General features: G+C 39.0%; 4 protein-coding genes across 5 annotated transcripts in view; 1 reads left to right on the top strand and 3 right to left on the bottom strand.

Moving 5' to 3' along the window:
- LOC106062485 (uncharacterized) overlaps positions 1-10,415 on the bottom strand; it is a 22,915-nt gene extending 12,500 nt beyond the window's left edge. The window contains exons 1-3 of the mRNA XM_013220752.2: positions 10,281-10,415; positions 3,039-3,157; positions 1-1,800 (exon numbers count right to left, since the gene is read on the bottom strand). The exon at positions 1-1,800 is cut by the window's left edge and continues 12,500 nt beyond it. Of these exons, the coding sequence (XP_013076206.2) occupies positions 1-1,720 (1,720 nt within the window). The 5' untranslated portion in view covers positions 1,721-1,800; positions 3,039-3,157; positions 10,281-10,415. The remainder of the gene's footprint in view (positions 1,801-3,038; positions 3,158-10,280) is intronic.
- A 10,201-nt stretch (positions 10,416-20,616) lies between these two features.
- LOC106062484 (uncharacterized) lies at positions 20,617-53,948 on the bottom strand. Of its 2 annotated transcripts, none has more exons than XM_056005637.1 (3): positions 53,750-53,948; positions 24,130-24,266; positions 20,617-22,356 (listed from the first exon to the last, which is right to left on the bottom strand). In XM_056005637.1, the coding sequence occupies exon 3, from the start codon at positions 22,211-22,213 to the stop codon at positions 21,230-21,232; it is 984 nt and encodes a 327-aa protein (XP_055861612.1). In that variant the 5' UTR covers positions 22,214-22,356; positions 24,130-24,266; positions 53,750-53,948; the 3' UTR covers positions 20,617-21,229. The 2 variants fall into 2 exon arrangements, with proteins under 2 accessions (XP_055861612.1, XP_055861613.1); XM_056005638.1 differs by lacking the exon at positions 53,750-53,948 and adding an exon at positions 26,113-26,222.
- On the top strand, positions 28,473-33,087 carry LOC106067396 (uncharacterized). The gene is made up of 2 exons (XM_013226574.2): positions 28,473-28,719; positions 32,054-33,087. The coding sequence occupies exon 2, from the start codon at positions 32,168-32,170 to the stop codon at positions 32,879-32,881; it is 714 nt and encodes a 237-aa protein (XP_013082028.2). The 5' UTR covers positions 28,473-28,719; positions 32,054-32,167; the 3' UTR covers positions 32,882-33,087.
- On the bottom strand, positions 39,621-42,997 carry LOC106067391 (G-protein coupled receptor 161-like). The gene has a single exon (XM_013226568.2). The coding sequence runs from the start codon at positions 42,466-42,468 to the stop codon at positions 41,074-41,076; it is 1,395 nt and encodes a 464-aa protein (XP_013082022.1). The 5' UTR covers positions 42,469-42,997; the 3' UTR covers positions 39,621-41,073.
- Positions 53,949-72,089: the final 18,141 nt, after the last annotated feature.

The following is a 72,089-nucleotide window of genomic DNA, read 5'->3' as shown; positions in this document are numbered from 1 at the left end:
GATTATTGGGAGACGTGACATTGCCTTTAGCCAGAGGAGCTGCTGGGCCTGGAAGAATTTTGCCTCGTCCTGTTTTTATATCTGATACGGCTTGGTCTTTTTCCTGATTCGTTCTAACAGACTTGCCTCTATTGATTGGGCTTGCGTAATGTTTTTGATTTATTAACGAGTTGTGTTCCCTTGTTTTACCCTCTTCTCCAAATGAGCTGTGTTTATTTTTAGCACCTTGGCAGGGCTGTAAAGGGAGTGAATTTTTATCTTGATTTATTCTCTCAGAGTCATTGGCTAAGGAGTGGGACCTGGCGTGAAAGGTCATTTTTATAGAACCCTTGAATGTGTCATGGTTTCGCTCGTCTGCTAGCCGACTATCTGTGTGACGCTGTTTGTTAGAGGTCTTAGCGTCAAAATTGGGAGAATGTGTGTGCGTTTTTTTGTTAGTGTCGCTAGAGTTGAGTCCTTGCACTTCTGTCGGAGACGTTGAGGAGATATGCTTGCACCCAGCAGGCGCATCTATTGGTTTCATTGAACCCTTGTTCTTTTGCGCTGGCTTATTCCCTTCAGGCGATTTATTTGGGTTTGGCTGTGATGACTCCTCTACCGTTGGATTCTCAGCTATACATTTTAAAACTGCTTTTTTCGCTATCATGGAGGAAGCTGGCCTGTTATCTCTCTGCCACACTGCTTGTTTGCTGTTCTTCGCTTGACTCTTGGGCTTGGGCGCAGAGCGCTCTTCTTTGCACTTGTCAGTTAAAGGCGCCGGGTGGCGTGGCCCTCCCGCAGCCTGACCACCTTTTGCCGGCTCATTCCCTTTCACCTCGAGAGGTTTGTCGTTCTGAGGAGACCTTCTCGGCGAGCCCCGTCGTTGCTGAGAGTCCGCTGCGCTCTTGGCTGGCTGATCTCCGTGATGGCTTTCGTTTTTGTTTTCGTTGGAGATGATGATAGAGATGGCCGAGTGAGATCGACAAGGAATTATTATTTTCAGGTTTCTTCTCTTGCCGGGAGATCTAGACTTGTGAGCTGCAGTAGCCTTCATCTCCTTGATGTCTTTATACCCAGAATAACGTCTTTCCGTTTTGGAATCTGGATATTTTTGTCGGCATTTTCGGATCTCCGGTTCCAATACAAGGAAGCTTGTTTTGCATGGTCTATTGACGCTTTCAGAGTTTCTCGATTGCTTTTGGACATATCGATCTGATGAGAAGCGGTACTCACTTTTGTCTTTTAATTTGGATGACGACACAGATCTCTTGTTAATGATACGTATGCTTTTGGTGTCCGTGTACAACCTGTGCTCTGCTGTAACATTGCAAGGAAACCTCTGCGACGCTGCTTGCTTTTGCGGAAACGAGGAGCTGTGTTGACTACCCTCAATTCTTCGGAGAAGTTCTGCTTTGGCTGATTTCCTGAGAACTGGTCCGCACTTGGGGTCGTCGCGGGGGTCTCGGCAAGTCGCTCGCTTTACAACGGACTTGACAACCGCAGAGCAACGCTCGCGAGCGATATCGCTGAGCACCGTATCCGAGGAAGAGAGGTAGCCGACGTCGCTGACGTACCCTTTGGTAGAGAGGACGCTGGTCTCACTGCGAACGAACACCGGGTACCCAGGCGTCGTCTGCTTGACTTTAAGGTGACATTTTCCTTTCGACCAGCACTTTTGATCGAAATGTTGGCTATTTTGTTGGCTCGTTTCGTTCTTGACGGAGAGAATACTCATCGCCATGGAAGACTGTCTTCGCAAGTGTCTTATCTTGTTCCCCAACGTTGTCTTGTTAGTTTATCTCCACCATCTTCTAGTACTATCTGTAAAGACACAAAAAGAATCTTAAAATGATTTTATTCTAAATAGTCTCTTACTTGACTTATCGTAAATTAATACAAAAATTTCTAATATTATCATATCTACTTGGTTAATATTCAACTACAGATGTATAACTACAAAGAAAATCCATTTCCTTGTTTACTGAAAAATAAACTACTGAACGCCTGCGCGCCCATCTATTAGCAAATAAGGAAAAGCCCCCTCCCCCCACCCCATAGTTAAAGAGAGACGTCAACTTAACGGCCACATTCCAAAAAAAAGGTCTAGGTTATATTCCAAGTGTCTAGGCGTTATTCCAACTCGTTCGTAAATTCTTTCTTATAATATTTTAACTATTGTGGAAACAATTTCAGAAAGTTATTCATCTAGTTAAGTACTCCAGAAATTGTTTACGGTGTTTATCGAAATGTGAAATACCCGGTACAGGCCTACCTTCTACTACACAGACTTAATTCGCTGGGATTAAATTACTCATCTGAAGGTGTCGAACTGCAGCCAACCAAAGAACTATAAAGTTGAATAATACTTGCATCGTTACCAAAACGTGTTAGATCAAAGCCTAACTTGTTGCATGGAATGTAGATAAATGGACTGTATTTACATGGGCTGTATGTGCATGGAATGTAGATAAATGGACTGTAGTTACATGGGCTGTATGTGCATGGAATGTAGATAAATGGACTGTAGTTACATGGGCTGTATGTGCATGGAATGTAGATAAATGGACTGTATTTACATGGGCTGTATGTCCATGGAATGTAGATAAATGGACTGTATTTACATGGGCTGTATGTCCATGGAATGTAGATAAATGGACTGTATTTACATGGGCTGTATGTCCATGGAATGTAGATAAATGGACTGTATTTACATGGGCTGTATTTGCATGGAATGTAGATAAATGGGCTGTATTTACATGGGCTGTATATGCATGTAATGTAGATAAATGGGCTGTATTTACATGGGCTGTATATGCATGTAATGTAGATAAATGGGCTGTATTTACATGGGCTGTATATGCATGTAATGTAGATAAATGGGCTGTATTTACATGGGCTGTACCGGTATATGCATGGAATGTAGATAAATGGACTGTATTTACATGGGCTGTACCGGTATGTGCATGTAATATAGATAAATGGACTGTATTTACATGGGCCGTATGAAAGAGCGCAGGATAAATGGATGGGTGACGGTCGCTAAACAAGGCCATTCTCACCTTAGCTTCCTAGACCTCTCCAAAGCGGTGCATCTATCCAGGTTTTGACATTGTTGTTCCACACAGTTGGACTACTCTCTTTAATGACGTCATCAAGGATCGCAATCTCGGACAACACTCTGATGAAGACCATGAGCGAGTAACAATGAGTGACCAAAATAGTCGCGAATGGTAGAATACAAAACAATTTCAACCGTATATTCTCGACCTCAAAATATGTTTGTGTGTGTATGTGTGCATGTGTATGTGTGGTTGTGTGTAAAAATGAGCAGACGTCGAATCTTTATTAGTCCCCAACCTCTTTCTACAGACCTGGATGTTTTAAGATGGTAAATGACGATATAAGAAAGTTCAAAGTAATTTTTTTTTTACATTTAATTAGAGTCTACATTATGCATTATTCTTGATACTTCTTCAGCGGCAATTTATCACAATAAAAGCCAGAGGCAGATATATACCGGAATCGGCCCACATGTTGCTTATACAAGTTGGCCCACATATTACTTATACAAGCTCGTCCCGAGACATGACGTTAAACTGCGCTCCTCTTTCCTTAGCACTTTTGGAGCTCAAAAGTGCCCTACTTCTTTTCTATCATTGTGTCTGCCTCCTCTTTTCCTAAGTCTGTCTTCATTGATCATCACACTGTCTCCTTAACTTTAAATTCTCACTACGTCCTAGACCAGTCCGTTTGCCGTGGACTGCGACGGATAAGGGGGGATAAAGAGATCCTGGTGTTTGAGTGGTGGCTATCTGAGGATAAACCACAACAACACAATACTTTGGCTCCAAGTTCCCCTAGACCTGAGACCCAGATGGCCCGCTCTGGGTCAACCGGCTGGTCATGCCGAGCTACCAGCTTAGGTCGTCGACCTATGCTGGAGGGCGGTGGCTGGAGGGTCAATCAGGGAGCTGCTGTATCGGACACATGTCCGATGTAGCAGCTGACTGAGTATAGCACCTGTGTAGCCCTGGCGGGCTCATTCTGGACATCCGAATGGCCCGTCCCCTTGTTGGACTCGATGGCGGGTGGGGAGCACAGGTGCCGAATTAACCAAAATATATATGGACAAAAAAACACACACAAAACTACTTGCCCCAGACCTATGTCTGGGCAAGAAACGACGAATTGACGATAAAAATGAGGAGGTCCCAAAAAGCTGTGCCACCTGGCCATCATTTCTGGTGGTTAGATGCACAGAGGAGGGAAAAAGCCTGACCAAGTTGAGCCCTTTTATTATCTATAAGGGACTAAGTCAGTAGTGGGAGAGCCCAAGAGTGTGTCTAAGCTACACAAAACAATGGAACTCCTTGTAGAAGTAGACAGCAAGACACACTCTGATGGGCTTTTAAGATGCAGAAGACTCTGTGATCTCCAAGTGGAAGTCATGCCACACAAGAGTCTGAACACCAGCAGAGGTGTAATCAGCTCTAGGGACCTACTGGAATGTTCCGAGAGGGAAATAGTGGAGGGCATTGAAGGAGTCACCCATGCCCGGCGCATTACCAGGCGCAGGGAGGGTGAGGAGGTCAAAACCGCCACTATTATCCTCACATTCGGAACTAGGACACCGCCAGAGTATATGAAGGCAGGATACCTACGAGTTCCAGTGAGGCCCTACATACCTAACCCCATGAGGTGCTTCAAGTGCCAGGGTTATGGACACGGCGCGGCAGTCTGCAAGAGGAACACTGTGTGTGCCAGATGTGCTGGAGATGGTCATGAGGACAAGGGCTGCACAGCCCAGTTCAAATGCCCAAACTGTCAAGCTGGCCACTCAGCCTACTCCAAGGACTGCCCTGTGTGGAAACAGGAGGTTGCTGTGCAGGAGTACAAGGCAAGAAACGGATGTACCTTTAGCCAGGCGAAATCGGCTGTACTGGCCCTACCCAAGGGCCAATTCGGCTTGACAAAGACCTACGCCCAGGCTGTTGCTAAGAAAGGAAGATCCCTAGCCACACAGACGGACACATTGACCCCACCACCCCCTCCTCCTCCACCAACTCAGAAGAAAACACCGCCAAAGAACACACCTCTGAAGAAACAAGAAAGCCCTGTTGTCATGCTAAAGAACAGGTTCTCTGTGCTCGCTGATGAGAGCATGGAGACTGAGCAGCATGTCAAAACCAATACTCCGGGAGAACCCGGAGACATCATGTCTGACACAGGTTCTCCTCAGAGAACCCAGCCAGACACCCCAACCTCTACCGAGTTAGAGGTTGACCAACTCCCTAAGGGGAGAAATCAAAGCGGAGAGGATGCCCGAGGTGAGAGAGGAGGAAATAACCTCTGCTCTAACCAGAGGGATCTCCCCTCTCCAGAGAGAAAGACTTCCCCCAAAAGGGGGTTGTCCTCCTCTCCATCCAAACCCAAGAATAAAAATACCAAGGTCACTGGAATAAAGGGAAACCCCTCCGGGGGCCTCCCAAGGCCAAATAGCTCCAAGTAGGTCATCTAGAATAAGCCATGGATTCCAGAATTGTACAGTGGAATTGTAGAGGCCTCAAGGCCAATTACGAGGAAATGCAGCTACTGATGGACTCTGAGACTCCTGTAGCTGTCTGCTTACAGGAAACATTTCTGAAAGATTGCATCAGCTTCCGAAGCTACCGTGCTTACACCAAGAATGTTGAGGATGCAGAGAGAGCATCAGGTGGAGTCTGTATCCTTGTGAAGGATAGCATCCCCCATGAGAGGGTAGAACTACAGACCACACTACAGGCCGTAGCAGCTAGGATAACCCTTCACAAGGTTATCACTTGCTGCAGCCTGTATCTACCACCAGGCGCTCCATTAAACCGAACAGACATGGAGGACCTATTGAAACAACTCCCCCGGCCTTATTTTATCCTTGGGGATTTCAATGCCCATAACACCATGTGGGGATCCAACAATACCGACACAAGAGGTCGTATGCTGGAGGATATCTTCCTCCAACATGATTTATGCATACTTAATGATGCATCACCGACCTACTTGCACCCAGGAACTGGATCATTCACATGCATTGACCTCACCGTATGCGTCCCCGGACTTCTGGACGATTTTAAATGGTCAGTTAGCAATGATCTACGGGGAAGTGATCACTTCCCAATCATCATTACTAACAATCTCCCTTCATTGGGACGACCTCAGCGGTGGAAACTGAATAAGGCCGATTGGGAACAATTCCAAAAAAGATGCTCTGAGGATATCACAGAAAATATCCTCCATGAACAGAACCCAGCTGATACCTTTGCTAGCAAGCTACTAAGTATAGCCAGGAAAGTTGTACCCCTAACCTCTGCAAATCCAAAACGGCCTAGCAAACCATGGTTTGATACAGCTTGCAAAAGTGCTATTGGTGATAGGAAAAAACGACTGGCTGCATTTATAAAGAATCCTTCCCAGGAAAACCTAAAGCTATTCAGGATAGCTAGAGCAAAGGCTAGACAAACCATACGGTCAGCCAAAAGGAATTCCTGGAGAAGTTTTGTCGGCAGTCTGGATGCCAAAACTTCTGCTAGAGCGGTTTGGAAGGCAGTAAGGCGAATCAAAGGGAAAGAATCAAATGCAATAGGGCATTTGAAAAACCAAGGACGAACTGTCACGTCCCCCAGAGAAATAGCTGACTGCCTTGCATCCTCAATAGCAGAAAAATCATCCACTGCACACTACACGCCAGAGTTCCAAAAAGTCAAAACCAGGGAGGAAAGACACCCCATTGATTTCAGGTCAGAGAACAATGAAGACTACAACAAACCGTTCTCGCTTGAGGAACTGAGGGAATCGCTGGACAAGTCACATGACACAGCGCCTGGAGAAGACGAAATCCATTACCAGTTCCTCAAGCACCTTCCCGAACCCTCATTGGCAGTCCTGCTAGGGGTCTATAACTGTGTGTGGCAAACAGGCGCTTTCCCAAATAGCTGGAGGAAAGCCACAGTTATACCGATACCTAAACCGGGAAGAGACGGCTCTGACCCAGCTAACTATCGACCAATAGCACTAACAAGCTGCATCTGCAAAACCATGGAAAGAATGATTAACAGTAGGCTGGTCTGGTACCTGGAAAGGAATAAAGTGATCTCAAACTACCAGTGCGGATTCCGGCAGGGGCGGACAACAACTGACCACCTGGTAAGGCTGGAAGCTTATATTAGAAATGCATTACTCAGAAGAGAACATCTAGTAGCTGTATTCTTCGATATAGAAAAGGCCTATGACACAACCTGGAAACATGGCATTCTACGTGACCTGGCGCTTATGGGGCTTAAGGGACACCTCCCCCGTTTTGTGGAGGAATTCCTGAAAGATCGAAAATTTCAGGTCCGAGTGGGCAACTCCGTTTCTGACACTCATGACCAGGAAATGGGTGTACCCCGGGCAGCATTCTGTCAGTCACCCTGTTCAACATTAAAATAAATAGCATCATAAATGCGCTGTCCCCTGGCATAGAGTGCTCTTTGTATGTCGATGACTTTGTCATTCTTACTTATGGGAAAAACATGAACACCTTAGAAAGGAAATTACAGTTATGTTTAAACAAAATTCAGGGTTGGGCAAACTATAATGGTTTCAAATTCTCAGACTCCAAAACAGTTAGTATGCATTTTTGTAATCTAAGGGGACTCCACCTAGACCCTGAACTATTTATACACAAAAAGAAGATCCCTGTCGTGAAAACTACAAAATTTTTAGGCCTCACCTTAGATTCCAAATTTAATTTTCTCCCCCACATTAAGGAACTTAAGAAGAAATGCCAAAAGTCATTAAACATACTAAGAGTACTCAGCCATACGGACTGGGGAGCTGACAGAGATACCTTGCTGCTGCTCTATCGGAGTCTAATTCGATCCAAGCTAGACTACGGATCCATAATATATGGAGCAGCAAGGAAGTCGTACCTAAAAATACTGGAACCAATACAAAATGCTGCCCTACGTCTCTGTCTCGGCGCGTTTCGTACATCACCTATCCCAAGTCTCCATGTGGAGGCTGGAGAACTCCCCATGGATATAAGAATGAAAAAGCTTGCAATGCAGTATATAGTCAAGCTAAAATCCAACCCCACGAACCCTGCTTTTGACTCCATATTTAACCCCACAGAGGTAGAATTATACAATCGAAGGCCTAACGTCATACAGCCGTTGGGCCTTCGAATGAGAGAACCCATCCAAAATTTAACCCCACCCATTGACCAAATCTCTAAAATAGAAACCCCTCAGAATCCTCCTTGGCTAATGAATAAACCCAAATTAAATTTATCCCTCCTTAATTTCAAAAAAGAAAATACAGACCCAAGCATACTACAAGTCCACTTTAGGGAACTGCAGGAGAGCTACGGAGATTGTGGCACCATCTACACAGACGGATCCAAAATGGAGGGAAAGGTCGCGTGTGCCTGCTCCTTTCGGAACAAAACAATCTCCCGTAGACTCCCCGATGGCTGCTCCATCTTTACGGCCGAATTGCACGCAATATTGCTTGCACTTATGGCCGTAAAAGCATCAGAAAGGAGTAAATTTATAATCTGCTCCGACTCCAAATCTGCATTGCAAGCTTTGGGGCGGATGAAGACTGACATCCCATTGGTACATAAGAGCCTGAAGCTGTTGGACCTAATAACAGCCGACCGTAGGGATGTCACCTTCATCTGGGTCCCCTCCCATGTTGGCATTGAGGGAAACGAAGCCGCAGAAAGAGAAGCAAAGAGAGCCCTAAATCATGCGGTGTCAGGAACCCAAATTCCCTACTCGGACCTGAGACAAAGTATTGCCTCTGCCACCTATCGAGAGTGGCAGAACCGATGGGAGGCTGAGACTCACAGTAAACTCAGGCAGATTGTGGCGGATGTCAGGTGGCGGCCCACATCTAAGGGTCTGACAAGGCGTGGTAGCACAACCATGTCCAGACTTAGGATTGGCCACACCTACATCACGCACTCTTTTGTACTGAAGAGAGAGGAGCCCCCACTTTGTGAGTACTGTGACTCTCGCCTCACCGTGGAACATCGTTGATTGCCCCAGATACCAGGATGTCAGGGCGAAATATTTTAGAGCCACTAATCTAAAAACACTATTTAATAATGTCGACCCTGGGAAGGTACTGGGCTTTATTCGGGAAGTGGGGCTATCTACGAAGATCTGATTTCTGAATTTGTGAACATGCACTATTTACATAAGATTTTTACCAAATATTTAAAATTTTTACTACCTTTACTATTTTAACTGTGAATAGACCTTGATTTTAATTATATGACTGTGTGGAGTCTGGCCCTTGTTGTTTAGAGAGAAAGTGGTCCTTGGGGGACTGCAGGCACGACATGGCCTAAATTGTGCCGATGTGCCTCAAATCAACAAATCAAAAATCTTATACAAGCTGGCCCACATATTACTTATACAATCTGGCCCACATATTGGTCATACAATCTGGCCCACATATTGCGTATACAATCTGGCCCACATATTACTTATACAATCTGGCCCACATATTACTTATACAATCTGGCCCACATATTACTTATACAATCTGGTCTACATATTACTTATACAATCCAGCCCATATATTGTGTATACAATCCGGCTCACACCTTGTCTTGTTTTGCTTTTGTTTGTTTTTTAAGTTTTTGCCGATTGAATCGCATCTCTAAAAAAATAAGTGTTATGTGTAGATGAGGAACAAAACCTAGTACCGTCTGGAATTTATAAGATACGATTTTATAAGAATGGATTGCAGAATGAGACCATACGTAGTGTCAGTATATTCTAAATAAACAAGAGCTCCTTCTTCCTTAATGCTATTAGAGCATGGAACGGGTTGCCTGAGTTAGCCAGGAAAATCAAATCAAGTCTTTAATTAACATGAATGATTACATTAACATACTTATAGGACGTAATTATCTACTCTTTGAAGGAACTTCTGTAATTTATAAGATAGGATAAGATTATCGGAGTGATGCCTTAAAAAGGACATTTCACTTGACAATTGTATCTCTAAAAAAAAAGTTTATAACAGTTTGTAGCTAAATCTAAATCAGAATCATCAATATTATTATTAATATTAATTTAGAATTAATGTTAGTAATATTAGTTCTATTAATTATGATTCTAACTATACAATATTATTATTATTATTATTATTAATATATTCAAATATTCTAATTCTTGATCTACTATCTAGACTTGATTAAATCGAGATCTAGACTCTAGAACAAAGACAAATTAATTTCATAAGAATAGATTAGTCTTAGAAGGTGTTACCAAAGGTTTTGAGGGTTCACACTAAATGTTCTAATCTGAATGTCTTTCATGTTATTCGCTTCTTTGATGGTACACAATAGATCTAGATGTCACACGGTTAAAAGTATTTTCATTGTTTGGAAGACATTTTGGTTCAGCGTGTTTGATGCGGCGCGGTGCTTAACAGCAGGGAAAAGAAACAATGTCGGGATTTCCCGCAATTATGCTAAGTATAATGACCTAGTAGCTACATTAGTTAGACCATGGAACTATACTAATGGAACACCAGCTTCGAGATTTTATGATCAGAGTGCCGTCGCGCATCTTTTTTCGCGCACCATACCGATTTGAAAAATCGATGAGGATGCCAAAGAAGAAATTTACTCCGAGAGCCACTTGGATTGACCTTCATTGAGAGTAAAACTTCCCCACACTATATTTTATTAGATCTGTACAAACTTTATCCATTTTCTGACTATCTGATAAAATAGATACAATTTCCCTGAATAATGGATCGTCACAAAAGATTTTTTTTTAATGCCACTTCGTTAAAATAGGTGTTTCCAGTACTTCCTCATTTGGGTATTTTACACAAAATCTGGAATTATTTTTTATGTACATGTCATTATTATCATTTGTCCCGCGCAACCAAACCATCCACTTTTCCCGGTCACCAATGTTCTTAACAAGATATCAAGAGAGAGACGCCGGTCCATTATTTGCGTAGTCCAGCCAGCTTTTTTTTTTTTGACAACCTTTTTTCGTTCTCTCTCATGAAGGATATGTTTTGAAAATTAGTCTTACAAAATACAATTCCAAACCAACTCATGCAGTTATCGTCTTTTCACAGTATTGAGGAGTCATCCTTTTTGCTAGCCAGAGTGTTAATTGGCAAAAGTGAAAAATTCATTTGTTTAATTTTTTAAAGTAAATATTCATAACTATATCTTTTATATAATAATATATTTTTAAAATAATAATCTTTTATATAGACATGTTTTAATAGATCTAATAAATGATTAACTCGGACCTACCAATATGGGTATATAAATACTTAAATCTGGGTATTTAAAATTTCGAATGCGAATTTTTAAAAAACCGAACTTATATATAGATCTAGATCTCTTGTATAATAGATCTATCTAGAATAATATAGATCTACAACACCTAGACTAAAGTTAGACTAAGGTCTAGATTTATTTAACGTTTTAAAAAAAATCAATAGATCTAATATAGACAGTCATGAGATCCACTCTATTTTATCTACAATCTAGATCTAGACCATACATGAGATCAATATGAATATTTATAGATCTAGTCTAGACACCTAGATCTATATAGATATCTAGATCTATCGATCATCTAATCTGTCTATAGTCTATAGCTTTAGACTTAGTATACACTTTTACAGTATATGAGTATACTCATACGAGTCATACTGGCTATACTATAGTATAGACACTATAGTTAGTATAGTTAATACTTTTTAATAGTAGATCTATAATCTATCAATTCTATCTAAATCTAGACTTCACATTCACATCACATTCACACGATTATTGATACAGACAATGAATGAAAAGAATGCAGTGACGATACTACTTATAGATCTACCAGTTGATAAACATCATCATCATAGATAATAATCTACATCTATAATCATAGTGCCCTTTATTTAGTCAATATAGTCAAGTCAAGATAGTGGAACGTAAACTCGAAGGTTTAATACAATACGGTATGAGTCTATGAGTTAGTATAAGATTAATTATTTTGTTACTTTGTATGTGACAGTATGTCAATGTCTCAATTAAAATAATTAATATCATCAGCCATATCATTTTAAATATTTAAAAAGTAGACATAGATTTTTATTATATTATAAATAGATAGATTAGATCTACATATAATTTTACAAACTTTAGAAATGATTGATTTTATTTTTAATTGATAAGCCTTCTAGACTAGATCTAGCATCTCTAGCTAGACTCTAACATGTAGATCGTAGATCTTTGAATTGGATCGATATTCACCTTCCTAAATTGTCTCTAAAGTCTGTAGCTGATTTGAGAGGCCCAACGAGGCAAGACGAGTCTATTAGTACTCTGTCTCTTGATCTATCTAGTAGGCCTACTAAGCTAGTGCATTAGCCATAGTGTAGTCAATCTTGACAACTAGTCTTCTAGAATAATTAGATATAGATCCAGTTTAGATTTAGAATATAAAAGTTTTTACTAACTAAAATACTAAATCTACTGATCTAAATTCTAGATATATAGATCCAGTTCAGATTAGGAATATAAAAATATTCACTAGCTAAAATTCTAAATCTACTGATCTATACTTAATATGTTAGATATTATATATGACATCTACAAAAATTATTATTAAGATATAATTATAGATTCTAGACTAGTTATATATGTACATAAAATATATAAATAAAAGATAAAATTTATGCAGGCTTAGGTCCCATAAATTTATAATTGATCCAGATCTATCAGTAAAAGTTACCTTCGATTGGCAGTTTTACCCAATCTAATCTATACAAGACAATTTATAATCCATGCCTTGCCTACACCCCATGTATATTAAATAATAGTTTCCATTCCATGCCATGCCCAGACCCATGAGTTCATGAAATAATAAATGATGTGGTGTCAAGTTGGATCTATCCCCTGAAATTCAGTACTTTCATATAAAACTCACATATCTAGTTAATTATTTGCTATGACACTCTGATAAACTTGGACTTGTGTGATACATATATGTTTCTTATCAGATTTAATAAATGAAGTTTTGGTGCATTTTAACCAGTAATAAGGCTACAAAAGTAGCATCAGGTGTATTCTAACCATTGGTATTTTCCTGGCAACATTTCTATTCTAGTCTGTGATAAATTATAAATTTAAAAAAATGTTTGTAATGTTTCAGTTATTAACAAGTAGAACCATGGCAACCAGTTCTGATGATGTACCAGAATGGCTCAAGGATCATACTTATATTATTTCTACTCTCTGGGCAGACATTAATAATATTGGCATCCATTCAATATTTAATGTAAGTACTACTATACAATTTTTATTTTAGTTATCTAATAGATGTTTTATGTATTGTGTGATTTTCATGGTCAAGCAACATCCAAATATCTGGGATGGAATTTAACATTTTTCTCTAGTTTTTTTTTTTTATTTATAACAGTCTTAAGCACATTCATCTTTCATGAGTGCCTAATATACCTTGGCTGTTGTGCAGGCCATTCCTTTACAATAAACTGTTAGATGAAATTAGGCAAAATTGTCTGATAATTTGTATGTTTGATACAACAACGTTTTCAATTTAATAATATTTTTTTTTTATTTTAATGTTTTCAAAAGAAATTAACCAATATGCCTAATTGTATAATTACAGTTATGTTTGGAAATGCAAGAAAAAGGCATGCATTCCTGAAAAGTCACTGATTGGTTGCACCTCTTAAAGGTAAGGTACTGCAATTTTTCCCTATGTACTTTTCTCATAAGCTGAAGTACTTGTATTTTTGAAAAACTAGTTTTCCATGAAAATGTAAATCATAATATATGTTATAGTTGCTTTTAGATTAGTTCAATGTGCATCACATTAACTGAACATCTGCCTTCACCTATAGTAATAATTCATAACTATTAAGGTCAGGGCCATGTCTACACATTAACGCAGTAGCTCCTTTTAGGTACAGACTATTTTTAGAATGGCAAAATTATATAACTATACTTAATAACATATATACGTTTAGCATGGTCAACACATATGTCACACATTTTTTATTTTTTTTTAAATCCTTTTATTTATTTTTATAACTAGATAACTTTCTGTTATGAGAAAAGATGAGATTCTTGGACTCCTGCATAGCACCACCAGAAAGGAAAATCCCATCATGTTGCAAAATAAAAGTCTTGGACCAATTTTAATTTAAGATATATATATATTATACTGTAAGCTGTATACATATTTATGTATATCCTGTCATTCAGCCAACAGGTTTGGATTTAGTATTTCTTTAAATCTGTTTGATATTGTACTTGAAAACTATTAATCTGAGCCCCATTAAAACAAGCGGGAGTGCAGTGGATGAGTGGTAAGGGAAATTTTACTTTTTTAAAATTAAAAATAAGAATCTAACAAAAGTAAACATATAAAATATGGTGCATTCTCCTTAAAACTAAAACCTGGTGCAAAGGTTTAAAATGTTGGCAAAAAAAAAGCAACATCAATTAAATATTCTTAATTCCCTTACTGAGAAGAACATGCATGTTGTTCCCTCATAAGTTTCTTGACAGAGGAAATCTTGTTTATATTAGATTTGAATTAAGCAAATTAAGAAAAAAATTATAATCATTATTTCAAATGGTTGTATCTAAACCTTATGAATTATTTTTCAGTTATAAGTATATTGAAATGAATGGATAATCATGAAATTGTTAAATAATTGCCATTGACTAAAGAACCATAATTTTTTTTTTTTAATTAATTTCAAAATGATTTTTTTCAAGCAGAGTTCACATAGATCTTGAGTGAAATTTTTCTTTTTTTGACTAATGCTTCAATTTTATTGTATCATTAGTTTTTTATTTTTATTACCCAGAATATTTAAAAAATTAGTACACTATTTTCATGTAATAATGTAACTTGGTATTCACACATCAAAATACACTATAATCTTTAGGCCATATAGATTTGTATAAATATAAATTAACCTTCTGAAACACATTGTAAATGTATATTGTTTGGATAAGAATAAAGTTTTTCTGTAGACAATTATTGTTCAAGATTTGTTGATGCTCCTGCTTAATAAATTATATGTACAGGTCATTAGTTTTAACACACTACTGACACAAGAAAAACTGGTCGCCCTCACTTCCATTACATAGATGTAATAAAACGTGACCTCAAATCAGTGAACATCAATACTGACAATTGGGAAGACATAGCTTTAGACCGCAACAGATGGAGAGAGAGTGACCAAGAAAGCTATGGACAGTGAAAGTACATGGGTCTCAGCTCAGGAAGAAAAACGTACAATCCGAAAAACGGCCAGCTCCTCTACCACTGAAGCAAAAGCCACCTTAACCTGTGCTGTGGACGGGAGTGTCTCTCCAAAATAGGGCTCCACAGCCACATGAGGAAGTGTGCTCTGAGATGAAACCTTAGTCTTTCTACAATTGAAGGAGGCCAATGATGATGATACAGGTCATTAGTTTTAACACGTCTGATAATAAATGACAGTACAAGTTATTGAATGAAAATTTGTAATTATTTCAGCTGCTTTAGGCCTACATCAATGTGAGGTACCAGTACTTTGATTGTGTCATATAACAATTTAAAGCAACATTTTGAAATGAATAGTGTGTAGAATTGACAGTAAATACATTTAAGTGATGGGCTGTGATCTGCATGAATTGAGAGCTGATCATGTATTGAATTTGTGTTTTTGATCTTTACTTCAAGTAAATGTTAATGAACAATTAATTTTTAATGAATAAATAACTAAAAAATAAATACAAAGAAACCATAAACATCTACTTTATTTTAATATTTTTTTTTCATCAGAACAGAATTTCCAACTTTGCATTCTTAAAATAAAATATAAATATATATATATATATATAAAATATAATTTAAGTAGAGTTAGAACACAAAATCATAGTTTTGAAATTAAGTAAATTAAGCTAATGTGTGATCTCTTATAAACATTTGTATATAGACTACACACAATTTAATTATTATTTTTCATCAAATTGCAGGAAATAGTACATGTACTTATGCATATTTGACAATAAAAAACCTTAGTCAATGAATAGTAATACTAGTAAATGAGATAAAAGTAAACTAAATATCATCAATGCTATTGAAGCCACACTTGTTTCTTTTTATCTTGATTGGTGGACTGCAATTAAAGTTGCTATTAATTTTACTTAGTTGAAATGCCAGTGTCGTCTCTTTGAATCCTAAGCTTATTTTCTTGGTTACTGGAAGTCCAGATATTTGGAGTTTCATTTTAAACACCTATACTTTCCGAAATGGCCTTCCGATAGGCAAAACCTATTTGCCTAACATGTCATATGCACATAAAGAGGTACCACAGAAATGCTTTAAAGACAAGCTTAGGCGCCAACTTGCTTTAACTGACATAGAATAAGAGAGCACCTGGTTGCATACAGCTTCAGAACGAGACAGCTGGAGGTCACTTACAAAGGTGTGGTATACACCAATGAAAATTAATTGCCGAGGGTAGACGGCAAAAAAAAAAAACTGATTCTACCACAGGTGGACAATGGTTACGCCTGTGCTCAGTGTGGCATAATATGTAGGTCACAGCTGGGGCTGAGTAGCCACTGGAAACATAGCATTCCTCATAAGTCTTCGGAATCAAAGACAACCCTATCATTTTTGTAGAATAGTTTGTAGCTTCTGTAAATGCATGAAATGCCGTCACAAATGACACTAGTCCTCTGTGAGTTTGATGGATTATAAACATCTTATTTCTTTGCCTTATATTAAATGGTCCTTCTGTCTGTTCCACTAGGTACTTGCGTTTATCTAAATATCATTGATATATTGTAACATGTCATCAAAATAAAAACTAGAATCTCTGCAACTGGTTTACAAGTCAGAAGTCATCAATAACACTTGCCATTTAAAAAAAAATACAATTTAGATTACTGATTAGTCAAATTAGTGACTGATTATTCGATTCATTTAGGCCTAATGTGAATATATAATGATCCTTTACACTTTGTGACTTTACTAGTAGATCTATACTTTGGAGTAGACTTGTTTGTTGAGCTAAAGTCGGAAGTACACATTGAATTTTACTAGTAATCATCTAGTCAAATGTAGTGATCTACTAATAACTAACTAGATCTAGAATCTACTAGATCATTAGTAGATGTTGAGTCTAGTAGTAGAGAGAGTAGGCCTATCTGTCATATCGTGATCAGTAGGTGGCTGAAGTTTTATAAATCTATTCCATGACAAAAACCCTTACTAGATTTAGATCTACTGGTCTAGACATCTAGATCTAACTAGAAAACTGAATTAGAGAAGTAGCTTTCTGGATCTAGAACTAGAATCTATATATTACTAATATTAGATCTAGTTGCGTCAAACGCTTAATTTTTGGTTGTTGTTTTTAATAAATGCACATAAAATACATTGTATTTTGGCAATAAAAATACCCAGTTGGTAGTCAAGTAATTCTAATAATTAATTAATGAATGACTCTATCAGTATTTGTTTTAGATCTATCAGATTTAGGCCTATATGACTTATTATTTATACTTATTTTATATCATTCGTCCAAGAAAATCTAGCTCTAGATCTATTTCATTTTAGATTAGGCTATAGTTTTTTTTTTTGTCATTTTTTTTAGGCTACAATATTATATATATCAAGATTAACTTTTTCTTTGTTTCCCACGAGACATGTATGCCTATAGCCTAGTCCTTTCGATAATAAAAAAAACGATTAGAAATGCGTAGCTTGGAGTGTCAAAACTGTATTAGGCCTCCTATTTTTATTTCGTGCAATTTAGTATATCGTAACAAATACGCATTTAGCGGAACGGTAGACATGTCTATATCCAGATTTAGTGTAAATAAACCAAACACAGAAACACTGAAAGATTGTATTTTCGGAATTTAGATTCTATTTTTTGGAAAATAAGTGGCATTTTATAGGGTGATCGAAAAAAATAACTTTTGTGACGATCTCTTATTCAGGGAAATTGTATCTATTTTATCAGATAGTCAGAAAATGGATAAAGTTTGTACAGATCTAATAAAATATAGTGTGGGGAAGTTTTACTCTCAATGAAGGTCAATCCAAGTGGCTCTCGGAGTAAATTTCTTCTTTGGCATCCTCATCGATTTTTCAAAATGGTATGGTGCGCGAAAAAGATGCGCGACGGCACTTCGACTCTCTTTATCTTTGTAAAAAACTCGAAGCTGGTGTTCCATTAGTATAGTTCCATGGTTAGACTTCATGTGGTTAATCGAGCCCATTTGTTATAGTAGGTTTCAACCAGGGCCGGCCTTAACAAGTGCGGGGCCCTATGCGAAACGGATTTCGAGGGGGTGAGTCTGGGTAGTCCCCATTTTCAGACTTTGTGGTCTATAGGGTAGATGATGTAAATGTCATCTGTTTTTGTGACCTACGGTAAACGAGGGTGTCGTGTGGCCAGCACAACGAACAACCGCCTTTACTTTTCCCCAACTAATGTCAGGTACCCATTAGAGCTGGGGTGGGCCCCAGAGGCGCCCGAAAATCACGAAATTAAAAATCCCAATCTTCACCAGGATTCGAACCCCGGACCCCAGTTTGGAAGTTAAGCCCTTTACCACTCAGCCACCGCGCCTCCTTCGAGTTCCTAGAGGTATTTATATTATTACGCACGAACGTGTTGCTGTTTTTTTTTTTGTTCAAATGACTAAAACTGCTCATTAGACCGCAACCTTTCAGACTTAACTCTTTCTCTCCTGATTGACGATACCATCGTTGATTTGACACCATTAAAATTAACTTAATTTTTGGGTTTGTAAACTTTATGTAGTGTAACTGAGTTGATTTTCTGCGTGCGTCCAGCGTGTCTGAAGGTCATGGACATTGTTGTGTTTCATGTCCAGTGTGTGTGTGTGTGTATAGACTGCATCAGTGGTATGGAAAAATAATTAAATAAATGTTAGACCTTATAATTAGGTCTGCTTGTTCTTGGTCTTAGGTTATATCTACCAGGACCAATACTGCCGTCGCTTTTGGTTGCTACATGTAAACAGCAGCCGGGCCAAACGGTAGAGTCCTTTATGCTAAAGTTGCGAAGCCTGGCCCGGGACTGTGACTTTAAAGAAGTAACTGCTGAACAGCACAGAGACATTTGCATTAGAGACGCCTTCATAACGGGTCTGGCATCCAACACTATTAGACAGCGGTTACTGGAAAAGACATCTCTTACTCTACAAAGCGCTTTTGACGAAGCTAGAGTGTTAGAAACAGCGACAACGCATGCTCAGGCTTACAATTCAACGAACGAAATCTCCTGTGGGGCAATGAAAACACCAACTAGCTCCCATCTAGAAACATACATTTCTAATGAAGACCAGGAATTAAATGCCATTAAGTCGCTATGCTACTTTTGTGGTAGGAGGAGACACTCTAGAACTGAATGCCCTGCTCGAAATTCATTATGTCATCAGTGCGGTAAAAAGGGACACTTCCAAACTGTTTGTAAATCAAGTAAAACAACAGCCAACAAAGCTGACAGCAAAATATCACTGACCAGTGTGATAACTCCATGTACCTTGTCATCAACGCATTTCTCTGGGCTTACACAGTCTACGGCACAAGTGAACGTCAACGGGTTGCTGTTGCAAGCTCTCATAGATACTGGCAGCTGTGAAAGTTACATATCAGAAGCCATCGTCAAGAGAAATAAATGGCCAGTACGTCCGTCTACAAACAGAATATTCATGGCCACTACACATCTTTCTGAAAAGACATTAGGACATACATTTGCCGATGTCCAGTACAAGGGAGAACACTACAAAAAGGTCAAACTTTCTCTACTTGCTGGATTGTGCTCGGATGTAATCCTTGGTGTAGACTTTATAAGTCTTCATAAGGAATTGACCATACCGTACAGAGGAAAACGCAATCCTCTACACATCTGTGGTCTTAAAGCAGCACGAGTCGAAACACCGAGCCTATTCAGTAATCTAACTTCTGACTGCAGATCAGTGGTATGCTAGACGTGCTGGTTTCATTCACTGTTTACTGTAGTCTAATTTTGTCGAATAAAGCCATGTTATTGGTATTCTAGTCGTTATCATTTCATTACACTTTAATTTTTGTTAATTTTTGTTTTATAAAAAGGGCATACATTTTCTAGACCAATTATATCATTTTCTGATTAAAAGAAAACCATTACTGAAGTTTAACCCTAACAGGCTAGTGAAATACAAAATGGGAAAAATGAATAATTCCTGAGAGATAGAGTTAAGGTAAGAGTCTGCCTTTTACGTTTGTTTCAAGAACTGCGCCTCTCTCATGTTTTTAATAGGAGATTTTCATAAAATGGTGGCGAATTCATAAATACATTATGCATGAATGCTTTTTGGTGTATCCGGCGTATTGACTACAGAAGTATTGATGACCTTTACATTTAAAACCACATTCTATTTCTGTGAAACTTTTTTACCACCGTAGAATCAATAACGACATTGACTAACCCAACTCCAACAGGACAACATTAAAACACATCTGGACCAAAGGAAGATAAACTCAAAATTGGAACAACAATTGAAAAAAAAAAACATATTTAAAAACAACGTAAAATAGTAAGTATTTTTATTGAACATTCCATCAAACATTTAGAAACTTGTGAAGATAAGTTTTTCTCGCCTCTAGTTCCTTTCTGTTTACTCATTCCACACTAAAGATGTTATTTTTTTTTAACGATTTTTTGTTATATTTTTTAAACATTGGTCGGTCTTTAATTCGCAGTGGCTTTGCTAACAACCTTAACTGTAGCTGTTTGGTTAAATTTTTTTTTTCATGGGCCTATAGCAGAACAATGAACTGTTGAGATCCCAACGCAATTGAGAGTCATCTAAAAGACTAGGGGGAAGGGAATCAGGCTGAAGGATCTGAAGAACAATGTTCTACACAGTCTCAGGGGTATGCATTAGTTTCAGGAGATTGGTGGGTTTGAACTGGCTAGGTATCCTTTTAAATTGGTAACATCTTGACAGCAGTGCACGAATTTTAAACTGGGAGACATCTATTCAGACCTCGGCGTTATTGAGAGACAGTCACTTAAACCCTAGGAGGAAGGGCATCAGGCTGAAGAACCTACAGAACAATGTTCCCCACAGTCTCAGGGGTATGCATTAGTTTCAGGAGATTGGTGGGTTTGAACTTTTTACCTTTATCTCACTTTGACATTAGTGCATGAATTTAAAACTGATTCGCTGGAGCTTAGTTAATTTGCTTTCTAATGAGGATTTCTGTTCCGATTTTCTCAAAATTGGAGCATTGGTCGCTGGAAGTTGTGCAGCTTTGCAGCCTGCTTGATCTTTGGTGCAAAATTTCGCTGTGGTTGGCAGGTTTTTATTGAAACATTCCACGGACTTTTTAGGCGAAACCTGGTATGTAGTAGGCTTCTGTTCGAATCCACTCGCGCTCGGTAAGTTGTCGCTAAGACACAAAGAAGAGGGGCATCTGGCTGGTTGGTATATGCTGCATTTTTCAGAGGAAGGGTTGTCAGCGGCCGAATCACGGATTCCGTACATCTTCAGGGGCATGTAGAAAACCTGTGCGTGCTTCAGATTGTTGTTGCTGTCGGACCTGGCGTTGTTTTTGTACATAAGAAATTTTTCCGTGACTTTCTCCTCCGGGTCTATGTGGACGATGTTGAAATCGAAAGAGACAAACTTTTTCACCCCTGGCAAGCTGGCCTTTTGGTCGATGCTCACCGAGTCGTTGACCATAATGCCAGACGTGTCAGAGTCCACCATCAAGTAGGTCTGATCAGCCAGGGTCTTCCACGATACGAGGTTCAGTTCATGCGATGTCGAAGAGCCGGTCTTTACCACGGCGTGAGGCGTAGGGTCGGGCTGGTCCCCTACCGTGTTGGGCCATGTGCCAATCTTGATGAGGTTCTTTGAGGTTTCCAGAATGAAGCGTTGCTGATGAATGGAGCTCTCGGTGTTGGTGAAGTTGGGGCAGCAGGGGATCTCCGCGCAGAGGTTTCCTAGGACGTAGGTCAAAGGATTGGACGGCAATGACCTTGACGAGTTCATCACAGAAGCAGACGACGGATTAAGGAGCGTCTTACATTTGGTACACAAAATGATTTTGAGATTTTTGTTCAAGTCTGGAAGTGAGCACGTCAGTCTCGGGCTTACGTTACAAAGTGAGTCCTTCATTTCCACTAGCTTTTTTTTTCTCCTAACTTAATGATCTATTATTTTATTCAAATTGTCTAAAGTTTATCTGTTTTTAACAACGGATGTTTTAATCTTTGCCAGAAACATAAAAAGGTCATAGAGCATCTCATTTCATTTTTAATCTGAAAAAAAAAAGACAAAAAATCCATAATAAGCGAAACTGAAAATATATAATTCATCCTTGTAATGCTATTTTATTTTACATCTTCAAAGTAAAGTTAAGGCTTTTTTCTTCATTATTGGTATATGTATTCTTATACCGTAGAGGTAATGGGGGGTGGCAAGTGGGGCAACCGTGCCTGAGGGGGTCACCGCGATCGTAGATTTCCTTGTCACCTTCAGCTTCGCAATCCAGATCAGTTTTCACTAACTAGGACTTTTTACTCAATATTTTGGAAGACTTCCCGGCATCTATATGATACCAATTACCCTGTAAGCTCTTAAAATGACGTTTTTTGTTTCAAATGCGTTCACTTTTGGTAAAGACAGCATCGCATGACCTGTCGATTCAACGAGGCTATCATTGTTTAACAGTTCACCTTGGCATCAATAAAAACAAGTAACGGGAAGCTTATTACGTAAATAAATGACATCCAATCGGATTAGAATAGGAAAACATATATGTATAGAGTTTAAACCAGTTGCAAAGCTATAGTTATTTCTACATTGTTGAAACATAACATAACATAACTTTTGAATAATTGAATATTTAATGAAAATTAATAAAGAAATAGAGATTAAGTGTTTTCTTGACTTTCGAAGGAGATACGTTCCGAGAAATTTCCGCGGTATTTAATTTAATATACACTATTTTAGGCTAGGAACAGTATCACAAGACATCCCCTAACACTTTCAGCTCCTATATACATATTTCTCATTCACTTAATAACCTTTACATGCCAACTGTTTCTGGCGCCACGACCTGTGACGGGGCAACGAGCTATTGGTCTACACAGGTTGCGACGTGGCAGGTCAGTGTTGAGACCTCTGTAACGATTGGTATCGATAGAACCAGGTAATGTGCTATACAATTACTTCGGCCAATCAGCATCAAAAAGTTTGGTGATGAGTATTAATTTTTTTTTTTCAAAGCTACTGTGCATATACATCGGGTGGCCATGGGAAATCCCGTGTTTAAAACAAAATAAAACAAAACAAAGCCAAAAAAAAAGGGGAGTATTTTTCATTATTTATTCTGAAAACCCATGGTATAGGGGGAGTATAGCCCTTCCACGAAAGTCGGATCTGCGAACGTCAAGGGACAACTGTAGCTCCTATCACACACCTTGTTCTTATAGAACATCAATTTGGCTTCGGCGTTCGGACCGCGCATCGGGAGAGATGATCCATAATATTATTATTTGCAATGCGACAAGCCAGGAAAGTTCCGTGACTGAATCCGTCTGTGTCCTTCTAAGCAACTATTTGTTCATTGCAAGTGTTCTGGTTCTCCTCAGTAATTAATAGCTACTTTCCGATTCCAGCTTAGCAGAAAATAGCATTATCTAGTTTGTTAATTTTTCATGCAAAATGGTTCGGAATCATTAGTTGCGCTCATTAACCATGAAAGTGTAATGTAAGATTTAAATGTTAAAAAAAATGTAAAGTTGCTGACCGATCGGAATATGGATTTATGTTCTCCGTTGTGGTAGTCTTTTTCTTGTGGAGTCCCCTGGGCATTAGCCCCGCATGCCCTCTCTTAAATCCGGCCCAGAGTAGAGGTAGCAAGAAGAAATAAAGAAAAGCTAAATGGTAAACTTATCTCAAGCTGAATGTTAAGAGTTTCTGCTGGGTCCCTTGTCCAGATTACCCCTTCCTAGCCACACGAATCAAATCTTAAATGATACACAATAAGTTTTTTTTTTTTTTTTTTTTTTACCATTTCTCGGTGTTACCTTAAAGAGAGCATTCTACAGGTCGAGAATTTCCTAATTTCCGAGATCAACACTTGGAGCTCTCCATTGCAGACCTAGGCATCTGATGTTGTCCTAAAAGTTGGGGAAGTGTTTTGATGCTGTCTTTAACATCATCCCTGGCCGAAAAAAAAACACGAAAAAATAAATGTTAAAACACTGACGTTGCCGGCTTTATAACTGGGTAAAATCAACGATGGGAGCGTCCTTACGGAGTCAAAGAGTTAAGTTGTACACTTGTGTTAGCTTTTATGAAAATACAATGGCATTGCCTAATGCGTTTCAAGATGTATGAAAAGAACGAGAGAGTGAAGGAAAGGGAGAGAGATAGAGAGAGAAAGAAATGTGAACTGGAGAGTATGAAGGATGTGGCTAGGCGTAAAGACATGAAACAGAAAGGGAAGAAGGGAAGTAAGTAAAGAAATGGCAAGCAAAATATGTTTTAACAAGCGTAAGAAAAAAAGATTATCAAAGGGGAATAACCGCATTAAAAAAATCAACAGCTCAATACTGCAGGAATAACTCCCTTATTCTATATAAAACTAAATTTATTAATTACCACTATTTGATCAAATAATTGGTTAATCGTTTTATTGACTTATGTATTGTCCTCGACTATGAATAATTCTGCAAGTTTTCAATTTGATCCAATGACAACGGGGAGATAACGTGATAGGGGAAATAACTTCACTTATACAGCCACATCTCCCAATGAAAGGGGAAATAACTTCACTTATACAGCCACATCTCCAAGTGAAAGGGGAAATAACTTCACTTATACAGCCACATCTCCCAGTGAAAGGGGAAATAACTTCACTTATACAGCCACATCTCCCAATGAAAGGGGAAATAACTTCACTTATACAGCCACATCTCCCAATAAGAGAGAGAGAGAGAGAGAACGGACAAAGAGATATAAATAAATAAAGACAGTTTGAGTGTGATATACTCACTGAATGACAGAGAGAGAAACAGAGAGAGAGAGACAGAGAAAGAGACAGATAAATTCAGAGGAATACATAGGAAGAAACCTTGAGACACTGCAAGAAAGAGAGAGAAATATAGCATATCACAAACTTATCTTATATTAGGTCGTCAGATTGCAGACGTTACCCCAAAAAGAAGAAAATTACGTCCTACGCGTTTCATGCAGATTATTATCTAGAGAGGAGGAGGGAGATTGAAAGAAAGAGTGACAGTATACTAAAAGAAAGAGTGACAGTATACTATAAGAAAGAGTGACAGTATACTTTAAGAAAGAGTGACAGTATACTATAAGAAAGAGTGACAGTATACTAAAAGAAAGAGTGACAGTATACTATAAGAAAGAGTGACAGTATACTAAAAGAAAGAGTGACAGTATACTATAAGAAAGAGTGACAGTATACTTTAAGAAAGAGTGACAGTATACTATAAGAAAGAGTGACAGTATACTATAAGAAAGAGTGACAGTATACTATAAGAAAGAGTGACAGTATACTATAAGAAAGAGTGACAGTATACTATATACTATAAGTATATAGATACCTTTTCTAAACTTACACACATTTTAGTCTACGAGCACTCTATTCAATTAGAGCTGCACTATAAACACAACCTTTCTGAATCGATCTAGGCTTTATCATTTTCTATAGATCTAGAATGTCTAGATGTCTAGTATAGGTATACTAGCTCCAGCTGGAATAACCTGCCCAGTGTGCAGCCGAACATTCCGGGCTCACATAGGTCTCACCAGCCACATGAGAAGGCATAAAACCTCAGTGCAATGCCTCAGCCTCTTGGATGACAAAGTGGTCATCATCGAACCACGATGGACGAACTATATATATAATATATATATACAGAGAGAGAGAGAGGCAAGATATATATTGTCTACAAAAAATACATATTTTAATACTAAATCAAACTAATTATAGGTTGGTAAATAAAACGCTCTTAAAATATGTCATAATAATTTCATATTACCTTGTTATGTATTAATACATATTCATTTATTTTCCCTATTAACTGACATTTTTGAGGGGCGACACAGCAATCTTTTAAAAAAAATTTTTTTTTGACGGAAGTGTTTTTTTAGAGAGTATTTCTAGTAGTTCCGGTATCAACATGCACTAAACATTAACCTATGCATTAATTAATGAAAAAAAAAACATTAATTAGAACATTTAACAACAGAAGCACTTGCAAAGCTCAAAACAGTCTGGAAAGACAAAGGAATAGCCCTTGACACCAAAGTCAGACTGGTGTGCTACTTGGTCATTGCCACATTCTTATATTCTTGCGAATCTTAGACGCTCACTGCTGATCAAGAAGATCCTAGCAATGGAATGGAGATACTACAGAAAGATCCTAGGTATCTTTTACAAAGACCGCATCATAAACGAAAAGATTAGAGACAGGGTTAATACATCAATTGGACCCCACGATGAACTGCTAACTACTGTCAAAAAACGCAAACTTAAATTCTTAGGCCATATCACAGTGTCCTCAGTGCTTGCAAAGACCCTCCTTCAGGGAACAGTGCCAGGAAAAAAAAGAAGAAGAGGCAGACAGAGAAAGCGATGGGAAGACAACATAAAAAAATTTGCTGGCATGAAATTGAAAGAAATTCTATCCAAAGCAAAAGACAGAGAGGAATGGAGAAAGAAGGTCAACAGATCTTGTGTGGTGCCCCAACGGTTAAACAGACCAAGGGATAGAGGATGGTGAAGGTGAACAAGTTAGATATATATTTTTAAAAAATACGTTTTAAATGTTGACAATTAAACAATTTAGTGAGTCAATTAATAGAATCCCTTGCCGTGTGATGGCGTTTTCACAATTAATCATACTCAAGACCCTTAACTCCTCGTAGCCAGAGGTCACTTGCTTACTAGAGCATATCAATGATACAGTCAGTCGAGTCTTCAATTTAGCGCTCACGTTTTAAAGTATAATCCTTTTTTTTATTTTTTAAAAGATTATATCAACTCATTTTGTCTCTATCTGTCTGTCGGTAATAAGGTTTGTACACGTTAATTTTCCCAGACTCATACTTGGATCAAGTTGAAACTTTACATTGGCAGACATGAGTCAATAAAAAAAAAATTAACCAGTTAGTGAATAATTATATTATTATTATTTTGTTTGATACCACTTAGGGAAATTAATCCTTCAGTATTCCCAGATATAACTATATTTGTAAGGTTTTGTCCCTTTCAATAATTGTTTACACTATATCTTTCACACGCGATATTGAATCAAGTTAGTACTTTAAACAACCATTTATTGTAACTAACAAAACATGAATCAAATAAATTAACCAACTAGTAAATTAATTATTGGCAATTAATTACTTTTTTCTTTATCGAATATGGGAAACAACTTCTACATTATTGAGAACTAGTTATAAGGGTGGGGTTTTTCCCCTTTAATAAGCTTTGTTTTTGAAACAATGTTTTTTTTTTTTGTTTTTCTTTTTGTCTATATCTTTTTTTTAAATTTACATTTGAAGTGTTAAAGAATGTTTTGATATGAAAGCAATACGTGTCATATAGTAAAAAAAGATTTTCTGACTCATGATATTGTGACATAGCGCCTTTGCTAGCCTCGTTTTCAAAAAATGAGGGGTGTTAATAACATTACTGATGACTTTTGGGGATTCCTGCATAGGGCAGTACATGTTCAGCACTACTCTCTTCCTTGTATCGTGACTTCCCCACGTGTATCCCTTAAAGGATGGCTGCCTGGTCGTGCGGTTTGCGCGCTGGACTGTCGTTCAGATTTATCGATGGTCCCGGGTTCAAACCCCACCCGCCCCCATCTCCGTCGTCCTGCGGGAGGTTTGGACTAGAAGGAAGTAATTATCTTCAACTCTGAAGGAACATCCGAAACATGTCAAACAACAAACAGCAGAGTCGACTCAAGAACTCACGAAATTTGGCTCTCAGTTTGTCCCTCGGCTTCAAACTCGAGATCTTTTATCTGGGCAGCAAGCTTTATCACTCGGCCATCACGTTCCTAACAAAGATGTAACAGAAGCACATCACGATGTTAGCTCTCAGCTCAGCTCCGTGTTGAACACGCCAAGAGTCGATAAAAAATCAATTAGCTTTTTTTTTTTTTTTCTTTTTATTTATACTTACGAGAAATTCCTGCAACCCAAGATCGATTCTTATCTATCATCATTTAGCCCGGCACTGATCTCATTGGATCACTGGGATACAGAATGTAAATAAACAGAAAGGTCTCCATAGCAACCGCTGATCTCGTGACACAGTTTTTCAGATACCCGGATGTAGAGATAGCACCGTGACGACCGAAGAGCTCTCTTGCGTTCTAAAATCGTGTCGTCTGCCACAAGAGCGCACTACGTGTAGTCTCGTCTGCTTCGTAAGCTTTTTTTTTTTTTTAAAAGTGTGTCATGGGATGAAACGATTTAATCGTGAACGAGGCAAGACACAGGTTGATCATTCCATTTCAACAACAACCGCAGGTCATAAAAACAACAAAACATTGTTTTTGTTTTGAGTTGACGCAAGAACCGATAGACATTTCAACACAACCGTTCCCGCGGGACCCGTACATCGTTTGGTACGTAGATATAGATCTAGTTGCGCGTGTGTTTCTGTTTCTTTATTATAGAACTCGTTAGGTAAGCTTTGAATGAATGGGCCAGGTCAATGGTTTAATTGCTGTTTTGCGAAAAGTCTCTTGTTTCGGATCGAACAGGAAGCTATTTGTCATCATTTAGATTGACTTGAAATAAATAACAGCTATTCTAGGCACTCAGAGACTGACACATCGAGTAATGACACAATGAAAGAGTTATTTGCCCCTCGCTTGAATGGGACGCAAGTTCTAGGCGAAACAAAGGACTACAACAGAAGAGTGATAACTGGAGCTTTTAACTAACATCCAAAAAAATGTTGCAAGTTGCAAGTCATAGTCTATGTAACATAATAATAAGGCTTGTCTTCGAGTCCGAAGATAAATGAGGAATGCAGTATTTCCCGTGAATACAGAGCCCCAGCTACGACCTACATATTTTGCCACATCTAGCGCAGGTATAAAAATTTTCCGCCGGTGGTCGTTTTAGATTTTCTTTTCGCCGTCTATGTCTGTCCTCGGCAGAGGATTTTATTTTGGTCTCAAATGTGTATCCTGCGGCTTTTGTAAGTGACCTCCCACTGTCTCGTTCTGAAGCCGTGTCATGATGAAAGCCTGGCGATCTGGCATGAACTTAGGACTGTTGACAAGATGGTTTAGAGTTTTCAACGAACATACATTTCCTTTTATGTGATATAAATAAGCGAAGAGATAAAAAGACGCAAAAGAGCGCATTGAAAACTCGCTGGACAAATTGAATGTCGTAATATGAAATGCGTAAAATGAAGGCTTTCAAAAATCATTGGCACCTTAGGCGATATCATTGACACCTTAGACGATATCATTGACACCTTAGGCGATATCATTGACACCTTAGGCGATATCATTGACACCTTAAGCGATATCATTGACACCTTAAGCGATATCATGGACACCTTAAGCGATATCATTGACACCTTAAGCGATATCATTGACCTTCCTTTCTAACAGATTTAAACATCGTTTTATTTTCAACTGCCAAGTTGTTGAATTGAACTTGAGCGTTGAAGTTGTTTATTAATTTTAATTGTTTCTCTTCCAGCGGTTCTGCAAGGTTGTCATTGCCGGAAGTGGTAACCAATATAAACACTCCACTACCTATAAAATTCTTCCTAATGACATGTGTCTCAAATAGCCTCTGACAACCAGTCCAACTCCTGGCCTTCACGTGTGGCTCAGATATTGAGTCCGGCGGAACTACTTTCACTAACAGGAGAAGGGGCCCTTAAATCAGTAAGCTTTCGTGGGGGGGGGGGGTAGGGCTCGTTAAAAATGACTGGCGACCCAGCCGGGAGAAAGAAAACTCTAAATTTTAACCTCTGCTGCCTTGCAGGTATTCCCATTAATGAGAAAGGTTCGAGAGAGACAACCTTGGGCAGTTTACAGCACTCAGTGTTACACCCCGACAGAGCCTGCGACGCCGCTGACCCCAAACTGTATCAGCAGTTGCCTTTCCTTTGGATACATCAGCTGCGGCGTGGAAAGGGAAAAACTGATGTGTGGGCGACATCGTTCCGACCACAGCTAATGCCCAGGCATTCATCTCATTTCATGGGATGATCCATAGCCGTTTCGCGACTGAAGGAGGCCATACATTCCAGCGCACATTATTTTATTCTTCTAAATATAATCCAAGTTGACTTTACAACAGAATAAGTATCAAATAAATCCAGGAATACATTTCATAACACTTTAATCCATTTTTTCGCAAACGGTGTTCCTCTGAACCTTAGTGTTCCGCGAGGCCTGAATAGGTGTTCCACGAACTACTGAAATAATAAACTAGTAGGTCACCAAGTGAATTCACCTCTCAAAAAAATAAGCAAAGTGTTCCGCTAAATAGAATGTGCGAAGTGTCTCGCTAAATAGTCAGAATGTGCGAAGTGTTCCGGGAAAAAGGTTGGTGAAAACACTGCTCTAGGCTATGAATTCAATAAGCATTATTTCACAAATCCTAATATTGATGAAAGTTTTCCCTTTCAGACCTTGCTATCTACAAGGCAGATGATGTTAAGTTCTTTAGCCAACGGTACCCATTAGAGTTGGCTGGACTCTGGGGCGTCCTAAATAACCAGAAATTTAAAATCCCAGTCTTCACCGAGATTTGAACTCCAGGACCCCGGGTTCGGAGGCCAAGCGTTTAATTACTCAGCCACCACAGCACCCGTGTGTGAGATTTCCAATTTAAAAAAAGAAAAGGGGAGGAGCCATAAAAAACCACCTGTTTGTCGTAAATTTTTTTTTTAGCAAGGAATTTTTTAAATTTATTCTTTAAGCAATTTCAAGTGTTATGTAGACAATAGGTTTTTTGTTCTCAATTTCTTGTTTGAACTAGATCTGGCTGGTGTCAGAACTAGTTATTTCTAATTGTGTAATGTCAGAACCAGTTCTTTCTAACTGTGTGATGTCAGAACCAGTTCTTTCTAACTGTCTGCTCTCAGAACTAGTTCTTTCTGTCTGATGTCAGAACCAGTTCTTTCTAACTGTCTGATGTCAGAACCAGTTATTTCTAACTGTCTGATGTCAGAACCAGTTCTTTCTGTCTGATGTCAGAACCAGTTCTTTCTAACTGTCTGATCTCAGAACCAGTTCTTTCTAACTGTCTGATCTCAGAACCAGTTCTTTCTAACTGTCTGATGTCAGAACCAGTTCTTTCTAACTGTCTGATGTCAGAACCAGTTCTTTCTAACTGTCTGATGTCAGAACCAGTTCTTTCTTACTGTGTGATGTCAGAACCAGTTCTTTCTGTCTGATGTCAGAACCAGTTCTTTCTAACTGTCTGATGTCAGAACCAGTTCTTTCTGTCTGATGTCAGAACCAGTTCTTTCTAACTGTCTGAAGTCAGAACCAGTTCTTTCTAACTGTCTGAAGTCAGAACCAGTTCTTTCTAACTGTGTGATGTCAGAATCATTTCTTTCTAACTGTCTGATGTCAGAACCATTTCTTTCTAACTGTCTGATGTCAGAACCAGTTCTTTCTGTCTGATGTCAGAACCATTTCTTTCTGTCTGATGTCAGAACCACTTTCAGTAACATTTTAAATAAGGACTTACTTCTCTTAGCTCTAATGATATCAAATAGTATGTTAATGAATAATTAAAACAATATATTTATTTTTATTTATTTATATAAGTAGCATTTAAATGGACTTAACCAACCCGTGAAATCTAAAAAATACATTTAAAGAGTGTACCTACATTTCCCATTTAATAACATCTATCAACATAGTCACTATTCCGTAAATCAATAAAATAATGGAGAATATTAATTATTTTTTACAGGTCATTCACAGACTTCAATCTTTTGGTGAATTTTGAAAATTGAATGTGTGTTTTCTAAACAGAATCAAGGCAATTAATTGCTGTAGAGACATAAATTTGAGTACAGGAATACAAATGGAGACAGAGCGATCTTTCGACAGAGGATCTTCAGTTCTCAGCGGAGACACTTCTAGGCGTTACCACGAGGTCGTGCGTCGTATCAACGAGCTCAACCTTACGCTGTCTCAGCTGCACCTGGAGAAGGCTCGCCTGGAGAGGCACGTGAGACCAGCGAGCCCCCGCGCCGTGTCACTGGAAGAGCTCAGACCTAGCGTGAAAGACAGCTTCGCTCGGCTGGAGAAAGATTCCGAGGTCATGCGGGTGGAACTGCTGAGGTTGAAATCTGAAGTGGGGAAGAAGAGAGAGAAGAATGAGGCACTACTCCGAGAGATCGCGTGGCTGAAGGAGAGGATGAAATATAAGCCTCACTTGGCTTCCGGGTCAAGATTTAACGTGGAAACTATTTATAGCCAAGCTCTACCAGTGACAGATAGGTTGGATACTTTAAATTCTGACAGGGGAGGTAGTTCAAAGCCTTTATTATTTCATTCAATGAAACAGTACAGTTATCCCTCTTTTGGTATACTCGGAAACTCCAGTGAAATGACAGATGGTACCGAATTCCAGTCCAACTTAGTTCAAAATGAAAATACAAGAAACAGTCTAGATCTGTATCACGTGCGTAGCAGTGGGGCCCAATATCCTAGAAACCAAAGTCGCAAGAATGATGTCCATCTGTCATCGTTATATAGGCCAACTGACGAAAGAAGAGTTGGGCGACTCAACTGACTGGTCAATTAGCAGTGAATAAAGAAAAATAAAGACTTTTGGAAGAAGGAGCATTTTAGCTTTTGGTTAATGTAGCGATTTATTGAAGGTAGAAAGAAGCTTGTAACAACAAAGTCGACTTAGTTGAAACAAACAGTTCGAGTGATCAAACCATTAAGAAATTATCTGTGAGCTTGTAGGATTAAGTTGCATAGAATAAAATATGTATATGTATCCATTGTGTATGTGTGTGTTTTATTGTTCTTTTCAATGTGGAAATTAATGTTAATTTTCAAGTAGCAATCCTTTTGTTTATAGTGTTAGGGTTGAAAATGTAGTTGGAAACGGTGAATAGTTGTTGATATGAATGTACAGGTAACTATTAAGATAAGATAAGATCATTTTTATTGATCCAATCATTTGGAAATTCCGTTTGACAACAATTGACAACCTCAGTGTAACTACTGTAACAATAACATTATAGATGCAAATACGAACAACATTCACACACGAAACACATACACACTCACAACCAGCGCTTTATGAATTAGACTTCTATGAACTTCTCGATGACGACAGATGATCTTGTAACACTCTGACCGACAGTGGGATGAAGGAGTTTTTAAATCTTTCTGTTTTAGTCGTAATGGAATGGAGACGACCACTTCGTTGATATCATATGTAACAGTGCTTTAATGTTTGAAGGTTATCTTTAAGAATCGTCAGTGTTTTGGAAAGGCATCTTTCTTGGAAAAGCTCTTCAAGAGATGGTAGCTGTGTTTGAGTGATATGAGATTATACAACTTTCCTAATGTAACTTAAGTCAAGATGACCTGAATCTAGAAGAGGAGATTTAAAAAAAAAACGCATAGAAGAAAGTCTGCATCGACCTTCGCAAGACTCAGACCAAGAGTTTGGGAAAAACTGGAGGATCACTACAGCGTCAAAATGGAAGCATGTTTTTTCAGCACGCTACTGTACGCAAAGTAAGAGAGAAAATTAATTTCATTTGACTTGCGCTTCCTCCAAAGGATCCTGAAAATCATATGGCCAGAGAGAGTAGTAACATTGAGATACCTGCTCGAACGGTCTTCCAATCATCTTTACAATCCTCAAACAACGCTGCCTGCGATGACTTGATTTTGTCCGCCAGAGAAAGGACATTCGTATCCTGAAAGTACTCCTTTACGGACAACTCGTGACGGGTTCAGGAGAAAACTGGTCTCCCCCCACCTCCGATATGTGGATATAATCAAAGCAGTGGACATCGATGCTGACTACTGGGAAAACATAGTCGTTGACCGTACTGTGTGGAGAGAGATGGTGACCAACTAAGCTATGGACAGTGAAAAAAACATTGACCTTAGCTCTGGAAGAAAAGCGTTCCAAACGAAAAATGGCTGGTTCTTCTTTCATGAAAGCGAATGCCACCCTAACGGCCCTAACCTACGTAATATGTGTACGGGAATACCTCTCGGAAATAGGGCTCCATAGGCACATGAAAAAATGATCTACAACAAGGTGAACCAAATTCGTTCTACGACTGAATGAAGCCAACACACGCACACATACACATATTCTAGGTTAAGGTAACCCGTCATTGTTGAGTATATACAGTCTTTAATTTGCAGCTTGTTTATAGAGACAAGGGGAATAATGAAAATATATATGCGCAGACATTTTTTCCCCACTAATATTTACACAGTTGTCTCTCTTGGTCTTAATAGTTAATTTTTTTCCCCCTTTTAAATTACATGCGTCCTTTTTTTCCTAAAAAAAAAATCGTACAACATCATATAGCAAGTTACATTCCGCAGACCGGCAAACAATGACGAATTGCTAGATTTGAACCCCCGCACATCGTGTTGACATGTCACGCGTCATGGTCGTGTAGTGCACGCTCCGGAGTGTGGTCACGATAGTCCCGGGCTGTGCCGTCTTAGTGCTAGGACTGTGTGACCTTTATCTCTGGAAGCAATGACTACAGTCACAATTAATGGGAAGCAGCATGGCTTTTTGAGTATGTAAAATATTAAATGAATGTATACAATGAAAAACCGATTCAATATAAATATTTGCTCCAGTTAGGTGCTTGAAATTTAGAAAATAGTAATTCGGTTTACCTAAGGATTCCATCATTAAAGATTTAGGTTTTAGTTTCGCAAATATTAAATCTCAGAAACGGCTCTAACGATTTTCCTAGAAATTGATAGTTTATGTTTATCTTCGAGGAAAAACTAACTCCCTATTTTGCCACACAGCGTAAACTCTGGTTTGACCGTTATAATTTTTTTTCAAAATATAATCACCTTAAAACTAAATTTGGCTTACGTTTTTGTTATTTTGACCACGGCTTCAGCGGATTTTCCCGCACTGGACTCAAATGTTTTGTTTTGTATTCAGTCAAGTGTTGTAGAAATAAAGGGAAGTACCTTGAGATTTTGTGCACCGTCTTAGGTAGACATCATTCGCTAGACTGTTAACAGAAGACCTTGGTCTTGATAGTTTTGTTTTTTTTTAATTTAAATTACAAGGCGTTCTTTTTTTTCAGTATGCATAGTAAATATAAGTAAATAATGGAAATGGTATTAACTTTACAAATTCTGTATTTCTTCACAAATATCACTCACTTTGGAAAAAAAACAACAGATTTTTTAATACTATGAAGTGGATTGATATTGAAGCTTGGAGCGGGCAAGGGCTAAACAAAAAAACCTGCCCAGGGCCTTCACTTTACAAGATCCGGCACTGCAATCAAGATAATTTCTGCTTAAGCCCACCATCACATTATCCACTATGACAAGCGACATTTAATATTAGTAAAATACGGAACTTGTTGCCTGAGTTACAGAAAGAAGGCATTGTGAGTGATTGGTCTAGATGTTTTATTGAAGAGTGGGATATCTAATTATAAAGATTTGACGACCACACAGCTATATCGAGTAACTACATAATTGCTTGATCTTTGTACAAGCCACAGAATACCCTCGTTGGCCAATGATCATTGAGAAATGCATATTCACGTTATTAAATTGGATTTTGGTCCGTTATTCTTGACGCTCCGAGTATTTAATGATGTAATCAATTTGATGCACAGGATTCCTCTAAAATGCACAGTGTGGTGCTTGAATGCACAGGATGATGTTAAAATATGCTAAAATGCACTTGGCGGTGCTTAAATTAACAGGAATGTGCTAAAATGAACAAGGTTGTGCTAGAATGCACATGGTGGTGCTAAAAAGCACAGGATGGTGTTAGAATATACAGGTTGGTGCTAAAATGCACAGGTTGACGTTATAATGTGTTGGGTCTTGCTGAAATGCACAGGGTTGTGCTAAAATGCACAGGGTGGTTGTACAGAGCTTGTAAATAATTAATGACTTTAAAAGAAGAAATATTAAAATTACTAAGATATCCTAATAAACTATAGCCCCGATAACCACACTCGAAATAAATCTAATACAATTCGTTGTTTAAATATATAATATATGAAATTTATTTCTGATGCAAACAAAACAGAATAACCAAACACACAAAAAACAATACCTTCCCGCCTGCGGGAAACACAATAAGTACTCATGGCTCGCATTGGTGCGGGCTTATTTTGATGTCATGAATATACAGTTGGGGGGGGGGAGGGTACGGAGTTTTGTACATATCTACAAATACATGAATGGATCTCTATGTGTGTATCATGGCAGACAGATTTAAGTACATTTGAATGTGAACACGGGTGGGGAAGGTAAAGGCGGTAGAGGACTAGAGAGGGGAGGATTGGGGGGGGGCGTTGTCTCGTGAGGACAACAGGTGTGAACCCAAACACTTGCAGGAACTAAGCTCAGACGATGACACTGAACGTACGCCATTGTGTACACTTATGTACACAATGCACAGCTGTATATATTTATGCGTAAAGTGCATATTCAATTTGAAAAAAAATTACAATTTAAATAATTTGCGTAGGTGCCTGAAAAAGATAGTCAATGGTTGAATAATAGCGAAATGCTATCTGGTGTGTTCATCACTTTGTTGTTGTTATGTATTTTTACTATATTGGATTTTTTATTGTTCTTTACTAGGTGAAGAGTTTTCAGAATAGAAATTACTATCTGTCCGTTTATTTTTCCTGTTTTCAAAACAGACATTTAAAAAAATGTTGAGCAATGGACTTGGTTTTATTTGTGTAACAGTCCCCGGGTCGACATCTACATAATACACACAAAGACCATTGTATATCAATAATGTCTGCATTTCGTACACAATTTAATATTAATAAATACAACAAAACATTTTAAAGCCATTTTTGAATAAAGTAATATCTATGGGTAAGATGGCATGGCAGCCCAACGTTGGTTTGAACACAAGCAATACCAAGTTCCAATCATACAATTATAAAACAACACAAGGCTCCAATCATACACTCACATAATTAACACAAGGCTCCAATCATACGCTCACATAATTGACAATGTTCCAATTAAACAATCACATATAATATGGCTAGTGAAACGACTGGTGTAAACAGTAAAATAAACTTCGATACAAGAAAGCTCCACTCCTTTAGGTCACTAGCCGTCTAGATGCTTGGGGATTGGGTGCTCAATATCATCACATACAAGAAAATATAAAACAAACTAAATCATTTATGACATTCTGGAGGAAATGAAGAAATGTAATCAAGGCCGGCCTTAAGCCGATTTGACAGATTGCTCGAGTTGGGCCCCGCGCCATGCAATTTACGTTAAGCGTATCACTATCACTCATGGCACTTTTCACAGGCTTATAAAGATGTAGGACTTTAAGGGTTAACATATTTAATGTAGGCCTATCGTGCGATTGACGCAGCTTTAGTTAACACACTAGCGCCTATTGCGTTTGAGTTGCTTCCTATGCATGTTGTAAAACAAATGTTGATATAATTAATAGTATTAATTGTTATTGTAAACAAAAAATAATAGAAGAGCGGGCCTCGCAGGTACCCATTAAATTGGGCCCTGCTATTCGTAAGGCCGGCCCTGAACGTAATACGGTAGTTTTGAAAGAGCTCAGTCTGGATTTAAATAGGGACTTTTGCATTTTCGTTTGAATTTTATGTGTCTTCGTAGGCTAAGTTTAGTTTGTGTAAGTCCCTTTTCAATGTTTATTCTTTATTCCAGCGATAGTTTAAAAACAAAACCTTAATTTCAAATCACTTATAGATTATGGAGACACAAACATTTTTGAAAGAATTTGAATGACACTACGGTTAAGTTATTAGATTTCGCTATCAATAACAATCTCATAATTAGAGAGCAAGATGCAGATTAACAGAAGGGAAACAACTTTTGTTGAGTATTGTTAATACATAAAAAGACTAGGTTATCTCACATTGTTTTCATTTAGGCAAAAAGGTTATTGATTAGTAAACATTTTGTTTTGTTCTTTTAATTTTCCTTTTAGATGGGTCTAAAATGTTTTTCTTATTGGGTTAATGTATTCAGTTTACATTAAATTTAAAGCTTAACATATATAAATAATTAAAACCTAGAGTGATGTACATTTCAAAACAAAAAGTAGAACTATAAGTATAGAAAGTATTAAGCAACGAAAGAAATACACATTTATAACAAACATACAATGAATTATGCACTTTGTTGCCTGGTTATCTTCTACAAGACATAGTGAGCAGTTCGAGGAGTATCACAATTAACTTGGTTGTCTTAGCAACAGACACAAACAATACAATTTTAAAAAATATAATAAGAATATACTTTGTTACGATCATATACAGTAAATATATTATTTAGTACAGTTGATATATTATGTTATATGTATTGCACAAATGACTTGTCTACACTGAAATATATAAAAAAAACAATAGTAAAAACAAAAACCTCATTTAATAACTTATCAGTTCACTTAAGACGAATGAAGTTATTGGTAGCGGACAATTATAAGGCGTCTGAAGTACTGTTTGGGTGAAATCCCATGCCACATGCATTGATAATGGTGACGAAATGTCAGGGTGGGTGCACGGACCTGGGGCATTTGTCTGTGAGCGTGAGGTCTCGGCGTGAAGCATTTAAGAGGGTGAGGGGGGGGGGGGAGACTGCGGAGTGATACAACTCGGTTATGAGCGTCAGCTGGCGTAAGCAGGTTGTTGACGATTGGTGGGACTTCTTTTTAATGTCTTTTTTGTAAGGGGATGACAAGAAAGGGAAGCTATCTAAGCGTAAATACGGGATGATGTGACCTAGTTATTTCTCAGTTTACATGTTTGTAGCTATGCGATTAAGATAGGCCATGGAGATACGGTGCTATTTAAATGACATTAAAAAGTCTTACTAGCTACAGTTGCGAAATGTGAATTGCATCAAATGTAAATTTAATTGTGACTATGCTGCTAGTGAGATGCAAAAGTGTAATTTATTGTATAAGTATCTGGAGCTTATATTTTAAAATGAGTATATAAAAAATGAATGTTCTACAGTAAAGACAAAAATGATTGTGTATAGGTATGATATGACAAATTGACTACAATATAAACAGTTTAATGGTCAAAATGTTTACATTTATTATGTTTTTGACTTTTGTAGGGAGCGTGCCAGAATTTTTTGGGATTACAAAATAAATAATGATCATAAGATAAAAAAAAACAACAAAAAAACTGAATGCAAAGTTATTGAATGAAGTTTTAGAGACGTCTTTGTGAATTTAGATTTTGTATGATTTTTCTTGAGTTGTTTCGGTCGTAAGACTACACAGCTATGTAGTGTTTGTCTGCGTTGTTTCGGTCGTTAGACTATACAGCAATTTAGTGTTTGTCTTGAGTTGTTTCGGTCGTTAGCTCTGCAGTTCCTTACCGATCACAACTATACAAGTGACTGTACAAGCCAGAAAGTAGTTACACATAGATCCGCTCTCTAATATGTAAGTTATTTAACTTACTGCCCATTCCCATCAACCCCCATCATCGATTTCCCTGCCCACATATTGCTATCACCATGTCCGATATACCGCCTCCATTATCCCCCTCGTCCGCGCACTCGACCACCGGCGCCAATCTATCTTTCTATATTCCCTACACACCTGCCGTGTTGCTAAGTGAGCTCACGTGCTGCAACGTGTGCTATAAAAACTGAAGGTGTAGCGTAAAACACACATGCTCGTCCCTCGCACACACACACACCCGCACGCGCATACTCACACACAGGCGTCAGGTTGGCCAGAAGAAAGCTCATTACATCGCCACACTTCCCACGTGACCCCGCGTGTAGATCTCATGCATACAATCAACGCATTAACACCCTCACAAATAGGCCGCGGGGCAAGGCAGTTAGATCTACCCCTCTCTACCGAACTGGCCTCCCGAAACCATTATCGCCACGATCGTATCGAAAAGCACTATTGATCGCCTGGCAGGTTAATCCGCTAAGCCGCCCACGCGCAGTACTAGAGAAAGCACTGGACCCTCATCGTCATCATGGCAATACATGGAGTCATAAAAAGACGTCTCTAAAAATGGCAAATATAATTGAGTTACGTTTCTGAGATATTTTTGGTCAGATATCAATTACAAAACAGATTTGATTGATCACATGTTATTTAAGGAGCTCCTCTAACTATTGATATATTTAGCATCATATTGAAATAGACAATCACAACCTTCACGTTCTTTGCTCTCTACTTTTTCATTCTTTTTCTTTTATCCAGGCTGTTGGCCTACTTAAGTGATACTCAAACTACGACCCGCGGGTCATATCCAGTCCGTTACGCTGAGCTATCCGGTCCTTTCTGCCTACATTGACAAGAGCGTGAAAAACGTTACTGTTCTTAAGACCTATATATGTCGATTGAACATACTTTATGTCTGTCTGGTATTGTATGTTACAGTTACTAGTAATAATACTTTGATATTATTTCGTAGATTAAATTGTAAAAATGTAATCATCTTTTCAAATACATTATGATAACCTTTGTACTACATTTAAAATCAAACTACGACGGAGTATTTGTTTAACGAATCAAATGCATGTATATATACGGTAGTTACGAAATTTCATTTACATTAAGATAACATTAATATAAAATAAATTGTATATTTTCTTGGTGGAGTAAAAATAAATAGTCTGGACACATAATAGTACCTGGGGATATAACTCTGTCCAATCAGTTTGATTGACGCGTTGAAAGAACAATACAGGAGTGAGAGGAGCCTTTGGTTGAGCTCAGTGTTATACAGTTGGGCTGTACCATCGGACATCACAGTTTTTGGGGCTCATGGAGGTTTTTTTGGCGGGCATTCTGGGTTTTTGTCTCTCGCACACCTGGTCCTCTTCCCGCTCCTCCTCCACGTCGGCCATACTGCGGAGGCTTCTCCCGCTTTCGTTGCGCACCACGGAGACCCTGCGCGGGAACTCGTGCGGCACGCAAATCTCGTGGTCTGAGTTGGCGCGGCCGCTGAAGATGAACTTGAGCTCTCTGCGCACCACTTTGCTCCGGAACACGTACACCAGGGGGTTGCAGGCGCAGCTGAACATGGCCAGGACCGTGGAAACGTGAGAGGTGACAGGGTACAGCGGAGAGGACCGTCCTGTCACGGCCTCCACGGCCATAACCACGAAGTAGGGTGTCCAGCACAGAGCGAAACTGAAGAGCACCAGAAAGCTGGTCACGGCTGTCTTCCACTCTTCTTTCCGCCAAAGGAGAGAGGACGATCTGCTTGAAGACTGGCTGAGGCGGCGAATAATAGGGGCGGAGCTGCTCCTCCTTCTGGAGTTGATGGGCGTGTTCTGCTGCATGGAGCTGTCATCGGATTGGGTGGTTGCTGCAGAGTTGACGCGTATCACGCTGTTACGCCTCGCCCTGACAATGTTCCCATGGGCGGCCCTGAACATCCTAGCGTAAGTCCACAGTATGGCTATAAGAGGCAACACAAAACTGAAGCTGATTAAGAAAAACGTGTAATATCTATCGTATCTAAGATAGCTGGACCACTTAACCGTGCAAACCATCTTGTCCAGCTGAAACTCTATAGAGTTCCACCCCATCAGGGGCGGAGATGAGATCAGTATAGCGGCGACCCACACGAAGACAATCAGAAGGGTGCACCGCCGTGAAGTCAGGCGCATGGAGTAGTGCAGGGGCGTCACCACGGCGCAGTACCTGTCTATGGATATCACCACCAAGGTGAAAATACTTGCGCTAACTATCACGTTCATAAGGAAGCCAGTGGTCAGGCACCAGAAAGTTCCGAAGATCCATTCCTTGGTGATCAGGGAGGTCAATGCAAAAGGCATCACAAAGATCGTGTTCAGGCAGTTTCCTATAGTTAAGTTAGCCACGAATCTGTTGGACATGGAGATGCTCTTCCTCTTACAGAAGACAACGAACACAAAGGCGTTGGCGACCACGCTGGCCAGGAAGACCGAAGACAAGAGCGCCCCCATGATGGTGGTGTCGGTCGTGGAGATACTCAAGTTGTCCGCAGTACCCGTGCAATCCGTCACCGTCTCCACGGAGCTGCGTAGCATCGTGTCCGCCGCGGACTTGTTTTCCGGAACCACAATGACACGGATAACATCCGGGATTGACAAGTTTGACGCCATGACGGTCAGTGAGACTTCCATGAAGATGGCTTACTTGTACACAACTTTTGATGGCGTCATATTAAAAAATACTAGAAACTGTTCTTTCAGCTCTCTTGGAGCGTAATATTAATTTTTGTATCATTTAAAGTTCAAACGACAGCCGCACGCGTCGTTTTCTTCTTGACTGACGTATCCCACAAGAAACTATTTATTTTCACTATACATTTCACAAAGTCATATGTAGATTCTTCGCAAAGTTAAATCCACACTATTTTCAAAGTATTGATCTTAAAGTCAGCGATAGGGATAATTCAACTTCCGTTGATAAATTCGCCAAAGATACACCTTTCTGGAATGAAATAAAATATTAAAACACTTTCAAGTAAAGATCAAGTCCTCTGATGACATAAAATCGAACACTTGTTCAAATGATGATATCACTCCCACAACAAACTAGTAACATTGTAAAACACGAATGTACTATAGTAGTAACAGGAGTCTACTGATTCCTCTCCTTACGAATTGTGCTTCTTTATACCTCCCCAAGTTCGTCTGACATGCCAGGAGAGCGGTGGGCACTGGGAAGCTGTGGAGGGAGAGGGGGCGGGGGTCACATCTCCCTCCTCGTGGGGAAGGCGAGACTACATTCGCGAGCCGACGTCTGCGCGTGCGTTACCTCGCGGCCCAGGGAGAAGAAAAACGTGGATGGTGGCGTGTGTGCGTGAGAAAGAACGAGAGATAGTCTGAGTGATGGATGAAAGAGAGAGAGAGAGAGAGAGGCAGGTTATGTTGTCTTAGAATCGAAAAAAAAAACACTTAATATATAGTCTGGAAGCAAATATGTAGGAAGAGCCAGACTTCCGACTGCGGTTCTAAAAGATAGCTCTATGAGTAATACCACATTGATCTATTGCAGGCAGATAGTTAACGATCTTTTAAGCCTGTTGGTTAGATTAGCAAAAGTGGCGATCTATTTGTTTCCCAAGACAGTCATTGCCTCAAGACAACGATCATGAATTCCTACTTTATAAGGTAATGGTGTTTTGAGACCAGGTCATAATGTCTTTATAATTCTCATCAATATTTAACTGTGTACCGGTACTAATAATCAACTCAGTATTAACGGGGAGAAACGCAACAAGTTGATAGGCAGTCTCATGCCATCTCTAGAACTCCCAGTTCACCCCCAGTCAGCACATCTGTTACAGCTATCTATACGAAAGTTAAGCCTTGTTTTATTTAAGTGTTTGACAGCCAGATCTGGCACTGACGCAAGATTTATAACCCTCTTTTTTCAGCGTCAGACAATGGAAACTAGACACTAAGCAGTTAGACGTCCAAACAAGGGGCCGTAACACGAAGCAGGAATATGCACACAAGGAAAACCATGTGAGGAAATTTATTTCACACACCCCCTCTCCACTCCCCTAGGACTGCAGAATTTTCTACCATGACGCCATTGTCGTAGTCTTTACAGTTTTTGATCTGTAATGTCCTCAATTGATGAGCTTAGCAAAAGCCCAAGCCCAGGACGACTATCTAAAGCATGAGGCCTCTGACGACTATTTATAGCATGAAGCCTCTGACTAGTATGTAAAACATGAAGCCTCTGACTAGTATGTAAAACATGAAGCCTCTAACGACTAAGTAAAGCATGAGGCCTCTAACGATTAAGTAAAACATGAGGCCTCTGACAGCTATCTAAAACATGAGACCTCATATGACTATCTAAAACATGAGGCCTCTGATCACTATCTAAAGCATGAGGCCTCAGATGATTATCTAAAACATGAGGCCTCTGATCACTATCTAAAGCATGAGGCCTCATATGACTATCTAAAGCATGATGCCCCTGATCACTATCTAAAACATGAGGCCTCTGATGACTATCTAAAGCATGAGGCCTCAGATGACTATCTAAAGCATGAGGCCTCTGATCACTATCTAAAGCATGAGGCCTCAGATGACTATATAAAGCATGAGGCCTCTGATCACTATCTAAAGCATGAGGCCTCAGATGACTATCTTAAGTATGAGGCCTCAGATGACTATCTAAAACATGAGGCCTCTGATCACTATCTAAAGTATGATGCCTCAGATGACTATCTAAAGCATGAGGCCTCAGATGACTATCTAAAGCATGAGGCCTCAGATGACTATGTAAAGCATGAGGACTCTGATCACTATCTAAAGCATGAGGCATCTGATCACTATCTAAAGCATGAGGCCTCAGATGACTATCTAAAGCATGAGGCCTCAGATAACTATCTAAAGCATGAGGCCTCTGATCACTATCTAAAGTATGAGGCCTCAGATGACTATCTAAAACATGAAGGACTAAGTAAAGCGTACAAGGAAACAAGCAAACTTATCAAAAAGTTTATAACAAAAAGCCTGTAAAGGGGGGGGGGGGAGAACTCTGTATTTATATCCATATTATCTGAATACTGTAGAGTGTATCTCCCTTTTCCGATATCAAACAATGTTATTTGATTACCACTTTTCAATTAAATTATTGGTTAGTTTTATTTGATTGATTCATGTTTTGTTGGGAACAAAGAAATAATTGTGCAAACTTTTAACTCGATCCGAAAAGTGGTAGAAATAACGTGTTCAAAATGTCTACACCAGACAGACAGACGGACAGAGTGAGCTAATAAAGCTGTGTACTGAATGCAGAGGCTAACAGACACACATAGCAACACACAATCAGACATACACCCCCTGAATGACTAATAGAGAAAAATAGAATGTCTTTCGAGAGATGATGATTTAATGATCACGTGACTTTAAAATTAGAAATGGCGACCTTAACGACAGCAGAACAATTTCGTGACCAACTCCTAATGACCATTTATTGGACTGCTAATTGCTTCACCAAGCTCGTGCTTTTCCACCTTATTATTTTTTATTTTATTCAATCTTTTATTGTTGTTTTTATTTTTTCGTTGAAAGATATCTCTCTCCATCTGGCGAGACAGTGACAAAGAAAGCTATGGACAGTGAAAGAACATGGGTCTCGGCTCAGGAAGAAAAACGTACAATCCGAAAAATGGCCAGCTCCTCTACCACCGAAGCAAAAGCCACCTTAACCTGCGCTATATGTGGACGGGAGTGTCTCTCCAAAATAGGGCTCCACAGCCTTGTGCTCTGAGATGAACCATAGTCGTTCTACGACTGAAGGAGGCCAATATATGTATAATGAAAGATATGTTTAAGCAAGGATTATTTCTAAAATGTATACACTTAAATTGTTCCTTCTGCTTTTAAAGCAATGACGTCACAGAGAGATACAACAGACGATCTGTCTTACAATTGCCTGGTACGGCAATCTGAGCATAAAAAAAAATAAACTTTATAGAATCCTAAATGCTGCTAATAAAATCATTGGCAAAAAACAAAGCCCATTTGGGCAGTTGTTTGAGACAAACATCTATAATAAGATAACAAAATCCTCGAAATAAAGAATCACCCTTTGTGTCAGGATTTTGTGATTTTACCATCACAAAAGAGATACAAGACACCGATAGCAAAGACAAACAGACACAAACACTCTTTTGTTCCCCTGGCCATCAAATCATTAAATAAGAACAATCTGATATAAACCTTGTCACATGTATATTATGAGTGAGTCTGGTGTGAATGTACACTTTATTTCTTATAGTTATAATGTTTTTTGTTTGGTGTAATGCACAAATTGTAAGACAAATTTCCATACGGACAATAAAGATTATTATTATTATTAGAATGCGAGACCTTTTTCTAGAGTTGTTGTGATTCTTTAATCCATCGTTTACTTGGCCTTCCTGTCGGTCGTTTTTGCATCCTAGGTTGGGATGGCTTTCAAAATCCTTTAATGCTTTCAGCGTTTGTTTCAAACCAACTGAATGTAGCGGCAAGCTTGCATACTTCTAGTCTGTAAATAGTTTGAATCGTGTGCTTCTAGTATAAAACCTCTGGCGGACAATGGTTATGTCTGCGCTGGTTGTGGCAAAATATGTAGGTCACATCATAGCCACGGGAAATACTGCATTCTTCATTAATTTTCAAACTCTAAGACAAGCCGTATTATAAAACTATAAAATAAAGCTGAAGTATAAATGACAATTGTCCCCCACCACGCCACAAGATGACGCCCCTGTCTTTATAACACAAGGCAGAGCCGGCCTTAAACATAGGAAAACTAGGCAGCCACCTAGGACCTCCGATTGGTGGGGGCCTCGCACAGGACTCTTAGACCTTTTTTTTTATTAGGGAGAAACATTGCTTAATTAACATAGATCAAAACTAAAACATTGAAGAACATTACGGACTAAAGTCTGCTATGATTTAAAGTTTATTCATGAATGTTGAAACCTATTTGTGAAACTACATTATTAGTACATACGTTACAATAAGGAGATAAATATTTTGCAAAACGCAACATGTCAAAAAGATGTTTATAGTCTTGTGATCATCCATCGTCCATATAACACACTTGTGCTACTATCAACTATATGAATTTCACATTTTTGTTGATATAGATACTAGAAGGTTTTCCATTCATTGCGCATTTGACCGTCTTAAGCTTTTGTTTTTCTATTTCCATTGGGGCCACCTTATTAACTTCACGTAAGACTGGCCCTGCCCATGGATGAAGTAAGGTCAAGTGTGCTCTAACCTCACAGACACACCACACATATTAAACACAACACTCACACGCATTTCCTACAAAATCTCTAAATGCTTTTGACTCTAAAGGTTATTTAAAAAATGACTACAAAATGCTAGAAAGTTTTATCAGAAAAAAAGGAATGAGAGAGAGAGAGAGAGAGAGAGAGAGAAGAGAAAAGGAGGAAGAGTGAGAAAATGGTAGTGTGAGAGAGTGAAATATACTGAGTGATAATAATAAAGAGATAGAAAAAGCGCACGAGAGAGAGAGAGAGACAGAGAGAGAGAGAGAGAGACAGAGAGAGAGAGAGAGACAGAGAGAGAGAGAGAGACAGAGAGAGAGAGAGAGAGAGAGAAAAATAAATATTATTCCCACACGTCTCACATTACACAACTCCAAGGCACCACACAATTCTCCCTCACAGCGAATTCGTTGCTTTATTGTATTCAATCAACTTAGAGACCGTTATTTTGGGACTTCCCTGAACATAATGCTAGCCCCAAGGTTGTAAGTGATTGTTTAACTTAAACCCCAGCTCCCAACGCAACACCCCCTCCACTCCTTGTGATTATGTTAATGTGTCCTTGGACCGACAATCCTCCTCACTCCTTACCTCGAAATGTCCCCTCTACTCATCCTCCTCTGCAAAGAGCCCCCCCCCTCCCCTTTTTTTTTCTTCCATGAGCTTTGTCTAGACCACATACTTAGTCTGTTGATAAACACTGGCTCTAAATTACACAATGTGACAGGTGAACAATTGTGTTTTTTACCTTGTGTGAAGAGGAATCGGAACAGCTTAGGAGACTAGAGGAATTACTGTATGTGTGAATATCTATCTATCTATCTATCTATCTATCTATCTATCTATCTATCTATCTATCTATCTATCTATCTATCTATCTATCTATCTATCTATCTATCTATCTATCTATCTTTATCTATCTATCTATCTTTCTATCAGTTTATCTATCTTTATCTATCTATCTATCTTTCTATCAGTTAATCTATCTATCTATCTATCTATCTATCTATCTATCTATCTATCTATCTTTCTATCTATCTATCTATCTATCTGTCTATCTATCTATCTATCTATCTATCTATCTATCTATCTATCTATCTATGTATCTATCTATCTATCTATCTATCTATCTGTCTGTTGGGCTGTCGGTCTGTTCGTTCGTCCGTCCGGCGGCTCTCAGTCAGTCTATCTGTCTGTCTGACTATCTATTGTACCTTCTCATAAGAAAGTGATTTCTGTTGGAGTTTGTAATATTATGTAGGACCAGGACTTCAAGCGATGGTTATTACTTTCGAAAAATGTCTTAAGGTCTTAAATCATAGGAAGATAGAGGTAAAAAGCTTAAAAACAACTTATTTGTTTGCTTATAACCGAACTATCCAATTAGTGGATTAAAATTTCGCTCAGATTATTGTTCATGTTTTTACTATTCTTACACTGTTTTTTAGACGTTTGTAAAGTTCACCTTTCACACCACGCAATGTTTTAGGGCAGATGTTTCTGTGGCCTACGGTTAACGAGGGTGTCATGTGGCCAGCACAATGACCAACCAACCGCCTTTACTTTTTCCTAACTAATGTCAGGTACCCATTAGAGGACTCAAAGGCTCCCAAAGATCCCGAAATTTAAAATCAATGTCTTCACCAGGATTCGAGCCCGGGTCCACCGGTTTGGAAGCCAACCGCATTACCTCTCATAGCCACCTCGTTTGTGATAATCAGTTTAATGAATAATAGAAAAGATTAGTAATTTACTTTTGTTTTCGTACCACTGCTGCCAAGGACGACTTTACGATAGTGCTAGACTGTGCAACTGTTTAGGGCCTGATCCATAAGAGTAGCCTCCACATTTATTTATTTTACAAAATATGCATATTTAAAAAATTGAGATAGTTATGTAGTTCATCTTAATAAATGTCATGCTTTAAAATTTACTACCACTCCGTGCACATTTAAAGAGGGCTCGGGCCGCCTCAGAAATCCTTCCCAGGGATCCCACATTCCTAAAATCCGAGACTGACGACTACAGCTCATATATTATAATTGTGTGTTGGCTAATGTCAGTGTCTTAAGTGTATGTGCTTGTGTTGTATGCATGTGTATATGTGTGTGTTTGGTTTCGTAACGTGGAGAAAAAACAACAACTTTGTGTTAGGTTGTGTATAGTATATGCCATTGGCAACGGCATTACATGCAGGAGTTAAAGAAAAAGTTTCCCTGACAGACCCAGCTGTGTATGACATCTGTTTTGTGTGTTGCCGACGGTTAACGAGGTGTCATGTGGCCAGCACAATGACCAACTGCCTTTACTTCCCTATCGTTTATTCAGCTACCCAGTTGGGTGGACTCAGGTACGTCCTTTACATGGTGAGTACCAGTCCTTGCCAGGATTCGAACTCCCAATCCTTCAGTATTTATCTACGTACAATCTACTTGAGTCCAAAATCTTTGGACGCGGTGAAAATGTGTTTTTAAAATCTAATACAAGAACAAACACTTTGCTATTATACAGTATATATATTTATAAAGTTCATTTTAAAATTTCAAAACCCACAATGCAATAGTTTAGATTCCCTGCTAAGAACCGAATGACCGTTTATTCCCAAACAGACGAAGAAATTCGTCCTTTATTGCTTTTGCGTTTTCGACTAAGATCAATGGGTTGAAACCGTCGAGTTCACATTTATTCCGATACGACCAGCTCCCAATCTCAAGGCCTCACTTGTCTAAGCAGATCTAGATCTATTTACTGTAGTAATGGTGAAGACGGGTAGGCTCAGAATAGCCACAAATTTCTTCTACCGTATCGCAGGTTTATCCAGAGGGTGATATCAAGGGGAGATCAGAGCACATCCAATCTTTCGCATCGCAGCAGGTTGCCAGCTGTTGAAATAATGCTCTCCCCTTTTTTATGTTCGCTGCCTGACAAAATTGTTCAATCTCTGCTACGCTGCAAGTGTCCGGAAACTCGTGAAAAGAAAAAATGGAAGCAAAATATGAAAGAAAAATTACTATCAGATCAAATGGCGTGACACAGAAAGGGAGGGATGGTGTTGAGTAGACGCCTATGTAAAACCAAGTAAAGAAGTTAAAAAATACTTTTTTGTAATGATCTCATGCAGGCCGGTGAGAGGGAACTCTTGTTCACTTTTGCTGACCTAGAGTTTCAAGATCCCAAGGCTCAACTCTACCTGACAGTTTCAAGAAAAAGAAGTAGTGATCTCTTGGGATTATGTAGGAAAGCTGGAAGACCAAAGCAAACATGGATAAAAATCAGTGGAACAAGAAGCAAAGACATGCTGGTCTTGCATGAGGGAAATCGCCTTGAACGAAGTTTGAAGTCGGAGTACTGTTGTGGCTGTCAACTCCCCTGTGAGTCTAAAGGATACATTCGAGTAAGCCAAGTGATTGAATAGGTGCGGCTTAAGGTGCTCTTAAAATAAACACCCATTCAGGAGACACATGTAACCATCTTTTCTGAGCGTATTCCGCACCCACGTTGTGTGTATTCGCAAATCAAAATACATTTGTTTTGCGTAGTCCTGGGTATGGTTTTACATGTACAATTCTTATATTTAGAATAGTAAAAAATTGTATTTTTCAAAAGGTGCGCCCCATCATGGACATACGTTAGCAAGATCCTACTACAAATAACGACGCTCTAGAGACACCGATTACAGTTCTACAGCTGCTCTGGGGGGAGCCCCTTTCCTGTGTGGGGAACGACATCAGGCAATCTTTTTTTTTTTGGCATCTAAAGGGCTAACGGCGTAACCGAGATGCCTCTCGAAAACGCTGGTGATAGATTGCCTTGACTGGCACAAAGAAGAAGACTCTAAAGACCAGGCGAGAGATTGCTTTAGTAGGAAAAGAATAACGCTCTGAAGACCCGTTCACGCGATCATCATCAACATCAAACTCCATTTGAGTGAGTGCTTGAGAGGCTCAAATCCTCTCTTGCAAAAGCCCTGGACAGAAACCCTGCTGTCTTGAGTAGTGCACAAATGTCGCCATACAGATCGAGAATTTTTGGTTTCCCAGGCCTGTCGAGAGGGAGATCAGCAAGTCTGGGGCAGTCAAACAGAATATAAGGCACGGTTACCTCTTCTTCCCCGCAGCGGGGGAACCGTGAATCGAAATTTGGCCATAGCCTTGAGAAATATGAGCCAACAGGACAATGGCCTGTCCTGCACTGTGCTATAATAGCTTGCTCAGGCCTGGACAGCCTCCACCACGGGGAAGTGCGGTCAGGGCGCCTCATGCGCTCCCAGACTCCATGCGATAGATTGTCTTGACTGACACAAAGAAGAACTCCTGGAAGCAAACGACTTCCGAAAGAGACAGCTCTTACAAAGGCCGAGGGATACACATTTCAGAACAAATGAAAATCTCCAGTAGACAGGAGTAGACGGCGAAAGAATAACTTGGTTCGACCATCGGCTATGTCTGCGTTGGCTCTGGCAAAATAAGTAGCTCACAGCCAGGACTACGTAGTTATGTTAAATACTGCATTCCTCCTTAACCCGTGGACACGCCTTCTAAAAACATAATAATAATAATAAAGATAAGGAAGCTTTAGTTTTAACCAGGAAGAATTCAATTTGCCAACAGAACTATTTTCTTTCCGTGAAAATTGACCGGAGTCCTTTTCCCAGACATTCATGATATGGTTAAAGAGAAAAAAAAATCTCATGGACTTTACTGTTTCCCCAGGAAACAATTAAGTCAGTGTGTAAGTCAATACTAAAAGTTGAACCAATTTCACGAAACAATTTGTAAGCTGTATCGATTGTCTTGCAACCAGTTATTGACCAGAGCATCGTTTGAGTGTCTCGCTACCAGACACTCTCTCTTCCAAACAACCCCCCACCCCATCATTTTTTTTTCCTTAACTAAAAAAAAAAAAGTAAAACCCACTACAATATGTAAATATTTTGGACGTTGGACGTTGTGAAAGAACAGTCTCCAGAATTTGGACGCCACGTCTGCGCGGTCTTGGAAACGGAAATAGAAACTCTGATACATTGGTCCGTGCCAAAGGGATGTAACTCTGGCGGTCGTGAGGAAGTAGCAAGCTTAAGGAACAAGAGTAATCTTTTCTTTAAGACAAAACGGAGAGGTCGGAAAAGGGTGGGGGGATAACAACAAATATGGGGGCTAGATCTCAGACGGTGGTTAATGGGGAGGGATGTTTCGGAAACAGGATTGTCTGAATTCGTCTGATTGAAAACTGTGCGAGGCCGATAATTATGCCCGTGCGACCAGCCGTGTCCCAAGATAGAACGGCTGTGGTGATTTTCTATTATTAGAAGTGCTAGAAGTAATCCATCTTTGGATAAAAACCCAGTTAGTGGAACTGACCGGAAGTCATAACCGTTAGTGTCAAAAAGAGTACTATAACTTTCAAGATAGCTGACTTACGATGACTAGTGACCAAATTCTTTTTAAGATAATTTAAACACACTCTCAATATAGTGTATTGCCAGGTTGCAAATGTAAATATTAGTTCTAAATGGGATATCAAGGGATTGATCAAGTGCATACACACCAAGTATGTAATCAATAATATAATCACAGAATTAAACGTTGAACGGACTGATTCATTGATCACGAATTCACTTCAATGGTCGTATAGATCCGCATGGGATTTTGTATACCGGTTCCGTTTACCTCCAAGGTGCTCTCTAGGAATTGATTTTGACAGACTCGCAACTTTTGGACCACATTTCGCACAAAACCGCCAGCTTTCTATCAAACCTTTGTATTTGACTTTCGGTATTTCCCCAAAAGGCGCAGTCTACATATCAAGCATTTAAAAAAATATCATGAATTTCGTAGTTTTGGGAGGTTTGTGCTAGGATGTAATAATGTTCAATTCTGAAGGAACATCTGAAGCATATCATACAAAGATGAGAAGCATAAAAACCGTTGGAAAACGAAAAGGTCTTGTTTATAAGTTTGTTTTAGGCCTCATGCTAGAGGAAGGATTCCACACCATCAGAATCAAACTGCTCTGTTCACCAGATCATCTGTTACCTTACCGCACCCCCTCTCTAGTATTGTTGAAAGGACTAAAAAAAAAGTATACGTCATAACGCCCCTTCCCAAACTAGTTACTGTTATCAAACAAAATTAAATTTAAAATGAGTTCTTCTTCTTCTTGAAACTGTCAGGTAGAGTTGAGCCTTGGGCTCTTGGAACTCCAGGCCAGCAAAAGTGAACAAGAGCTCCCTTTCACCGGCCTGAATGAGAACAGTGTACACTGTTCTGTCTGGCGGGGTGTCAGACTCGCGGCCAGAGACCGCGTGCACATTTTCCTTTTCTATACCAGGCTAACTGTGCAGGACACGCCATTTATGTAACGGCCCTTTGAGGAACGGCGCATGGATTTTGACAAGGTTGTGGGAGCTTTTTTACAACTCCGCACAGTGCAATGAGGATGCTCTCGCACCCCCTTAGGCACCCCCACGGGAGTCTTTTTTTGCTACCCTTTAGCCTAATCGTTTAATCTTACGATCGTTATAGAAAATGAGAGGAATGAGGCATTGAACTTTATGGTCAGCCCCGACGTTACTTACACAGAAAGCCAACACATACAAATATAAGTCACTGATTTCGTTGACACACAGTCACACACACATGTTGTACCTGAAGCAATCCAGGAGGCTTAAGATAAACAATGGCATTCAGTCGGTGTAAAAGCTATTTTTAGATCAATCCTTAAAAAAAACAATAACACAGCCGACACCTAACACGACAAGAATAATCCTTTTCAAAAACTGTGAAATCGAAATGATAACATCCAAAAACAAGTGCCGTGATATTTGCTTTACAAAAACAAAACTCAATCGACATTTTAACTGATCAACTGTCAAATAATTCAACAAGTAGGTGGCGGAAAGGGGGGGGGGGCGGGTGACAAGCGCATGAGGCGCTGTTTAAGATGTATGATCAGGCTGGCTGCCAGTTACTGTAGTGGGTCTTAAAGCCAATAAGTTTACGCAATAGTGCTTGACGTCAGTGTGTGTATGTGATAGCGTGTCATGACACTGTCATCGTGTGTGTGTGTATGTTTATGTATCTATATGCTCGACTAGGAAGTGCTAATAGTCATTTGGTTCTCTTGTTAGATAAGGGACGGGGGGGGGGGCGTGATAAGGAGGAGCAATTTAAAGAAATAAAATGATTTGGGGTACGGAAGACCCAGATCAGATGTTCTAAACTTTTTTCAGCATAATGTTCTCTGCTACATTGGTGTGTCCTGGTCGTCGATCTACTTTGAAGTGTATGTTTCTTGCCCTGTATAGAGTGATGCCAGGCTACTTGCCCTGTTATGCGAGGCTACTTGCCCTTTGATGCGAGGCTACTTGCCCTTTGATGCCAAGCTACTAGCCCTGTGATGCCAGGCTACTTGCCCTGTGATGCCAAGCTACTTGCCCTGTGATGCGAGGCTACTTGCCCTTTGATGCCAAGCTACTTGCCCTGTGATGCGAGGCTACTTGCCCTTTGATGCCAAGCTACTAGCCCTGTGATGCCAGGCTACTTGCCCTGTGATGCCAGGCTACTTGCCCTGTGATGCCAAGCTACTAGCCCTGTGATGCCAGGCTACTTGCCCTGTGATGCCAGGCTACTTGCCCAGTATAGAGTGATACCAGGCTACTTGCCCTGTGATGCCAGGCTACTTGCCCTGTGATGCCAAGCTACTTGCCCAGAGATGCAAGGCTACTTGCCCAGTGATGCAAGGCTAATTGCCCTGTGATGCCAGGCTACTTGCCCAGAAATGCAAGGCTAATTGCCCTGTGATGCCAAGCTACTTGCCCAGAGATGCAAGGCTAATTGCCCTGTGATGCCAAGCTACTTGCCCTATGATGCCAGGCTAATTGCCCTGTGATGCCAGGCTACTTACCCAGGCTACTTACCCAGAGATGCAAGGGTAATTGCCCTGTGATGACAGGCTACTTGCCCTCTGATGCCAAGCTACTTACCCAAAGATGCCAGGCTACTTGCCCTGTGATGCAAGGCTACTTGCCCTGTGATGCCAAGCTACTTACCCAGAGATGCCAGGCTACTTGCCGTGTGATGCAAGGCTACTTGCCCTGTGATGCAAGGCTACTTGCCCTGTGATGTCAGGCTACTTGCCCTGTGATGCAAGGCTACTTGCCCTGTGATGCCAGGCTACTTGCCCTGTGATGCCAAGCTACTTGCCCTGTGATGCCAGGATACTTGCCCTGTGATGCCAGGCTACTTGCCCTGTGATGCAAGGCTACTTGCCCTGTGAAGCCAGGCTACTTGCCCTGTGATGCCAAGCTACTTGCCCTGTGATGCCAGGATACTTGCCCTGTGATGCCAAGCTACTTGCCCTGTGATGCCATGCTACTTGCCCTGTGATGCCAAGCTACTTGCCCTGTGATGCCAGGATACTTGCCCTGTGATGCCAGGCTACTTGCCCTGTGATGCAAGGCTACTTGCCCTGTGAAGCCAGGCTACTTGCCCTGTGATGCCAAGCTACTTGCCCAGTGATGCCAGGATACTTGCCCTGTATTGTCAGGCTACTTGCCCTGTGATGCAAGGCTACTTGCCCTGTGATGGCAGGCTACTGGCCCAGAGATGCAAGTCTACTTGCCCTGTGATGCCAGGCTACTTGCCCTGTGATGCCAGGCTACTTGCCCTCTGATGCCAGGCTACTGGCCCAGAGATGCAAGGCTACTTGCCCTGTATTACCAGGCTACTGGCCCAGACATGCCAGGCTACTTGCCCTCTGATGCCAGGCTACTGGCCCAGAGATGCAATGCTACTTGGCCTGTATTGTCAGGCTACTTGCCCTGTGATGCCAGGCTACTTGCCCTGTGATGCCAAGCTACTTGCCCAGAGATGCCAGGCTACTTGCCCTGTATTGCCAGGCTACTTGCCCTGTGATGCCAGGCTACTTGCCCTCTGATGCCAGGCTACTTGCCCTGTATTGCCAGGCTACTTGCCCTGTATTGCCAGGCTACTGGCCCAGAGATGCCAGGCTACTTGCCCTGTATTGCCAGGCTACTTGCCCTCTGATGCCAGGCTACTGGCCCAGAGATGCAAGGCTACTTGCCCTGTATTGCCAGGCTACTGGCCCAGAGATGCCAGGCTACTTGCCCTGTATTGCCAGGCTACTTGCCCTGTGATGCCAGGCTACTTGCCCTCTGATGCCAGGCTACTGGCCCAGAGATGCAAGGCTACTTGCCCTGTACTGGTAGGCTACTGGCCCAGAGATGCCAGGCTACTTGCCCTGTGATGCCAAGCTACTTGCCCAGAGATGCCAGGCTACTTGCCCTGTATTGCCAGGCTACTTGCCCTGTGATGCCAGGCTACTTGCCCTCTGATGCCAGGCTACTGGCCCAGAGATGCAAGGCTACTTGCCCTGTATTGGTAGGCTACTGGCCCAGAGATGCCAGGCTACTTGCCCTGTGATGCCAGGCTACTTGCCCTGTATGCCAAGCTACTTGCCCTGTGATGCCAGGCTACTTGCCCTGTGATGCCAAGCTACTTGTCCTGTGACGCCAGGCTACTTGCCCTGTGATGCCAGGCTACTTGCCCTGTATGCCAAGCTACTTGTCCTGTGACGCCAGGCTACTTGTCCTGTGACGCCAAGCTACTTGCCCTGTGATGCCAGGCTACTTGCCCTGTGATGCTAAGCTACTTGTCCTGTGACGCCAGGCTACTTGCCCTGCAATGCCAATCTACTTGCCCTGTGATGGCCAGGCTTCAACTTTCTACATATGTCGTTTATTTTTAATCGTAGCCTCGCTACAGAGCGCCCCCCTCCCCCGCAATGTTCTTTTACCACGAGTCACCCTGAGGATATCTCTGACCGTTAGTCTGTCTCTCTCTCCCTCCTTCTCTTTTATTCTCATCCCATCTCTCCCTGTCTGTCTCTCTCTCCCCCTCTCTATCTGCATAATCTTATTATGTGTTTATTTTCTGCGTCTATAGTAGTAGGACATTGTTATCTTTTGAATGCCTCACGAGTAGACATGCAGGCTGGTGAGAGAGCTGCACTGCGCTGCAAGTCAGAGTGCTCTGCACACATTCAAGCATCAAGTCACAAAATGAAACACTGAATCATCTTTGATTTTGGAAACTTTGATGTTGGTTTCAGATTTTGTTCGTGAATCAAAGAATGTTCACTTTGCTCGGGTGTCCCACAGTCGACAGGTTGAGATACTCTGCGATAGATAAAACAAGGTTAAAATGTTACGTAAAGTGAGAATTAGTTCCATTTAGGAATACATTAGATATACAGAGATGGTTACGTAAAGTGAGAATCAGTTCCATTTAGGAATACATTAGATATACAGAGATGGTTACGTAAAGTGAGAATCAGTTCCATTTAGGAATACATTAGATATACAGAGATGATTACGTAAAGTGAGAATCAGTTCCATTTAGGGATAAATTAGATATACAGAGATGATTACGTAATGTGATTCTTCTTTTAAAAGAGGCTAAAACACTATAAATTCAGGCCATATTCAGTCGTACAAACAGGTTTACAAACAAATAAACAAACACGTTTAACAACAAACAAACACACGCGTGACACAAGAAATACAATGTTACAAAGACAGTTTGTGTGAAACACAAACTCAAAATCGGCCCCCGAAGTGGTCCACCCAGGCAGGTAAAAAGGCAGGTTTCAATATTTTCAGAAAGAACATCAGAATGAAATTCTGTCAAAGACAAAGGACAGAAGAATGGAGAAAGAAGGTTGACAGATCCTGTGTGGTGCCCCAGCGGTCCATCAGACCATAGGATAGGTGAAAGTGAATTTGAAGTTAGATGTGAACCTGGTTTAACTGATGTCTAATAATGAATATCTAATTGATTTAATTGTTTTGTAAAGGGTCAATCTCTAGTTCAAACCCTCAAGAAAAAAGCATTACAAATAGTGGTGTTTAATAGTATACTTTGTAGCATTAGTTCAAAAATATGAAAACCTACTTATTAATTGTTTTAAATTATGTCCATCTCATATGCATACTAAATAGATTTTTTTCTCTGTAAAAAAAAATAAAATAAACATTTTTTTTTTTAGTATGACAGAACTTACTTAACTTGACAATATAAATGTAAAAAAAAATATTTTTTGACATAAAATCTAAAACCATTTGCATAAATGTGTTCAAAACATGGTCAATAGTTATCCCCCCTACTGAAGAGCCTTTCGTGTTTGTTACTATCAATAGTGAATAGTTGTAAAAGTGGTGTATGTATTTTTGTGAATAAATGATTGCATAAGTGATTCAAAAAAATAGTTTTTTCGCTTTCAGAAAAAAAAAAAGTAGCCGTTTCAGTCTAAAATATTATGATGTCGGATTTTCACTATCTTTTCTAGTTTACGAGATCTAAACGGGACGGACGGACAGACATTCCGCACAAAACAAATAGCGTCTTTTCCACTTTCGGGGGCCTCTAAAAATTAAGAAACATTTCATACTAAACAGTGAGAAGAAAAAAAACTCATTAAAAATATAAATTTCTTTACAAAATTGCCTCAGAATTCGCCCCATTAATAGGCCTTGGCCCCATTAGATCCGGCACTGATGTCTGTACAGGATGAGAGGAACAGACTATTATCTAACTTTTTACCATGCTGAGCGGGTAGACAAAAGTCTTGACACTAATTGATGCGGCAACTGATATAGACTCCACTGTTGTCTGTTGACTAAAGAAACATAGGCAAGTGCAGAAGACCAAACAAATCTCCAAGACAAGAAGAGTTCAACAAGGAGTGTATATTTGTACTCAGGTGTATGTCGATGAATACAGTGCCGGTTCTACACATAGATAAAGGTGGATAGTGCAGAAAAACAAGGTTGGCGCTGTGAAATTTTTACTGCCTTTTTTCCGGCGATTTTTAAAACTATATTTTCATAATGGTTTTTGTAATTAATAATAAAGATTTATCATGAAAACATTCAATTAGGTCTGTCTTTTTTATATTTAAAAAATATTTGTTTAATATTTATTGCGGCGACTGAAAGGCGGTAGGCTTCACTGCAGAGTATAAATTTTATCTTGGGTGGTGGTGGGAGGGGTGGTGATGAGTTTGAAGAAGATATGATTGTAAAGTAAATTTTGATGGAAAAAGACTCGTTTATTCTTTCTTTAGGCTGTGTTTTATTTTTCTTCCCTTTCTGCATTACAACATAGATTGGGTTGCTTGAATCAGCCAGAAAAATCTATGACTTAAAAATTTGGTTTAAAAATCAATTAGTACAGTTTAAGTCTCTAACTAACATGAATGGATAGATTAACACCTGGGTTAACACCTGGATTAACACCTGGATATGGGAAGGAAGTGTTTCTATTTTTCTTATAAGAAAGTCTGTCTTTATAAGATAAGAGAAAAGAGCTTGTCAAACGATTACAGTGAATCTAGAGGTCCTGATTAAGTAATATAAGTAAATGAAAAAAAGAATTTGTGTATTGGGGGGAGGGGGAAGGTTCTCAAAGATTACATCGTCATCAAGATTTAGCTTGGTCAAATAATTTCTCTTTCTGTCTCTGTCTCTCGCTTGTTGGTACACGATTGGGAATTTGGCGCGGAAAGATATTTGTTCCATTAACTCTTTCTCTCCTAATCGACGATACCATCGTTGATTTTGACCTCATTAAAATAAATTAATGTTTAATTTTTAAACTTGACTTTCAATTATATAAAAAGAGCATGCCTTTCCCTTTAATTTTACACCAAATACAACATTTTCTAATAATAAACAACAAAGCTATCCAAGCCAAATCATAACAGGGGTGGTGAAATAGTAATTAGCAAAATGAAGAATTCCTTCCAAAACGTGGAAAAATAATTACGGAGAGAAAGAGTTGAAAGGGTAAAGTTTTGGACTTGGCGACAACAGACGTGACACTTAAAAACAAGACTGGGATTTAGAGTGTAACGAAATACAGACTACTTTTGGTGGCTTTTGAGAGGCAGATTTTATGGACGAGATTCGACGGTTCCCTTCAGTAGGTATTAAATTTGTTATTCCACATTGACCATCAGCGTTGAGTAAGTTTACATTGTTGGCCTTTCACTGGTCTTAGTTGGTTAGTGGAGTGTTACCTCTGTGTGGACTTCACCAGACAGCGCAGAGGCGCCTAAAACGCTCTATATTTTATAATTTTTTCTCGCCCAAAACGCTCTATATTTTATAATTTTTTATCGCCCAAAACGCTCTATATTTTATATTTTTTTCTCGCCCAAAACGCTCTATATTCTATAATTTTTTTCTCGCCCAAAACGCTCTATATTTTATAATTTTTTTCTCGCCCAAAACGCTCTATATTTTATAATTTTTTATCGCCCAAAACGCTCTATATTTTGTATTTTTCTCTTGCCCAAAACGCTCTATATTTTATAATTTTTTCTCGCCCAAAACGCTCTATATTTTATAATTTTTTATCGCCCAAAACGCTCTATATTTTATATTTTTCTCTCGCCCAAAACGCTCTATATTCTATAATTTTTTTCTCGCCCAAAACGCTCTATATTTTATAATTTTTTCTCGCCCAAAACGCTCTATATTTTATAATTTTTTTCTCGCCCAAAACGCTGTATATTTTATAATTTTTTCTCGCCCAAAACGCTCTATATTTTATAATTTTTTATCGCCCAAAACGCACTATATTCTATAATTTTTTTCTCGCCCAAAACGCTCTATATTTTATAATTTTTTCTCGCCCAAAACGCTCTATATTTTATAATTTTTTCTCGCCCAAAACGCTCTATATTTTATAATTTTTTTCTCGCCCGAAACGCTCTATATTTTATAATTTTTTATCGCCCAAAACGCTCTATATTTTATATTTTTCTCTCGCCCAAAACGCTCTATATTTTATAATTTTTTATCGCCCAAAACGCTCTATATTTTATAATTTTTTTCTCGCCCAAAACGCTCTATATTCTATAATTTTTTCTCTGCCTTTCTGGTTTGCTCTCTGTCTCTCTCTTTCTCTATCTCGCTTTTTTCCCTGTCAGTCTATCTGTTTCCTTCCATCCCTCTCTCTCTCTCTCTCTCTCTTTCTCTCTCCCTCTTTGTCTCTTCGTCCTGTCCCCCCTCCCAAATCGCATGTTCTCATGCATCAACAACAAATGAAATATCAAAGTGATGGCGTGGACAGCCGTTGACGTGTTTGATGACGTCATTTCCGTGTCTTCCCACACCCAGTCCGCTCCCTCCCCCCTAACCTCCATGAAATGACCACGCTAAAGAATCTTACAAAGATCAACACTTGATTGACCCAGCTGGTCAGCGATCATAACTGCCCTCTGGTGACGACGAACTGTCACAAAGCAAATCCAACACACACACACACACACAATGGTGATTGACGCGAGCACATCGGAGTTGCAAAATAACAAAAAAACTAAACGACCAAAACAAAACAACAACAAAAAAAACAATCATCCAAGCGTCATTCCAGTCCAACTGACGCACGCCTGTATTTATCAACCCAATTTTCTATGACGTCATCGACGCCGTACGAATTCGACCACACCGACGATCACTGACCTTGACCGTGATCAAGTCTACCAGGAGATTAAGAACGTTATCTTGTCAAAACAAATCAATGCATTCACTCTCAAAATCTTAACAAAAATTAAAAAAAAATGAACATTTTGACAACCAACTAGTCGCTGTGACAAATTTCTCGTCAAAAACAAAAATATAATAGAGATGAATCTGGAGAGATAATACACAACCAAAATGCCAGACTCGATCGTCTGCAACGACGTCTTAAAGTATCGACTGTACATTACAAGCTGTACATTATCTACTAGAGCTGTTTCTGATATCGAGTGAAAAATAATTAGTGCCACGCTAGTCTCACTAGTGACAGAGATTTCCATCAATACGATGTCGAGAGAAGAGAGAAGGAGAGAGAGAAGAAGAAAGAGAGATGAAAGAGAGAGAAAAGAGAGTGAGTGACAGATGATGTCTAGAGAGTAGAGAGAGAAATCGAAAAGGTCGAGAGAGAGAGAGAGAGAAAAAAAGAAGAGACTGAAAAATTACAAGAAGGAAGAGAATATGTCTTGAGAAGAGAGAGAGAGAGAAAAGACAGAGAAAAGTGAAAATGTCCAGAGAATAGAAAGAAATAAAGAGAAAAAGAAGAAAGAGAGAGAGAGGGAAGAAAATAGAGATGTAGAAAGAAAATAAAAAAGACAGAAAGAAGAGAAATACTATGTCTTGAGAAGAGAGAGAGAGAGAGAGAGAGAGAAAGAAGATAGAAAAGAAAAGACATAGAGAGAAGTGAGAGGCATTGTCTAGAGAATAGAAAGAAAGATAGAAAAGAGAGACAGAGAGAAAAGAAAGAGATATTGAGGGAAAAAAAAGAAAGAGAGAAAGAAAAGATTTGTTGCTATCTGGCAGCTCCCACAAAAATGACTATATAATTTTCTAGAAATAGATCTTTCTCCCAGAACCCACTAGGGACATCCTTTAAAAATAATCCTTCAGATCCCACGCCAATAAAATACACCATATCTTTTTTAAAAAATGTCTAAAAATAAACTCACTATTATTATTATTACTTCGACCAAAAAATCTAATGTCTTAAGTAAAGATAAAGTGCTTGTACTTTGACCTGCCTCTATACATCTGGCACCGTATCATTGAAAAGACAGCAAACATCGTCATTGCTGCATCAATATCCGCACTGAGGTATTGTGTCTCCTGAGTCAAACATTGATTTCATATGTTCGCGAACACAGAACTGCGTCAAGCTGGAATAGAGAATGACGAATTAGAACTTATTCATGGGATTGGGGAAAAAAAAGTATTTTGTTGTTCAGAATTATTTTTTAACGATTTAAAAAAAAACAAAAAAAAAACCTCACAGACAAGAGAAAGAAAACAAAAAACTTTTCTTTTAAAAATACAATTTCTCGTTCATACGTCTTATAGGGGGATTACTATTATTAATAACTAATGAACATTTTCTATCCCACCCCCCCTCCCCAAAGAATCCTGGTTAAGTGAATGTATAAGTCTACTAGACTTCATTATACTCCATTTATTGTCTTTTAGATCTAGACCATAGACATAAATAAATATAGACTGGCCGATTAAAGAGTTTTATGAAACGAAAATGTGTGACTTGCAATTTTGTGTACTTTATTATACAGCATTTATGAGCAGTATAAAAGTTAAGTATTCATATCTATTTTAGCCATAACCTATATAAGTATTACATTATTTTCACTAGTGTTTTTTTTTTAAATCTCCAAGAATGAAGATCATGCAATTTTTCATAATTCGGAAATCCGAATAGAATAGATATACATGTTTTCAAGTTACATGAAGTTACTTCCTTCGGCCAGTCTATATTTATTTATGTCTATGATCTAGACTTGAAAAACGATGCGCCAAATGTTCCTGAACATTAATTTCATAAACTCTTGAATGAATAGGGCCTACATACGGAAATACCCGAAGATGTAGAGTCTGTTCAAGCTAAAACATTTTCTAATCCTCTAGCCAAATTTAAATTACTTTTATATAATTTGAAAAATTATAACGGTCCAAGTGGAGTTTTCCAGTGGGGCCAACGAGATAATAATTCTTTTCCAAACGACAAGCATCACCTGTCAAATTTCTTTGAGGAAAACAGTTAGAACCGTTTTGAAGAACCGTGTCCGCCCACGGTCGGTTTCTTTCCCAGGATCTTTTTGTTTCCATGAATGTGAGACCTGAATAGAGGAATTTTAAAAATAAAAACAAAAACAACGTAGATAGCTAGCAAGCCAAAGAATATAATGACTAGAGTATTGTTTCAGTTGGCAATAAGTTTCACAAAAAGTTCCTTCAGAAATAAGAATAATATGACGTCATAGCGTCGTAAATCATACAAGAAGGCAAAGAGAACAGAGGGCTGGGTTCGAACTAAACAAAACGTGACGATAGTCCAAAGTGCATACCACACGACCACTTAGCTATCGTCACACGACCACTAATGCTCTCAAGTAAAAGTCCTAAATCAAATGTGATCGCCTGATCTCCAGTGCACTAGAACTATGCAAGCTAAAAGTTTAGTTGTAAATGTCTAGGTTTGGAATGTAGCGACACAGAGACAAAAGTGACTTCCCTTCATCCTTGTTAAAAGAAATATACAGTTACAACTGTTGATGGTGGTTAGTAACTATCTCGTTTGTCAAAGAGAATACATGCACTTAAGTACTAATCGTTTGAAAAGTTATGGATGACTAGAAACGTAGCAACAGTTTGACGAGTCAAGCCACTCATTCACTTACCGCTTAAGTTAAACAGTTGATAGAGCCAGTTAATAGAGACAGTTGATAGAGACAGTTGATAGAGCCAGTTGATAGAGACAGTTGATAGAGCCAGTTGATAGAGCCAGTTGATAGAGACAGTTGATAGAGCCAGTTGATAGAGACAGTTGATAGAGCCAGTGAACCGGTCAGAGACAAACTACCTGGGTGCATAGTACTCACCTACCTTTGCAAGACTACACCCACCTACTAAAAGGGATGAGTCAAGTCGATCAATAATTAATATCCCTCCGAAGGTGAGCCGTTGAATGAGATGGCAGGTGAGTGCAGCCAGAACGTGAATTATACTGCATCAGTTTAGAGAGAGTGGGGAGGGGAGTTGGGGGGGGGGGTTGACAGATTCTTACAGGTGCACAGGTGTGGTCAAATAGAAAGTAATCCTAATATTTATTTCTATTAGCTTTCGTTAGTTTTCTAACAATAGTAATTGTGAATGGATTTTCTTTCTTTCTTTTTTTTTTTTCTGCCTTTAAAATTTTATTGAGCAGGCATGACAATTTTTTTTTTTAAATCAGTAACTTTTACATAGTTATCTATTTATTCTATATAAATGAAGGACATCTTTTTGAAAGTCTTCTTTTCGAAAGAGATCTTTTTTAAAATCATCTTTTCTAAAGACATATTCTTGAAAGTCATCTTTTCGAATAACTTCTAATTGAAAGTCATAGTTTTGAAAGTCATCTTTTTGATAGTCATCTTTTAGAATGACATCTTGTTCAAAATTATATTTCCAAAATACATCGTATTCAAAGTCAAGTTTTAAATGATATCTTTTTTAAAGTCATCTTTTAAAGACATCTTCATGTAAGACGATATCTATTTTGAAAATCATCTGTTTGAATGTCCTATATCATCTATTTGAATAACATCTTTATGAAAGTCATCCCATTGTCTATAGGTCTATAAATCAATTTTTATTTTCTTTCAGTTAGCTAAACATTGTCTGTTAATGAACCTTGTGACAGCTAAAAATATTTTGTATGGACCATTTAGTCTCAGTTCAAAACAGAATTCCGAAATCGTCGGTATCAGTACAGCTAGGTGCTGTTGGGTGCTGTTGGGTGCTGTTGGGTGCGAGGCCATAGAAACAATAACACGAAGGTAGCTGTTGACTGAAGAGACAAACACACCAGTTCGTTATATCCAGCTGACTTATGACTTTAATCTAAGCTGCGTTAATAGAAGTTCTAAGGTGGCCAGGGAGAGCCTACATCTTAAAACTGTCGAAGGTAGATCTAGATCTATACGGTATTGAACACATCCATATAGATGGCCTGTTAGTGTACACATTGATCTGACCAATCCATGCTGAGGGAAATCTCTGTGTGCAGACTGAGGTTGAAAGGTGACAGTGAGAACGTCTTGCAAAGTTTGAATGGGAAGGCCAGGGTTCTATTTCTTCTCAGTAAAAGCTTTTTAAAGGTTGTATCCCGTCAGGCAATGCCAGCAACACACCAGGTCATTCCAGGGAGTCTACACATTCTTCCTTACAGCGAGTCATCTCTTGCTTCTCTTTGAACCAACGTGCTGTGTCACCAGACTGATTGGCGTACATATGCCCTACCTGTTTAAGTAAGCTTCGTAAATATACACTTGTCTAAGTAAGCTTCGTACATATATACCTGTCCAGGTAAGCTTCGTACATATATACCTGTACAGGTAAGCTTCGTACATATACACCTGTCCAAGTAAGCTTCGTACATATATACCTGTCCAAGTAAGCGTCGTAAAAGTACACCTGTCCAAGTAAGCTTCGTACATATATACACTTGTCCAAGTAAGCTTCGTACATATACACTTTTCCAAGTAAGCTTCGTACATATACACCTGTCCAAGTAAGCTTCGTACATATACACTTGTCCAAGTAAGCTTCGTACATATACACTTGTCCAAGTAAGCTTCGTACATATACACTTGTCCAAGTAAGCTTCGTACATATACACCTGTCCAAGTAAGCTTCGTACATATACAACTGTCCAAGTAAGCTTCGTACATATACACTTGTCCAAGTTAGCTTCGTACATATACACCTGTCCAAGTAAGCTTCGTACATATACAACTGTCCAAGTAAGCTTCGTACATATACACCTGTCCAAGTAAGCTTCGTACATATACAACTGTCCAAGTAAGCTTCGTACATATATACCTGTCCAAGTAAGCTTCGTACATATATACCTGTCCAAGTAAGCTTCGTACATATACAACTGTCCAAGTAAGCTTCGTACATATATACCTGTCCAAGTAAGCTTCGTACATATACATCTGTCCAAGTAAGCTTCGTACATATACATCTGTCCAAGTAAGCTTCGTACATATACAACTGTCCAAGTAAGCTTCGTACATATACACCTGTCCAAGTAAGCTTCGTACATATACAACTGTCCAAGTAAGCTTCGTACATATACATCTGTCCAAGTAAGCTTCGTACATATACAACTGTCCAAGTAAGCTTCGTACATATACAACTGTCCAAGTAAGCTTCGTACATATACAACTGTCCAAGTAAGCTTCGTACATATACAACTGTCCAAGTAAGCTTCGTACATATACAACTGTCCAAGTAAGCTTCGTACATATACAACTGTCCAAGTAAGCTTCGTACATATACAACTGTCCAAGTAAGCTTCGTACATATACAACTGTCCAAGTAAGCTTCGTACATATACAACTGTCCAAGTAAGCTTCGTACATATACAACTGTCCAAGTAAGCTTCGTACATATACAACTGTCCAAGTAAGCTTCGTACATATACAACTGTCCAAGTAAGCTTCGTACATATACAACTGTCCAAGTAAGCTTCGTACATATACAACTGTCCAAGTAAGCTTCGTACATATACAACTGTCCAAGTAAGCTTCGTACATATACAACTGTCCAAGTAAGCTTCGTACATATACAACTGTCCAAGTAAGCTTCGTACATATACAACTGTCCAAGTAAGCTTCGTACATATACAACTGTCCAAGTAAGCTTCGTACATATACAACTGTCCAAGTAAGCTTCGTACATATACAACTGTCCAAGTAAGCTTCGTACATATACAACTGTCCAAGTAAGCTTCGTACATATACAACTGTCCAAGTAAGCTTCGTACATATACAACTGTCCAAGTAAGCTTCGTACATATACAACTGTCCAAGTAAGCTTCGTACATATACAACTGTCCAAGTAAGCTTCGTACATATACAACTGTCCAAGTAAGCTTCGTACATATACAACTGTCCAAGTAAGCTTCGTACATATACAACTGTCCAAGTAAGCTTCGTACATATACAACTGTCCAAGTAAGCTTCGTACATATACAACTGTCCAAGTAAGCTTCGTACATATACAACTGTCCAAGTAAGCTTCGTACATATACAACTGTCCAAGTAAGCTTCGTACATATACAACTGTCCAAGTAAGCTTCGTACATATACAACTGTCCAAGTAAGCTTCGTACATATACAACTGTCCAAGTAAGCTTCGTACATATACAACTGTCCAAGTAAGCTTCGTACATATACAACTGTCCAAGTAAGCTTCGTACATATACAACTGTCCAAGTAAGCTTCGTACATATACAACTGTCCAAGTAAGCTTCGTACATATACAACTGTCCAAGTAAGCTTCGTACATATACAACTGTCCAAGTAAGCTTCGTACATATACAACTGTCCAAGTAAGCTTCGTACATATACACCTGTGCAAGTAAGCTTCGTACATATACAACTGTCCAAGTAAGCTTCGTACATATACACCTGTGCAAGTAAGCTTCGTACATATACAACTGTCCAAGTAAGCTTCGTACATATACACCTGTGCAAGTAAGCTGCTTTACCTGCGTACAAATCCATTTAACTCACTAGCTACATATATGCCAGTCAAGGTAGCCAACAAAAGCAAACTTCAATGTGTACAAAGGCAACAATGTCACATATGTACATAGCAACCAGTTTCAAATATAAGGATAGCTCATCAATAAATATTTGTTATGGGCTAAAACTTGCTAAGGAGTCATTCAACTTTAAAACTGTAAAATCATTGGAATGGTTTGAATCAGAACTGTTTTAAAAACAAGCTGTGAAAATAGTAATTACCCTTAAATCACTACGTGGCTGTCTTATTAAAATCACGTGTTGTCATTAGCATTAGTTTAAATCACAGCTAATTACGAATTATTTGTTAATTTTAAAACAACTATTTATTTAGAAATTTAAAAAAAACAGAAATTGAATCTTCGTTGACAGACAATGATATCAGCGGAATGGGCTCTTAATGAGAGGCTTTTAAATCTGAAGTCTCCAGTGAAACAAAGGGAGTCTATTACGTAGTTTCACGGGAAGAATTACGGGAATTCATAGTTCCTAAAATAAACTGACCGATTTTTATTGAAAAGGCTGCAGAAATATAACTAGCTCTCCCCAGGGGGGCTGCAAGCTGTCGGCGCCACAGGTCGCTAGTTATACGACTATAATTCCCAGCATGGGAGTGTTAGAAACGGCAGAAGGGTATCGACCTTGATGGGGGAAAAACAAGGAATTTGAGCATTTATCAATTCTTTATAAACATAATATTTTTGTTTAGACTCAAGATGATTTGGGACAAAAAATTACGTAACAAAAAATTTGAGGAGGCGTTTTCTAAATCTATTAGGCTATTTCTCGTTTTCTAAATCTATTTGGCTATTTCTCGTTGTCTGATGCACGAACGTTCCAGAATGTTGTAAACATCGAACTGGATCTGAACCAGGACGTTTCGTTCATAGTTGTATAGCTATTCATTATTTCAGATACTACATATACGTATATAATATAAATATATATATAGGCACATATATATGTATAACTAAGTCTGTTCTTTGTTCTGTTATAGCTCTTCCGCCGTGTCAAACCCAAACCATGAAGTAAAAAGGAGGTAACCTTCACCAACTCAGTAAACACCGGGGGAAAGGCCGAAACAATCAAATTAGGTAGTCGACACGAGTGTTAACAAAATAAACACTTTTAATACTGAAAAAAGGGATCCGTCCAATGTCCTTCGTTATTAGCCGTCTGTATCTTCAAAAGACGTGTTGTTTCTAGTGTCGAATAGAGCGTTCTTGTTTTTTAAAGATCTGTCACGTCACTTGTCGCTAAGTAAAACTTTCCCCTTATTCCCGGAACAAATAATTAAATTCTAATCATGTCATAACAGTTCTCACATTTAAAGATATAATTTAGGTGTACGTTTAAAATCTCATTTGAGATTGGGCGAAGTTGAAAAAAAACAAAACAAATTTATTTCAATCAAACTTTCGAAACACTGTGGAATAAACAATTGACATGAAAACACATTTTACCTACGTCTCTAGTAAATATTTAGTCAGAACTCGCGAACTTAACGGTTATCACAACACATGACATTGAATTAAACTTCTAATCCTCGAGAGTATTTATTGTCTGTATATAAATAACAGAAAACCTATTATCCATTTCTAGCTGGCTGTGATTTGTTGTTAAAATGTTAACCAAACCCAGCTCCTTTGAGAGATTAAGACCATAGGTTGTTCTGATTAGTACAACTGAAATTTAGATTAAAACTTGTGTAGATAGTTGTTTATATTGAAATGAGAGAATGTTATCAGGTCAGGGGTCAAGTCGTCAAGAAAGACAGGGAAAAAAAAGTCGGACATTTCTCAAAAACGTCAGAGACCAAAAGGGAGGAGGATGGGGGTCAGAGTCCCCACTCCCAACACACACGCATTTTAGGAAATATTTGACATTTACATTTTTTTACCAATCCAATAACATTTTTTGTAGTTCTGGATTAATACTTTTGTGTTTTTCTCCTCCAATCTTGTTTTTTTTTAGACCATCTTCCACTTTCAGTTTATTATGAAACACTTGTCGATAAATTACACAGGACCGGGTCTGCTATCTCGACCACTTTGCCAATTTATAGAACCAATATACCGACCAAAAAAAAAACACCCAAAAACGAACCAAACTTAATCTCTGTTGTAACTTCACAGTTCCAGTAATGCACTCAGTCTCTCGAGTGGCAACGAAGTGTGGTCAACGATAGCTGTCTGGGCAATGGGCACGGACACAAAGATGGATCCCCAGGATGTCAGAACACACAGTGTCTAGGTAAATTTACTGAGGCTTTTTACTTGATTAGTCTGGACCAAGGATCCTCACACTGATGGATGTTATAACGTCGTGAGCACACACAGGGACTACTAAAAAAGCCCACACGTTACAAATAAACATTCCGCAAAGATCTCTTCGATACAGCTTTAGAATGGACTTTCTTTCCCCCTTCAAGAGCGCCTGCTAATCAATTCATATCGGTTCTTGGAAACGGAAGATAACAAATGGAAATAAAACAGTCTCGGACTCGATTGCTTTGCATCTCAGAATTAAATTATTACCATTTTTTATTTCGTCCGTCTGACTGTTCCTGGTTTGATTTTTTTTTTTTTACATACACGATATGACGTAATTTCCTGAGATTTGTAGAGCTAGATGACCTTTTTATCCGACCACTTTGATATGACGTCATCAAGCCAAGTTGGTAGCCTCTAAAACGAATTGCTTTTAAAAAAAATTGCTGTTGGAGATTTTCACCACAAATTAAGCAATGACGAAAGCACAAAGTTGAGCTTTACTGTTGCCAACTTAGTGCGAAAAGAATTGACTATTTTTAAAACAACTGTAATTTATGCCTGTCAAACTTCGTCTAAAAACTCCTCTATTACAGCCAGTTAGTTACCCATTTGTTGCTTTTGAAAAATAAGTTTTAAGTTCAATAGTGAAAGTTTAACATTTCTTCCATTTTGAAATATAGGCTAATTTTTTTTTATAACAAACAGAAAAGTTTAGAAAGTTTAACTGCGCAGTGCTAAATGGTGCATAGAAATTATCCTATAGCATAAAATGTAACTTATCAATACGTCTAAGACCGGCCATATGCCACTGCAACCTAAGCGGCCGAAGTGGTTCCCGCACTTTTATAGGCCCCGCGCTAATTTGAGGTGTAAATTATAAAATTAAACCATTATAATTTATAAAGGAGCTACTGGAAATCTTCTGAAATTATTAAAATCTACTAAAAACTCATAAAAATCTCCTGAAAAAATAGACAAGGTATTTCAATTATTAAATTAAACCATTATAACTTAGAGAGAGGGAGAGAGAGAGAGAGAGAGAGAGAGAGAGACGGCAGAAAAAATTCACGTAAAAAAAGCAGTGTTAGATTTACCTATACGCCACCTGTATCAACCACCAAATATCTCGGAGCCCCCAAAAATGTTCCAGGGATATTTTTCAATTATTTTGAAGAAAGAGTAAAAAAAAATTTGCCTTGGACGCAGCAATGTGTGTGTGTATTTTTTTTTTTGGGGGGGGGGGAATTATTTATAAGGGGTCCCACATTTCAAATAGCTTAGAGCCTTATGAGATCCGGTCCTGATACAGGAGTCCTACAAAATCAGATATTTTACAAATACAATACTATATAAAGAGAACATTGCCGATAGTTCAAAAGATTAAAAAGTAAAGTTGTGTATTGTCTAGCACCAGATATAGAGCTCCTAGTTTCCAAGCTGAACAAACGTAGGTGGTCATATATAGGACTTAATCTGTACATCTTTGCGTACTCTCTGTACATGTAACTAAGGAGTATGAACATTTATTTTT

This window comes from Biomphalaria glabrata, chromosome 12 (genome assembly GCF_947242115.1).
Source record: "Biomphalaria glabrata chromosome 12, xgBioGlab47.1, whole genome shotgun sequence".
Taxonomy (NCBI): domain Eukaryota; kingdom Metazoa; phylum Mollusca; class Gastropoda; family Planorbidae; genus Biomphalaria; species Biomphalaria glabrata.
Note: the sequence above shows the minus strand (reverse complement) of the source record. Positions and strands in the feature narration are given on the sequence as shown.

What these genes read in the sequence shown, in the direction of transcription:
- LOC106062484 (XM_056005637.1), bottom strand. Translation starts at nt 22,213, where the DNA reads ATGAAGGACTCACTTTGTAACGTAAGCCCGAGACTGACGTGCTCACTT.
- LOC106067396 (XM_013226574.2), top strand. Translation starts at nt 32,168, where the DNA reads ATGGAGACAGAGCGATCTTTCGACAGAGGATCTTCAGTTCTCAGCGGA.
- LOC106067391 (XM_013226568.2), bottom strand. Translation starts at nt 42,468, where the DNA reads ATGGAAGTCTCACTGACCGTCATGGCGTCAAACTTGTCAATCCCGGAT.